The sequence below is a fragment of the Oncorhynchus clarkii genome, chromosome 9 (assembly GCF_045791955.1).
Source record: "Oncorhynchus clarkii lewisi isolate Uvic-CL-2024 chromosome 9, UVic_Ocla_1.0, whole genome shotgun sequence".
Taxonomy (NCBI): domain Eukaryota; kingdom Metazoa; phylum Chordata; class Actinopteri; order Salmoniformes; family Salmonidae; genus Oncorhynchus; species Oncorhynchus clarkii.
Window position 1 is genome coordinate 41,838,829 of NC_092155.1, and position 67,461 is coordinate 41,906,289.

The window sequence follows — 67,461 nt, forward strand, 5'->3', positions numbered from 1 at the left end:
AAGAGAACATCCCTGGTCATCCATACTGATGATCTGGCGGACTCACTAAACACATGCTTCGTTTGTAAATTATGTCTGAGTATTGGAGCATACCTCTGGCTATCCGTACATTTAAAAAGCAAGAAAATTGTGCCGTCTGGTTTGCTTAATATAAGACATTTGACATTATTTATACTTTTACCTGTGATACTTAAGTATATTTTGGCAATAACATTTACTTTTGATACTTAAGTATATTTTGGCAATAACATTTACTTTTGATACTTACCTATATTTAAAACCAAATACTTGTAGACTTGTACTCACAAGGATTTTACTGGGTGACTTTTCAAATGTTCTATTAAGGTATCTTTATATTTACTCAAGTACGACAATTGGGTACTTTTTCCACCACTGACTACATCCCATACTCCCACCTCTGCCTTTACTGACAATAGAATTGCCTCCCCTTCAGTGGCGATTTTAGCATGTAAATCTTGTTTGGGAAAAAAAAATAATAAGTGGGATGCATGCCAGCAAATCCACTACACTACACAACACTAAACAATACATTAATTGCACTATAACGGTGATAAACGGTGCCCACAAACCTACATAAAGCTGTTCCAACAGCGGTCCCAACACCTTACCACTTCTACACCTGGCTATCAGCGGAGCCTTGTCTGGCAGGGAAACAGTTCATTCAGCCTCATTTACTGCCTTTTAAAAAACATAACTGATATGGCTGACTTGCTTAAACAAATATGGTTTCTAATGACAATTGAGATGTACAAACTATGGCATAAGGGGACAACAAGCGGATAAGAGGCAATCCGTAATTTCGATTAAGACATTAATGAGCGAGCTAGGACGGACATAACGTTAGTCAATATAACTATCTGTTTAGCACTTTCGAAATATACAGCGACATAATTCAGAACATGGGCAGTTCTTACAGTGCTCTCCCTGTACACCAAGTCAGAACCGTAAGATAAATAAAGGGGACATATAAGCAGACAATGAAAACTCCTACTGTCACGACTTCCGCCGAAGTCTGTCCCTCTCCTTGTTCCGGCGGCGTTCGGCAGTTGACGTCACCGGTCTTCTAGCCATCGCCTCTCCACCTATCATTTTCCATTTGTTTTGTCCTGGTTCACATTCCCTCATCAGACTAAATGTATATTACCCTCTGTTTCCCCCATGTCTGTGTGTGGAATTGTTCTTTGTGTAGGGTGTTACGCTACAGGCTGACTTGCGCTAGGTTTGTTTCAAACCTAGGTTTGTTTGTTTTGTTTAATCCAGTTCATGTTACTGTGGTTGTGCTTTGTGCTGCCTCGCCTGTGCCTTTGGGCCAGGGTGTATAATAAAGTTCTCCTGTTATCACCCATCTCTGCTCTCCTGCGCCTGACTTCCCAGCAACCAGTCACTCACCCCGTTACACCTACAGTATTCAATGATTACATTTCTCTAAAACAGGTTATAGGCTACAGTAGAACAGTCAGAACAGTAGGCGACATTAAGAGGGGTAAATTATAATAAATGATTAGGGTGAGGCACATGGGCTACTAACATCTTACTACACAACATACACTTAGTATTACTTTCTTTGCTACAGTATACATATCTCCCTGGCATATTACATCATTTATGCAGCAGCATACAATACATTTTTGGACTCACTTTGTTGTGCTGTGCTCACTTAAACAGGAATGTGGCGCGGTCCTTCATGGGCAAATTTTGTCATCAAAGTCTGGCATTCTCTGTATTTATGGTGCTTTCAAAACAACTGGAGGCCAGATGAACAAATCCAAGTTGGATGAACGTTCAAAACGTATTTTCCCAGTCGGAACTTGTTTACTCCTGACTTCCCAGTTGTCTTGAACTCACTGAAGTGAAGTCAAGATCTCGCATTTCCGAGTTAACAGTTGTTTTGAGTGCGACGACACAAATCATGCTTCATTGACAGCACGGCGAATGTTGAATGTTTGTCACTTTAAACATGGAAAAAAGCCCCTTAATCCCAGATTTGGGACCACACTGCCACTGTCACTGATTCCTTCCAAACCACTCATTGAATTTGCGATTTCCTTGTTATGTAATGTTTATATGTCCAATGGCCGATGAGATACGTTTTATCTATAATTTCTCTTCATTATTTCTCTTCATATGACAAAGATTAAAAAGGATTTGCCAGTAGATTGTTAACTTGATTCATGATGATGAGTGCTAGCTAAGATTGTGAAAGTATGATGTTGACATGATCAGTCCAATCAAAGCTACTGTACGTATAACGTGATTTGACGTCATTTTATCTGTGGCCAATGACCTTGAGCCTTCTTGCAAGGGCACTTCTAATGTAACACCCGAAGGGCTAGAATTTTCGATGTCTCCTCTTTTTTTTCACCTTTATTTAACCAGGTAGGCAAGTTGAGAACAAGTTCTCATTTACAATTGCGACCTGGCCAAGATAAAGCAAAGCAGTTCGATACATACAACAACAGAGTTACAAATGGAGTAAAACAAACATACAGTCAATAATACAGTAGAAAAATAAGTCTATATACGATGTGAGCAAATGAGGTGAGATAAGGGAGGTAAAGGCCATGGTGGCGAAGTAAATACAATATAGCAAGTAAAACACTGGAATGGTAGATTTGCAGTGGAAGAATGTGCAAAGTAGAAATAGAAATAATGGGGTGCAAAGGAGCAAAATAAATAAATACCGTAGGGGAAGAGGTAGTTGTTTGGGCTAAATTATAGATGGGCTATGTACAGGTGCAGTAATATGTGAGCTGCTCTGACAGCTGGTGCTTAAAGCTAGTGAGGGAGATAAGTGTTTCCAGTTTCAGAGATTTTTGTAGTTTGTTCCAGTCATTGGCAGCAGAGAACTGGAAGGAGAGGCGGCCAAAGGAAGAATTGGTTTTGGGGGTGACCAGAGAGATATACCTTCTGGAGCGGGTGGGTGCTGCTATGGTGACCAGCGAGCTGAGATAAGGTTGGACTTTACCTAGCAGGGTCTTGTAGATGACCTGGAGCCAGTGGGTTTGGTGACGAGTATGAAGCGAGGGCCAGCCAATAAGAGTGTACAGATCGCAGTGGTGGGTAGTATATGGGGCTTTGGTGACAAAATGGATGGCACTGTGATAGACTGCATCCAATTTATTGAGTAGGGTATTGGAGGCTATTTTGTAAATGACATCGCCGAAGTCGAGGATCGGTAGGATGGTCAGTTTTACGAGGGTATGTTTGGCAGCATGAGTGAAGGATGCTTTGTTGCGAAATAGCAAGCCAATTCTAGATTTAACTTTGGATTGGAGATGTTTGATGTGAGTCTGGAAGGAGAGCTTACAGTCTAACGAGACACCTAGGTATTTGTAAAGTTCCCATGAGTGACAGAACACTGAGCCAATCACAGCGCAACGCTCTGTATTTTCTGCTGGCTTGCCCCACCGCCACAGAAAGCACAGAAAGCAACTCTTGGGCAAATTTAGTGGGAAATCATGGTGGGTATATCTTTTAGGTTCCAGTTGTTGTTGCTAGTCAACTTTCAGTGCACACCCACATGAGTGTTTTTCAGAACCCCTCCTAGAACCCCACCTGTTTCGTTTTGGTTTTGAATGGCTCTTTGTTAGTTCCCCCTTCAGTTTGAGCAACAATTTCTTGTTTCTTGCTGGGGAATGTAACACATGTGACATAAAACTGGGTCATTTCACGAACACCACGACTTACATAGACTACTTATGCCTGTTCATAAATCCTACATGTTATCCATATGGAGCATAACACAGCATTATTGCTTGCGGTAAAATGTTACAGAAAGGGACTCCCATCTGTTCTGCTGACGGACAGTTTCTCTAATTAACCCCAAAGCCCAACAGAGGGAACAGGTCAACAGCACCAATACACCCCAGAGCCCACCTCAATGCCTAGAGGATGGGGGGTACATATAAGATCTCACTAGGGCTTTTAGGGCCTTTCAGTGAATGTCCACTCTGGAGCTTATCATGCACTCACCCCCAGAGAAGTCCATCCACCCATGCTCATGTTAGCATCAATAGGCATGTATTGGCTAACCTTCCTGATAGCCACTATAGCACAGGTGCGGCTGTAAATGTTAATAAACACGTGAAGCACAAACCCCTTTACAAACCTAGATCTTTGGTTGGGTCTTTTACCCATTTATTAGGAGCAAAATACAGCAATTATTCCATGCTAGTTACCGTAGCGCATATCATAGTTCCAAAGGTGTTACATTTTATGTATTTATTATGAAACAAAATGATTGTCACATACATAGGTGCAGTGAAATGTGTCAGCCATAGTATTATGGTGCCCCTGGAGCATATTAGGATGAAGTGCACTGCTCAAGGGCGCATCGACAAATGTTTCACCTTGGTAACCTTTCGCTTACTGGTCCAACACTCTAATCGCCCTAAAAAAAAGGTATATTGTCACATGCTCTTATGTAAGCATTTATAAAGAGTTCAGAACCGGCAGTGGACATGCTAAATGTATTATGCATCTTTACTATCTGGTTAACTGTGTGCCTATTAATGTGTCCAGTGACCCATGACCCAACATAGTGTGCCCTCTAGTGTACAAATTAAGTGGAACATTCAAACCCCCGACAAACTACAGACGCAACAACGAAATAAGTAAGCCCAAATCTCTCCTGCAAGGCATACACTTTTGAGGGATAAAATTAATTTACAAATAATGCAAAATGCGGTGAATTTAATATAAACAAGTGTTCAATATTAAACGATAAACAGTCTTTCTCAACCCAATTCATGATATCTAGTCAAGTCTTCCATACACTCTCTGACAAATGAATTTGCACATTACATCATGAAAAACTGGAGTAAGCATAGAACAGGGTGTGTTTGTGGACTTTTATCATATACTGAAACTGTATTTGTACAATAAAGCGTGTGAAAGCTAGTAAGGATGTGAACGGTAGTACCTTGTTTACAACCAAGTTACTGCTGCCATCTAGTGCTGAGAAGATGTGACAGCAACAGAGGCTAAAGCCATCACAGACCTCAAAGCAACACATTATCACAACGCAAAGTGACCATGGCATAGAAGTCATGAGACGTTGATGAATGTGAACACCAGCACATCAAGAACATACTACTAGAGCATCTCTGATTCAAATAGCTTTCAAACACCACTGGGGATGATGAAACTATTTATACTGAGATTCTGAGTCAATGCGGAGAATAATGGACCGAGAAATATTGGATGACAGTCTATATACAGAGAACTGGCCAAATGGAATTCCAGGAAGACATTGAATAAAGCAATCCAAACAATGACAGTGACACACCCAAGAGACTATTTGTATCTCCTAATACAGCCCAGTAAATTAGTTCATTATAGAAAGCATGAGTCATACTCAGATTTGGAGATCTGACGTGATCAAGTTTTAGAATGTGACCAGGGGGTGTCAGTGAAAGGCTTTGTCATGCGGGTAAGAATGTCACCCATAAATTGGACACATGTTCAATCCCAAATGTAGCCTACGCCATACTCAATCGGAGTATACAGTTGGGATTTGGATAAACCTGGGATTGGAATTCAGAATACTAATTCAATAGTTCCATCCTGAAGTGTCAGAACTCAATCCATCTGGTCAGCCTATCTGTAACCTCTGGGTGTACAGATGAAGACAAGGAAGTCATCAGGTTTCAGGGCATACCATTTCATTTCCAGCCCAGTAATAAAGAATAAATTAGGATTATAATCTGCAATTGAAAAAACACCCTTGTCTACTCAGTGCAAAAAAAATGACAAGGCCTACCAACCTCATATAGTCCTAGGTTTTTAGAAGCATAAACAAACATGCTTTCGTGGTCCCGTTGGAATAATGATTAACAACTGGAAACATGTGTTTTATAATCAATGTGGTAGCCTAATTTAGTGCCAATGCGCGTCCAAACATCCCAAAAATAAAAAGAGAGTGACTCCGGTGGCCCCGTGTTAAGGGTCTTGGGTCGCAATCTGTTCTTTCTTTGAAGAGGGCGCCGTTTTCTCTGCAGAATTTCGCCATGCTGACGTTCTGTGGAGTCATGTGATGAAGCGCTGGTCCTTCCCAGGGTTCACTGAGCGCCGTTTGCCCCACCCCATCTATCTCATATACTGTTCCCGAAGAGAACATTTATACCTTCAATAATTGCTTATACGCGTGTTTAATCATCTTCCACGACCAGTCCAGGAGGGAACTATCTTCATAGTGGAATGTGTTAGTGCAACACGCGTCATATTTATGAATGTATATGCACATGTAAACTCTACCATTCGAGTTCAGAAGGAATATAAAACTGAGACTGACAGCGGGCTATACCTGCAAGGAACGGGACAATTCGAAGGATTTTCGTGTTTTCGTCATGTTTAGAAGAATCAGAACCCATTTAAGAATTTATTGGGGGCTATCTGAGCGCTATTAGGAGCCTTGCTGATGTGAGGAGGGATACAAATTTCGGCAACAAAAGAAAAGACAGCGAAGGGCCTTTGGATTGAGAAAAACCAGCAAGGAACAGCCATCACAGAAACGGGGGAAAATCACGAAAATTGAATTATTTTGGGGATCTAAACTGAACCGGACTCACCGTTTAGATCGAGGATCATATTATGGATATAAAAATGAGTTAAATGAAGACGGAAGCAGGGGAAATATTACACATGTAGTTCGTTAAGTGTAAATATATATATATTTTTCCTCCAGTCTACAGTCTCTGCGCGTAGAAAGGCCGCAGGAAATACGCCTTTTCCCAAAGAGATGTTTATTCTAACCCGTGTCAAAAAAGATCCGGGTCAAATTTTACAGTCGCGTTTTTGTGCTATGCCGATTTTCGGTCTCTGTCACAGGCAACAGTGAGACGTGAGACCCGTGCCGTTCGTGGGCTGAAAATAGGCTTTTTATCCTCTCTTCAATTGAATGTGAGCGAAGCAAAACCCTCAATCAACCTTTAAACCTGTGGATGGTCATCTATATCGGCATATAAAAGCTGTACGTGAAGAAGGAAAAAGCCTAATAGAATTGACCAAACTGAGAGGACGGCCTGGGTATCGTCATCAACAGTCTCCTGCCCTCTTTGACAGTAATATCAGTTGAAAAAGACGCATTATATACACACATACTTACAAACGCAACAGGACAACGTTTTAAACAGACGTTAGTTCGACGTAACATTAAACCACAGCCTGTATACATGTCGTTAATATTCGTCTCAATTCCGTCGGTCAACCGAGAGATCTAGGTTAGTTATTTTTCTTCTTCACCTTCCCCCAGACCCACTTTCTTGCGGGAAGATGGGTTGTTTGGGCAACAGTAAGACTGAAGATCAGCGAAATGAGGAGAAGGTACAAAGAGAAGCCAACAAAAAGATAGAGAAACAGCTTCAGAAGGACAAGCAGCTATATAGAGCAACTCACAGGCTACTACTTTTAGGTAAATGTGAACGGAATCTGATGTGTTGCAGGCAAGGCCTCATTGGCGACATTGTTTCTAATCCTATATTTGATGTGGTATAGGATTTAGTTTTCTCTGTAGGCCTTCCTGCTACACAACATAGTAATTGTACTTTTTCAATGTGACATGGTTGCTGGCATGATGTTTCAAGCTGACACGGTGTATCAAAATATGCAGTTCGACTTGATCCTCTAACGAATAATTGAAGCCTACTCATTGCAACATTTTTAGTTTATTTTCTTCACATTTTGATACATTATGTCGTAGGCCTGTGTGATTGTAACAGCTCCTGCCTAATCTATATGAAACATGGGTGTTGAGCCTCTACATGTGGGTTGTGGGTGTACTCTCAGAACAACTATCTGCTTGTACACTTTCAAATCCGTAGGCCTGTGTATTTCGAGGCGGGCCTATGTGCGGAATAATGCAGCGCACTCTTTGAGCATTTCTACCGCTGACACTTCTCTACTCATGGTACTGTAATGTGAAAACAGTCCAGATGTCCTCTCTAAAGGATATTTGATGAGAAAGTGCCTGAGACCTAGTGTGTTGAACGCTATACCAGTATTTCCGTTGGAGAGGAAGTTGTGGTAACTAAAGTAAGCAGAACAGAACTCTCATTTAACATTGACTTCTACATACTGCTTTATATAGCACTGTGCCCTTTGCACTTTTCTATGATATGACCATTTTTTTTGTTGTACCGTTTTCAGATGTTGGCCTCCATTTGTGAGTTTGACTTTTGTCAGACAGTGGAGATAAGACATCTGACCCTTAACCAATCATGATACAGCTTTTACCATTTGATATCACTGCTATGGGGGGAAAAATATTAGTCATAAATCTATTTGAAATTTAGAGTATAGTTGGCACCTTTTTTTATGCTTGATTCACACTATAGGGTCAAGCCGAGCTGTACTGGACTAGATGGTTATGCATCTACCACTGGGACTGTGCTGGGAAAGGACAGTGTTAAAAGACAATATCAGAGCCAGTACAGCTCAGGTCTGCCCCATAGGCGTTAGAGAGGATCTGTGATAAAGAACTCCCTTAGTTATTCTCACATGGGGAAAGTTCACAAAACTAGACTAGCCAATCTAAAATAATCTGTCAGACTTGATAGAGGTTTTACGCCTTTTACTTTGTGTTAGCGGTACACCCTTGGTTATCAGTGAAGCTGTTAATACTGTTGTATTATTAGATTTCAACAGGTTAATATTTCACACATTTATTGACATTTATACTGTGTGTGTGTGTGGATTCACCAAACATCCCACTAATTTGAAGTTGTTTGCTTCAGACACGGGTGGAATCACGCTCAAAGGTAGAAGTTGACCCGAACCACATCAGTTTATCCAACTTAAATCCCGATCCTTAACCGACTGGAGAATATCTGACCCTAGACCAGAGGTTAAAGGGCAACTTTTTCCAACTCCTGGCCTCTGTTGCTGCTGTGTGAGACCTCAGTCAAGTGGCATAATAACCCGTTTCAATTAGAACTGTTCTGATCATGTTTATTTCACAGATTTAAAATGCTCGACTATTCCTTTTAACATGTCTCTCTTTACAACCATTATGTTTTGATGCATCACATTCCAAATGACCATCCTCGGTTGGCTGTCGGGATCGGGCATTGCGCTGTACTCTCTGAAACGTGTCTAACCACCGCTCTCGTTCTCTCTCTTGTTCGCTCTTTCACTCTATACCTCTACACAGGGGCTGGTGAGTCAGGGAAGAGCACCATAGTGAAGCAGATGCGAATCCTCCATGTGAATGGCTTCAATGCAGAGTAAGTATTGTTTTCTTCTCCAGGCGACGCTCCTCAACTGCGAATAAAGATCCGGGTTTGAGACGGCCAGAGGGATTGGGGGAGAATCACGGAGGAACCCAGAATGAAAACAGACATTCAAAACACCAACTTGACCCTGTGGGCATCTTTCGTGTATTGGTCTTTCAATACCTGAATTGTATAATACACATACTAGATGCACCTGTGCAAGAGCACGTGATGGGAGGGTAGTTGCAGTTCCCTCAGTTTGAAGATTAGTGCTTCAATAGCCACTATTACTTACTGTCTAGGTGTCTCGTCCTTCTGCTATTTTTAAAGTATTGACGGAAATATTAGATTGCGGTTCAAGAATTATCAGTCCGATTGCATGGACTTCCAAAAATGAAAAGCGAATGGAGAGACGAGAAGTCAAACTTCCTTTGGAACAAACTCTGCGGGGTTCAAGCCCTGGTTGGTGACTTGTGCTTTAAGGCCTTAGTGCATTGGTTGGTAGAGGTCTAAGCCCAGGTGAGTAGGTTGGTTGGGGGTTTAGGCCTAAATGTGGAGATGGGGGAGATGCTATGCCTCCTCAGAATCCCATGTAAGTGCCCAATCAGAATATGATGATCGCATTGAAAAGACAATTTCTCCTCAGTCTGGATGCAATCAGGCTACCAAAAGTGCAAACAATGGGCGACATCATCAGCACTCCGCCCACAAGTGTCAAGAACTTGTTTTGGTAGTGAGAGGCACCTAGCGTGTGAGGAATGTGTTTGCTGGCTTCATGAATGCTAGCCAAATAGCTAATATTAGTTACGCTAACCCCTTTGCAATCCCTTGAGCTTTGCTAGCTGTCTTGCTGGTTAGCTAAAGATGTTAGCTACAGTAGTTAACTACTGCCATCAAGTAGTTGTTGTGTTATATTTAGCCTTTTCCACCGATTGCAGAATGGATACTGGTATTTGAAGATAACGCTGGAAAGTTAAATCCTGGCACAATGTGGACACGCTTAAATGTAGGTGAAGACACATGACGTGTTCGGAATTCTATGATCAGAACTCCATGATCAGAATACAAAAACGTCATTAACTGTCAAGTCTAGACACAGCCTCGGTGCGTTGGTGGTTTGGGTTTTAGTCCCCAGTTTGTGGGCTTAGGTTTGATGGTTCAGGCTCTGGTGTGGTGAGTGGCTTTGGTTAAATGAGCAAATCAGCACCTAAGGCACCCAGCATTGTGTGACCCATATCGTGACTCCATAACACTTACAACAGCTGTGTGTGTGCGCTCAGATCATCGCTTGGTCACATCCTAGATCCAGGGTGTCAATCATACGGCCCGGGGTAATTTGACTAAAACATTTGAATAATGATAAAACATAATCAATATACTTTTAAATGACTAAAACCAAATCGAAACTGTGTAGAAATGATAATGGAGAAATGATAATGGACCTACATTATTACCGTTTCTTGACTGTCCAATCACCGACACTAAAGCTAGACAATCAAGGAGTATGGAAAATTCCCAATACAATTCATTTTGACCGCGAGGAAATATAACCGATTTTCAGTGCGGCCCTCTGGACCTCGTTGAAGACTGATAGGTTTGACACCCCTGTCCTAGACATTTCAAACATGAATTGATTAGTTGGATGTGTCTGTGTTAAGTTAGCTGTACGCTATATAACTTTAAACGTATGGATTGTATACCTATGGTATTTGCAATGGATAAAAGGCAGGGCGGTGTGTCTGACCTCTTGAGCAGCGTTTCCTCGTCAGTCCTGGGGGAAAGATGCTCTGCAAGGAATTCCTGGAGGTGTTTGGTGGATTCCTGGATGATGAAGTTTTTTTGCATTCAGTAACTTTCATTGATACGGTTCTAGCCCTAATAGCTTGATGGCTCATCCATTTGTGAAACACTGCACCAAATATATTTATTTTGTTTTGTCTTCTTTGGTACATTTCTTTGACAAAGATGGACACGGATGTATACACTAAACGCATGCTTTCTACTTCAAGTTATTGCCTATTCTCTCTCCACACGCACATATAAGCGAGCACATGCTACTTTGTAATGGCACGTGATTTTGAATGACCATCGTGTTGAAAATGTAAACAAGGCCTTCTCGATCTAACCCTCTTGTTTATTGGGTTAGGGGGATGTCTGTGTGGCTGTGACCTATTCTCTCGACTTTTCCCTCCCTTCTCTCACACCCTTTTCTATCCCTCTCTATCTGTCGGTGTACCTCTTTCACATTCCCTCTTACTCCTTGACTGCTGTTTTGTGTTTTTGATGTAAACTAATTATCAGTGGTAGTGCACAGTCTGTGATGGGTGCTGCTCAGCAAAACGGTTGTTTTACAATTTAGTCGTACATTTGAAGCAGTCTAGTAATGGGCTGTTGCAGCTCGGATACCACTCTTACAATTGGGGTCGTGTTTGACATGGGATCATTTTGTGTTTATCGTAGCAGGTGGAGTATTTTCATTGGAGTGCAAAGTAGACACTGGGAGACTGTGACCTGTTTTTCGGTATATGAGTTTCACATAGCTGAAGACGTGTGTGTGTGTGTGTGTCAGTCATGAATAATGGCAGGTTCAGAAGGGATGATCGTGAGGTGTAGTGCATGTGCCAGATGTTTCTCTATAGACTATTATCCACGTACATTTTAGGATTTGGTTTTGCTGTATCAACAATGTATGACCAATTTATATTGTAATTTACAACATGGAAGATTGAGCTTTGACGTGTTTGTGGGTTTTTTTTCGCAGAGAGAAGAAGCAGAAGATTCACGACATCAAGAATAATATTAAAGAAGCTATTGAGGTAAGTTTTCGGTTGGAAGCCTTCATATCACTGTATTTAGTCTACCTACCCACAATCTAAACAGCTAAGCATGAATCATCAATATTTTATCAATGATTATTGAATATAAGATACCCCAAGACAATCCTGTGTTGTCACCTCGATCTGTATTGATTGTGCGCGCGTGTGTGTGTGTGTGTGTCGCTCTTTAGACCATAGTAGCGGCTATGAGTACACTGACGCCTCCCGTTCAGCTCGCCAGTCCACACAACCAATGCCGGATCGAATATGTCCTCAATTTAGTCAGTCAGAAGGACTATGAATTCACATCTGTGAGTATGACAATGTTTATACCACCCACACACAGAACATTATAGATTGTTATGGTCTTTTCATGAATGTACAGTGTATACACGCCTGTGTGAGTAGGCACATTCTTTTCTTGTGTGTACCGTGCATGTGCACACACGGTACCAGTCAAAAGTTTGGACACGCCTACTCCTTCCAGGGTTTTTCTTTGTTTTTAATATTTTCTACATTGTAGAATAATAGTCAAGGCATCAAAACTATGAAATAACACACATGGAATCATGTAGTAACCCAAAAAAGTGTTAAATATATTTGAGATTCTTCAAAGTAGCCACCCTTTGCCTTGACAGCTTTGCACACTCTTGGCATTCTCTCAACCAGCTTCTCACACCTGGATTATGGAACATTTGCCCGTTTTATTATTTAAAACATTCTTCAAGCTCTGTCAAATTGGTTGTTGATCATTGCTAGACAACCATTTTCAGGTCTTGCCATAGATCTTCAAGTATATTTAAAAACTAACTCGGCCACTCAGGAATGTTCACTGTCTTCTTGGTAAGCAACTCCAGTGTAGATTTGGCATTGTGTTTTAGGTTACTGTCCTGCTGACAGGTAAATTAATCTCCCAGTGTCTGGTGGAAAGCAGACTGAACTAGGTTTTTGCCTGTGCTTGACTCATTCTGTTTCTTTTTTTTATCCTGAAAAAGTCCAGAAGCCTTAATGATTACAAGCATACCCATAACATGATGCGGCCACCACTATGCTTGAAAATTGGGAGAGTGGTACTCGGTAATTAATTGGATTTGCCCCAAACATAACCGTGTTCAGGTCAAAAAGTGAATTGCTTTGCCATATGTTTAGCAGTATTACTTTAGTGCCTTGTTGCAAACTGGATGTATGTTTTGGAATAATTTTTATTCTGTACAGGCTTCCTTCTTTTCACTCTGTCAATTAGGTTAGTATTGTGGAGTAACAATGTTCTTGATCCATCCTCAGTTTTCTCCAAGCACAGCCACTATTGTAACTGTTTTAAAGTCACCATTGGCCTCATGGTGAAATCCCTGAGCAGTTTCCTTCCTCTCCGGCAACATTGTTAGGAAGGACGACTGTATCTTTGTAGTGACTGGGTGTATTGATACACCATCCAAAGTGCAATTAGTGACTTCATGCTTGAAGGGATATACAATGTCTGCTATACAATAGGCGCTTGTCTTTGTGAGGCATTGGAAAACCACCCTGGTCTTTGTGGTTGAATCTGTGTTTGAAATTCACTGCTCGACTGAGATTACCATACAGATAATTAGATTTGTGTAAACATTTCGAAAAGCTTGACTCCACTTTGACATTATGGAATATTGTGTGGAGGCTAGTAAACCATTTTAAAATTCAGGCTGTAACACAACAAAATGGCAGGGGGGGGGGGGTCTAGGGGTGTGAATACATTCTAAAGGCACTGTACATGCTGTTCATGTTCCCTTAGGAAGGCCCATCCAGCAGTCCCTGTTGCAGGTGCCAGCCTCAGGGTACTGGTAGCTCTGTGGGATGTGGTACAGTAGTAATTAGCAGTTAGGGCCTCTATGGGATGCCTGTTAACTAATGGACTGCCCTGAGGGAAGGCCTGGAGGTCTCTGAGTACCACTGCTTGACACTGATTGCTTTTTAACACCCCTAAATATCTCTCTGGGACCCACGTGTCAGAGTCCCACTGGGAACCACACCTGAACAAACCGAGTGCTTTTTGGTAGGACTTCGCCATTGCGCCATTGCACCGTAGACAGTCATTGAAGATTGCTTTGTCTTTCTTCTGGGCCTAACACACCTGCCATAACATCGCTCTCTGGGTGTGAGTTTGGGTGTGTAGGGCCACATGTGAAGGCGATGTGATTGTCTGCTGCCTTGCTCTGTGGTTTTTTGATCTCTGTGATTTAGAGTCCCCTCCATCAGGAGCTAAGGTCAGACAGTGTAACTGTCTCTCCCTCCCTCTCTGGCACCCCCCAGGGCGGAGAGGAAACCGGTTCTTCTGGTCACCTGATCTCAGAGTACACGTAGAAAAAAAGAAAGGATGAGGAAAAGGAGGCGGCCTTTAGATGTGGGTGTTTCTGGGGGTAGAATCGGGGGTAGTTTGTACAGTTATCTACTGTCTGGGCTATTCGCTTCTAGTTAATTTCGTGTTTTAAGATGTCGTCTTTGTTGTGGTATGGGGTTTATTTTCGGACAGCTGATTTCTCGGCTGATGATAATGGAAGTCTTATAGGTTGTCTGAACGCCAATAAAATGTCAGTTTTCTAAAATGCAAAGCTACCAGGCAACTTCCTTTCCCATGTCTCTCGCTACATGAAGATAGTGTAGTAGTGTTAACCATAGAGGTGGAACGCTAGTGAGGAGATTCCCATTCAGCCACATATTGCGCAAGGTTTTTGCGTAGCACGTGCTACGTTTACAGATTGTGGTTTTAGAAACCAGGTAAAAGCAACCAGCCATGGAAACGGAGCCATGGCCTTCTGATAAACCTCAACTTGACAATCGTCCCTTTGCTTCAAAGAAAAAGAGTTAAAGGAAGATCAAGCTCCCTGTGATAGGTTTTGTTGTTACAAAACAACATCTGTGTATTTGAGAAAGGCCATCCCAAAGGATGAAATGGAAATGATTAAAAAAAAAGGAAATATGGGTGAAGTTGGCAAATATTTCCTTTCTTTTTCAGGCATTAGACCTGCCTAATTCTCACTTAAAACATTGTTTTTCTGTGTAATAGGCTAAATCACATCATCTGTTAACATCTGACTTCGGAGTGATATATTCTTGCAATTTGTAGTCTGACATTCCAGATTTAGATATGATAAGTAGTTTGGATGTAGTGGACTACTTTTTCCAAAGTAACTTTAGTTAATGAAACTACTTTTTTTAAAGGGTAGCCTTAGTGTAGCTTCACTTCTTCCAGAGTGAAGTAATTGGCAGCTTGGTAAACTGTATTTTCAGAGTAGCTTCCCGAACACTGCAAAGCCGGTGAGCGGAGGCAAACAATATAGCACTGAGTTGTGGCCCCAAAGGATTCTGGTTTGGCTGCTGTAATGCAATAAGGAGTTAGCAGGGGAGTTATTTTTCTCTGAAGCGCATGACTGATGATAAAGGAGGACTCTGTTACTAAGACACATAATGAGTGCTCTTTTTTTATGGAGTGGATGGAGGGATTTTGGGTAACCCAAGCCAGACAAAAAGTGGGACAAATATGTTGGGCAGCGAAAGCTAAATGTTATGTTTGTGTGTGTGTGTGTGGCCCAATTGTTCCACAATAGTCTAGTTGTCCAGAAGCCTTTATTTTATACAGGACACCGTTTCCTGTTTACCTTCAAGGTCCAAATGGAGGAGGATGAAGGGAGATATGAGACGATCTACCTTTCCATGTGCTTTTTTGGCCCTCTGAATGTTGATAAGCTATGTGGACATTCCCACTTTATGCGAAAGATATCAAACAAGGATGTAACAGATTAGCCATTAGATATGAGTTGACTCCCCTGTTTACACCTGCACCACTTTTGTTTGCCGAGTCAAAGTAATGAAATAGGTTTCATTCAATAATTATATGGGATTTTAACGTGATTATTTAGGGTTAAGTCTGTGATACCTGCCAAAGATGACCCTCCTAAGCCTGTCGACCATACGCAATCTTAATTTGTCCTCGTTGAAGGAAATATTGAAAAACATGCCTTGTTTTTAACTTTAAGGCACAATCTGTAATTTCAACGGCCTGACGATGTCACTTGGTTTTTCCTATATTGAAGCTCCCCTTGGCCGTTACCCTCACTGGCCACAGAACCTGTTCTCCAGTCAATAAATGCCCGATCCCTAATAGGTGTGCTGCCCCATTGGAATGTAATTCTTCCCACCCCTATTTACCTTTTCTACATGTACACACGCTCTAGCCAAGCACAAAGCACACAGCATGTGGTGTCAACAAAAGAGGCCGCACATCGCAGTGCCCTCAAACACCGCATGGATGGACAGTGTCCTCTTTCTCGACCTGCTTTAATTCAATTGATCCCCTCGCTCTCTCTCTCTTCCTCTCACATACTATTTCTCCCTTTATTTCTCTCTTTCAGGAGTTTTATGAGAATGCGAAGACTCTCTGGCAGGACGAGGGCGTGAGGGTGTGTTTTGAGAGATCCAATGAGTACCAGCTGATCGACTGTGCGCAGTAGTAAGTATGCACTGCACCACATGCCGAGAGAGGACCAGCAGTCTTTAGTAGCTCCAGTGCCCTTATACAGGCCTGTGTTGTTGAACATAAACAGTCTAGGCCAAAGATTAGGGGCACGTATAGCACACTACCCAATCTGAAACGTATTCAATTTCATCAAAACTTTATTGTGCAAAGCAATTCCCTTGTGAGACTGTTCTGGTTTTCTGTGACACCTGGCAACATAACGGGTAAAGGATCCTGCCTGAAAAAATGGCCCTTAAAGTTCTTTGTGTTCCTATTGCTGTGGCTGAGGGTCTGTGTAAAAGGACCCAGGAAGTGCTGTGTGATAGCGAGCTCTGTCATGGAAGTTACCCTGCAGCTCCTCATCGCGTCTCAGTGCGCACACACCACAGTATGACATCCCCCGAGCTGTCTGCATCAACAATGCCACCACTCTCTGCCTATGTGTGTCTCTCTGCCGCTCTCCCTAGTACTCTCTCACTCCACGCGCTCCCTCGTACTCGCTTGCGCGCTCTCACAGACGTTCTCTTCTTTCTTTTCCTCTCCTTCATGCTTTCTCTCTCAACTGTTGTGTGGCTCCGTCTCCGCATCTGTGATGTAGGATATTTGCAGCGACAGGGACCAAAAATGGCAGGTTCTGAGTCATAAGAAGGGGTAAGCAGAGATTTCACCAGCGGTTGGATAGGTGGGGTGGGGGGGGGAGTCCACCACTTAACCACAGTGACTGGCGCCTCAGAGTTAAATCTGTTATGGTGGTGTTAGGGATGCACGGCCCGATGTCTAGTTTAACGGCGATGTGCAAAACCGATGTCAAAGCTGACGTGCACACCTATATTACGTCATGACGCCACGACACATACTGCACTACGCGTACAACACAGCATTCCTAACCTAGCCCACAACGTCTGCCGTGTGGATCTATTTTGACGTTTCAAAGGAAGATAACAGAAAGGCCATATGCAACGTTTGTGCCGCTATTATTTCCAGAGGGGAGAAAGTGAAATCTTTCAATACCACAAACCTAATTACTCATTTGAACGTGCATCACCCCCAGACGTTAAGGCGGCTACTTGAAACAAAAACAGGAAAAAAAACGAAGTGCACACTTCCAACAACTAAAGTCGAGCAGTAGTTTTGAACGAGTAAGAACATTTCATCGGGCAACTCAAAGGCGAAATCCATTAACGGCAAAATAATGGTATATATTGCCCTTGACAATCAACTGTTCTCTGTCGTGGATGATGTTGGCTTTTGCTGACTGGTGGAGCACTTCGAGCCCCGGTGCACACTACCAAGTAGGAGCTATTTTTCAGATGTTGCCCTACTGGAGTTACACAGTATTGTTGAAATGCACATCCCTGAGCTACTTGCAATGGGCGTCACTGCTATTAGCTTCACCACTGACATTTGGACCAGCGATGTCAGCCCCATGAGCATGCTGAGTCTGACAGCACAGTGGGTGGACGAGGAAAGCCATATTGCACGCTCAATAATGTGCTGGTTCTCATACCGCGGCTGCCATTTCAATGGCATTTGAGAACATGTTTGAAACATGAACACACTCCTAGCTCCATTCAAACAACTGACTGGAGAAATAAGCTCATCAACTGCGTCTGCAGCAGACGTGATACCCTCTGTCATGGCATTGAAACACCTGCTCAACAAAACTGCCGACAGACCGTGGGGTTAAAACTTGTAAAAGTACTCTACTAGAGGCTGTGAACAAGTGATTTGGTGGCATTCTCTCTGAGTCTCTACTGTGTCACCACCATGCTCGATGCTAGGTACAAGGACCGCTACTTCCATGCTCGATGCTAGGTACAAGGACCGCTACTTCCATGCTCGATGCTAGGTACAAGGACCGCTACTTCCATGCAGACAAGAAACAGAGTTTACGTGAAATGTTATATACAGCTGGACAAGATGGAATCGGGCACAATGACAGTGCGCACTGACGAAGAGGACCCACAACAGAAGAGGCCACAGACAGAGCTGAAACTTCACTGCTTGACATGTACGATGAAATCCTCTTTGGGAATGGAACGACTGAACAAATGAACAACGAAACGGCACAGCAAGTGAAAGAAATAGGTTTTGATTAGGTTTTACTGGTAATGGGGACATGCGTAAATGCACACACACTGACCAAAAATATATTTTTGTTGCGTGTTTCAACTATTTAACTGTACTAGAATGCTTGAAAGGCCTCTCAAATGTTTTATGTCGTTATTGGGTTTTTTTGGCAAGGAAAAGATCGGTATCGGCCAAAAATGTCATCAGTGCATCCCTAGTGGAGTTTGATTTTGAGCTGATTGTATAAAAAAATACGTGCCAATGCTTGAAGAAACAGTGCTGTGTATCTGATTGTGTTACTTAACAGTCTAGGACAACCCTTTCAGGTGGTTCAGATGGTCCAGTCCAGTTTTGGCCCCTCCCTCTCTCCCATTCACTCTCTCACTACCTCACTCTCCTGCTCTCTCTACCTTTCACTCATTCTCTCCTCTCTCTCCTGCTCTTTCTTTCACCCACTCCTGCTTCCTCTCTCCCAGTCCCTCTTTCTCTCACTCGCCCCCCCCCCCCCCCCCCCCCCCCCCCCCTGTTCTCTTCCCTTTTCTTTCTCTCCCTGGCTACTCTAGTCACACAAGATTTTGAGCTGATAGTCTATTTATAGAGCCTGTGGTTCTGTCTCTATGGCAACCGTGCTGGAGGCCAGGGAGCTATTTTAGAATCTGCTCTGTAATGTCACTACTTTCTGTTTGTCTTTTGGGTTCAGGCCGGTGGGCCAGGTCAAGTTTGTGAGTGTGAACCTTTGTGGAAGGAGAGTTTACAGCTTTTACAACATTTATTCTATAATGAGCAGGAAAGGAAAAGAGTTAGCGTTAATCTTCTGGAGTCTGCATAGTTATCTCTGGCCATCTTTGTTGCCATAACAAAGAATGATAAATGTGCACGTACACACACACACACACAATCTCTCTGTGTTTGTCCTAGTTAGAGCTAGGTGATATGGCCTAAAAATCATATCACTTTTTTTAAATTTATTTTTTACATTTATGGGTGATCCACAATACATATCTAGATTTAAAATGTTTTCTCTAAGTAAGCGTTGTTGTACAATTTTAAATGTCAAATACACTGCATTTCAAACAGTCAGCGATAATCTATTGAATTCAGAGTGAAGTTATAAGCCTCCCACAACTACGAGACCCACTAATGTAATTAGTTTATCAAAATAGTTTAACCTGTTTTTTTTTTTTTTTGTGCAATAATCACTGATCTGGCTTTCAAGTCTGTATATGAAAATGCCATTTTTGTTATACATTTAACTAGAACCATGCATAATGCACATTCGCTAGTAATGATTCACTTTTTGTAGCAGGCAGCTGGCTATAGAAAATTAAAACAAGTCTCATCGACAATCTCTCAAGCCCCCGAGCTAGTGATCAGCCAGCTAATCTTTATATTTCAAGTTTAGCCAAATGTGCTAACGAACAGGGTTGAAGGGTTGAAGAGTTGAAGTATGAACACACAATTGTTATGAACGCACTGTCCACTTTGTTCAGATGTTGAAATCAATTGGCCTACCTTATTTCTCAGAAAGAGAACGAGTTGTCAATTCCTTGTATAATTGTGTTTTATGCTTATTGCATATTTATAAAAACAGACTAGACCGCTAGTATACCAGTATTTGGCTAAAATACTTATAGCAGTGCACCAATGCCGCACGCCGACAAACTGCGCATTCATTTTCCAGAATCAATGTTCCTTGATACTCTCGTTTTAGTAGTGTCTGCTCTGTGCGCAGTTTGAGTAGTTGAGACATAAAACGGGTGTAGTTTGAAAAGTTAACTTATCCTCGATCACGGTAAAATAATGTCTCTGTGTGTTTTGGTGTCCATATAACCGATTCTGTTGGACCAAACCTGAAATGCAAAAATAGCCCGTTGAAACCGGAAAACGCTCGTCAGAGAGGAATACGTGATCTCTTAAACTTGAAGGCGTGAGAGGCGAAGGGAGGGAGGGACTTGGTGTGTGTGTGTAAACCATAGAGGAAGAGGCGACGCGAGAGGTTTCACTCTCGCAAAAAGTCTTAAATAAGGCTAACTATTTTCTATGAGCTTATTTTGGCCATAAGTTTGTCGCCTCTGCCTTTCGGACTCCTATTGTTAGGGTGGAGACGTGCATCACGTCATATTAAGATCTCTGGTGTAAATGGGAAGGTGCACAGAGGAGCGAAGGGGACGAGACCAAAAAATATGACATGAGTACAAGCGGACAAGCGTTATTAAACACTAAAAACTAACAAAATCTTGATTCTTGCGATACAGGCATTTGGATTGTCGCGCAAAAACATACATTAAAATTAATTCGATATATCGCCTAGTTCTAGCCCTCTAGGTTCTAGGTCTCTCCCAGTGAGTGTCGACTCATTCCTGCCATGGCTCACCTGTAGTTAGGCCTGCCCCATTCCACCCCACCATGTCACATTCCTGGTTATCCAGAGGCTCGGCATTCCTCTGTGTTAAGTAGGCTTGTGAGACCAGGCCAGCATTTTGTCTGTCACACCCTGTTTGTGACGTTCAGTTGTATTAGCCACTCTAAAGGGACTGTTTAAACCTAAGTGAATTATCAGTTGTTAACGTATGCATCGGAATGGGACATTCGTTTTAAAGTCGGTATGACCACAGGACTGGAACCATTGCCGTTCCTATAATCTGTAAGTGTCTCTACAAATGTATGCTAGTGTTTCTCTCCACCCCCCTGGTTCCTGACCTGGACCAACACTGGTCCCTAGGATGTTAACTGGCTGCTCAGTTAGCTGACACTGATTTAATCAGCTTTCAAGTTAACTAACGGACAACAACATTTCATGTACATGTAGTTAAATAATTCTACATATATTCCTAATTTACTCTTTCTGCAAGTGCTGGATTTTCACCCACAGCGGCGAAATCCACCATTCACTGTGATCCTACCTCCAACACAGATGTCCACAGACTAACCCATCTTTCTCAGTATAGTGCCATTTTGCTATTTCCTTTTACAAATACATCCCTCCATTTTACTGTGATGTCTTACCTCCCTATTTCTAACATTTTATACTGATATTGCCCTAAAATAAATACTTTATCCAAGAGTATAATAATGATATTTCCCATTGACTGGTCATGGTTTTTCAGATCCCCTAACGGTACAGTTTTCAAATCCATCTGAATCCTGATATTATAACATAACAACCATTCCTGAGTCCAAAAGCGAGCCACCGATGAGTAACACCAGAAAATATGCTCTATTGATTCTGTTTCCTCGTGGCACAAGGCTAACTTTTCAATGCCCCATATATTGAGCATTCGTTTTGTAGCAAGTATTTTATGTAATAGCTTAAATTAAAATGAATGGATTCATGGGTGAGTTTTATTTATCAGATAATAAACCAGATGCCAAGGTATTGGGACATCAAAAACCTGTTCCCAAGCGACTTTAATTTTACATACAGCATTGCTGTCTCAACTCTTACTTCGCAAGTCCTAGTTTTTATCTAAAATGGCCTCCAAAGAGGAAGGTGTGATGGCTTACTGCAGGTTAGTCTCTCTTTAGCACAAAGATAGTTGGAGAACCACAGGTCTATATAATGCTATTGAGCTCAGTGGTTTCTACCTGTCCCCACACAGAAAAGCTTCCCGTAAGGCTCACTCACTGCCCCTGCTAACTGTTGATGGGAATTCCGCCATTTTGTCCTGTTCATCCTTCTGAATCTCTGTTTCTTTCTTCTCAGCTTTCTAGACAAGATTGATATTGTGAAGCAGAGTGACTACACTCCAACTGATCAGGTGAGTTTCTGTGGTCTCAATGCCGCCATTACCAGAGACCCTGGGATACATCTCAAATCTAACTTTATTTGTCAAATGTGCCGAATACAATCGGTGTAGACCTTACCGTGAAATGCTTACTTACAAGCCCTTAACCAACAACGCAGTTCAAGAAATAGTTAAGAAAATATTTACTAAATAAACTAAAGTAAAAAATAAAAAAAGTAACACAATAAAAAAAGAATAACGAGGCTATATACACGGTGGGTACCGGTACCGAGTCAATGTGCAGGGGTTTGATCTGGGGACCCATGCCAAATCTTCTCAATCTCCTGAGGGGGAAAAGGTGTTGTCCTGCCCTCCTCATGACTGTCTTGGTGTGTTTGGACCATAATAGTTTGTTGGTGGACACCAAGGAACTTAAAACTCTCAACCCACTCCACTACAGCCCTGTCGATGTTTACGGGGGCCTGTTCGGCCCGCCTTTTCCTGTAGTCAACGAACAGCTCCTTTGTCTTGCTCACATTGAGGGAGAGGTTGTTGTCCTAGCACAACACTGCCAGGTCTCTGACCACCTCCCTATCGAATTTCTCATCGTTGTCATGGTGATCAGGCCTACCACTGTTGTGTCGTCATCAAACTTAAGGATGGTGTTAGTCGTGCTTGGCCACGCAGTCGTGGGTGAACAGGGAGTACAGGAGGGGACAAAAAATGTTTTTAAGTTTTAATTTCTCCTTTATTTAACCAGGTAGGCTAGTTGAGAACAAGTTCTCATTTGCAACTGCGACCTGGCCAAGATAAAGCATAGCAATTCGACACATACAACAACACAGAGTTACACATGGAATAAACAAAACATAGTCAATAATACAGTAGAACAAAAGAAAACAAAAAGTCTATGTACAGTGAGTGCAAATGATGTAAGATACGGGAGTTAAGGCAATAAATAGGCCATGGTGGTGAAGTAATTACAGTATAGCAATTAAACACTGGAATGGTAGATGTGCAGAAGATGAATGTGTAAGTAGAGATACTTGGGTGGAAAGGAGCAAGATAAATAAATACAGTATGGGGATGAGGTAGGTAGATAGATGGGCTGTTTACAGATGGGCTATGTACAGGTGTAGTGATCTGTGAGCTGCTCTGACAGCTGGTGCTTAAAGCTAGTGAGGGAGATATGAGTCTCCAGCTTCAGAGATTTTTGCAGTTCGTTCCAGTCATTGGCAGCAGAGAACTGGAAGGAAAGACAACCAAAGGAGGAATTGGCTTTGGGGGTGACCAGTGAGATATACCTGCTGGAGCGCGTGCTACGAGTGGGTGCTGTTGTGACCAGTGAGCTGAGATAAGGCAGGGCTTTACCTAGCAGAGACTTGTTGATAACCTGTATCAACCTGTGGGTTTGGCAACGAGTATGAAGCGAGGGTCAGCCAATAAGAGTGTACAGGTCGCAGCGGTGGGTAGTGTATGGGACTTTGGTGACAAAACAGATGGCACTGTGATCGACTGCATCCAGTTTGTTGAGTAGAGTGTTGGAGGCTATTTTATAGATGACATCACCGAAGTCGAGGATCGGTAGGATAGTCAGTTTTACGAGGGTATGTTTGGCAGCATGAGTGAAGGATGCTTTGCTGCGATATAGGAAGCCAATTCTAGATTTAATTTGATTGGAGATGCTTAATGTGAGTCTGGAAGGAGAGTTTACAGTCTAACCAGACACCTAGGTATTTGTACTTGTCCACGTATTCTAAGTCGGAGCCGTCCAGAGTAGTGATGCTGGATGGGCGAGCAGGTGCGGGCAGTGATCGGTTGAATAGCATGCATTTAGTTTTACTTGCGTTTTAAGAGCAGTTGGAGGCCACAGAAGGAGAGTTGTATGGCATTGAAGCTCGTCTGGAGGTTAGTTAACAGTGTCCAAAGAGGGACCAGAAGTATACAGAATGGTGTTGTCTGCGTAGAGGTGTACCAGAGTCACCAGCAGCAAGAGCAACATCATTGATGTATACAGAGAAGAGAGTCGGCACGAGGATTGAACCCTGTGGCACCCCCATAGTGACTGCCATAGGTCTGGACAACAGGCCCTCCGATTTGACACACTGAAATCTATCTGAGAAGTAGTTGGTAAACCAGGCAGGGCAATCATTTGAGAAACCAAGGCTGTCGAGTCTGCCGATGAGGATGTGGTGATTGACAGAGTCGAAAGCCTTGGCCAGGTCGATGAATACGGCTGCACAGTAATGTCTCTTATCGATGGCGGTTATGATGTCGTTTAGGACCTTGAGCGTGACTGAGGTGCACCCATGATCAGCTCTGAAACCAGATTGCATAGCGGAGAAGGTACGGTGGGATTCGAAATGGTCGGTTATCTGTTAACTTGGCTTTCGAAGACCTTAGAAAGACATGGTAGGATAGATATAGGTCTGTAGCAGTTTGGGTCTAGAGTGTCACCCCCTTTGAAGAGGGGGATGACCGCGGCAGCTATCCAATCTTTGGGAATCTCAGACGATACGAAAGAGGTTGAACAGGCTAGTAATAGGGGTTGCAACAATTTGGGCAGATTTTAGAAAGAGAGGGTCCAGATTGTCTAGCCTGGCTGATTTGTAGGGGTCCAGATTTTGCAGCTCTTTCAGAACATTAGCTATCTGGATTGGGTGAAGGAGAAATGTTGGGGGCTTTGGCGGGTTGCTGTGTAGGATCCCGGGCAGTTGACCGGGGTAGGGGTAGCCAGGTGGAAAGCATGGCCAGCCATAGAGAGATGCTTATTGAAATTCTCAATTATAGTGGATTTATCAGTGGTGACAGTGTTTCCTAGCCTCAGAGCAGTGAGCAGCTGGGAGGAGATGCTCTTATTCTCCATGGACTTTAGTGTCCCAGAACTTTTTTGAGTTAGTACTACAGGATGCAAATTTCTGTTTGAAGAAGCTAGCCTTAGCTTTTCTAACTTCCCTGAAAAGTTGCGTATCACGGGGGCTATTCGATGCTAATGCAGAACGCCACAGAATGTTTTTTGTGCTGGTCAACGGCAGACAGGTCTGGAGTGAACTAAGGACTATATCTATTCCTAGTTCTACATTTTTTTTGAACGGGGCATGCTTATTTAAGATGGTGTGGAAGGCACTCTTAAAGAATAGCCAGGCATCATCTACTGACGGGATGAGGTCAATGTCATTCCAGGATACCCCGGCCAGGTCAATTAGAAAGGCCTGCTCGCTGAAGTGTTTTAGGGAGCGTTTGTCAGTGATGAGGGGTGGTCATTTGGTCGCAGACCCATTACGGATGCAGGCGATGAGGCAGTGATCGCTGAGATCTTGATTGAAAACAGCAGAGGTGTATTTGGAGGGCGAGTTAGTTAGGATGACATCTATGAGGGTGCCCGTGTTTACGGATTTGGAGTTGTACCTGGTAGGTTCATTGATAATTTGTGTGAGATTGAGGGCATCAAGCTTGGATTGTAGGATGGCCGGGGTGTTAAGCATGTCCCAGTTTAGGTCACCTAGTAGCACAAGCTCAGAAGATGGATGGGGGGCAATCAATTCACATATGGTATCGAGGGCACAGCCTGGGGCAGAGGGAGGTCTATAGCAAGCGGCAACAGTGAGAGACTTGTTTCTGAAAAGGTGAATTTTTAGAAGTAGAAGCTCAAATTGTTTGGGTACAGACTTGGATAGTAATACAGAACTCTATAGGCTATCTTTGCAGTAGATTGCAACACCGCCCCCTTTGGCAGTTCTATCTTGGCGGAAAATGTTAGTTAGCGATGGAGGTTTCAGGGTTTTTGGTGGTTTTCCTAAGCCAGGATTCAGACATGGCTAAGACATCCGGGTTGGCAGAGTGTTCGAAAGCAGTGACTAAAACAAACTTAGGGAGTAGGCTTCTAATGTTAACATGCATAAAACCAAGGCTTTTACGGTTACAGAAGTCAACAAATGTGAGCACCTGGGGAGTGGGAGTGGAGCTAGGCACTGCAGGACCTGGATTAACCTCTACATCACCAGAGGAACAGAGGAGAAGTAGGATAAGGGTACGGCTAAATGCTATACGAACTGGCCATCTAGCACGTTCGGAACAGAGTAAAAGGAGCAGGTTTCTGGGCACGATAGCATAGATTCAAGGCATAGTGTACAGACAAGGTAGGTAGGATGTGAGTACATTGGCGGTAAACCTAGGCATTGAGTAATGATGAGAGAGATATAGTCTCTAGAGACGTTTAAACCAGGTGATGTCATCGCATATGTAGGAGGTGGGACAACATGGTTGGTTAAGGCATATTGAGCAGGGCTAGAGGCTCTACAGTGAAATAAGACAGTAATCACTAACCAGGACAGTAATGGATGAGGCATATTGATATTAGAGAGAGGCATGCGTAGCCAAGGGAACATATGGGTCCAGTGAGTGGTTGGGCTGACTGGGACCACAGCTATTCTGACAGTTAGCGGGGCCTGTTGGAATCCTCGGGCAGATTATGTCGGTATTCCAGTCGTAGAGGATCGGCGGGGTTCATTGTCCCGTACCGGCAGTAGAAGGGGTCCGAATATTGTAGCCCAGGAGTGGGCTTCGGTGGTAGCACAGGAGCCCTGGCCGGGCTAGCTTCAGGCTAACTCAGCATCCACCTCTGAAGGGCCCCAGTGTTGAGGATCAGCAGGGCAGATGTGTTTTTGCCTTCCCTTACCAACTGGGGGTGGCCCGTCAGGAAGTCCAGGATCCAGTTGCAGAGGGAGGTGTTTAGTCCCAGGGTCCTTAGCTTAATGATGAGCTTTGTGGGCACTATGGTGTTAGACGTTGAGCTGTAGTCAATGAACAGCATTCTCATATAGGTCTTCTTTTTGTCCAGGTGGGAAAGAGCAGTGTGGAGTGTGATTTGAGATCTGTTGGGGCGGTATGTGAATTGGCATCTAAGGTTTCCGGGAGGATGGTGTTAATGTGAGCCATGACCAGCCTTTCAAAGCACTCTATGTCTACTGACGTAAGTGCTATGGGGCGGTAGTCATTTAGGCAGGTTACCTTCACTTTCTTGGGCACAGGGACTATGGTAGTCTGCCAGTATTACAGACTCGGTCAGGGAGAGGTTGAAAATGTCAGTGAAGACACTTGCCAATTGGTCCGCGCATGCTTTGAGTACACGTCCTGGTAATCCGTTTGGCCCTTTAGCCTTGTGAATGTTGACCTGTTTAAAGGTCTTGCTCATATCGGCTACAGAGAGTGTGATCACACAGTCGTCCGGAACAGCTGGTGCTCTCATGCATGCTTCAGTGTTGCTTGCCTAGAAGCGAGCAGAAAAGCCATTTGGCTGGTCTGGTAGGCTCGCGTCAGTGGACAGCTCGTGGCTGTGTTTGCAGACCCTGCCACGTCCGACGAGCGTCATAGCCGGTGTAGTAGGATTACATTTTTGTCCTGTATAGACGCTTTGCTGGTTCATCTGAGGCTATAGCGAGATTTCTTATAAGCGTCCGGATTAGTGTCCCGCAGATGTTGCCTGTAATCCATGGCTTCTGGTTGGAATATGTATGTACGGTCACTGTGGGGACTGTGAATATGTATGTCGATGCAATTATTGATGAAGCAAGTGACTCCTCAATGCCATTATAGATGAACCCCGGAACATAGTCCAGTCTGTGCTAGCAAAACAGTCCTGTAGCGTAGCATCCGTGTCATCTGACCACTTCCGTATTGAGCGAGTCACTAAGTACTTCCTCCAGGAATCAGGAGGATAGAATTATGGTCAGATTTGCCAAATGAAGAGGGAGTGAGAGCATTGTATGTGTCTCTGTGTGGAGTAACGGTGGTTTAGAGGGATTTGTTTTACATATTTTTTCTCTCTCTCTCTGGTGTCACATGGTAGAAATTGGTAGAAATTAGGTTAAACGGGTTTAAGTTTGCCTGCATTAAAATCCCCGGCCACTAGGAGTGCCGCTTCTGGATGAGCATTTTCTTGTTAGCTCGTTGAGTGCGGTCTTCGTGCCAGCATCGGTTTGTTGTGGTAAATGGACGGCTATGAGTAATATAGATGAGAACTCTCTTGGTAGATTGTGTGAACAACAGCTTATCATGAGCAATACCTTGAGACTTCTTTGATATTAGACATCGCGCACCGGCAGTTATTGACAAATAGACACACACCCCCGCCCTTCATCTTACCAGACGTAGCTGCTCTGTCCTGCCGATGCACAGAAAACCCTGACACCTCTATATTATCCGTATCATCGTTCCGCCACGACTCAGTGAAACATAAGATATTAGTTTTTAATGTCTCGTTGGTAGGATAGTCTTGATCGTAGATCACCCAGTTTTTTTCCCCCCCAATGATTGCACGTTGGCCAATAGTATGCATGGTAGTGGCAGTTTACCCACTCGCCGACGAATTCTCACAAGTCACCCCGACCCCTGTATCTCCGTCTTTTCTTCATGGGAATGATGGGAATTTTGGCCTGGTATCGGGAAAGGAGTATGTCCTTAAAGTATGACTCATTAAATAACACAATTTCGTCCCGTTTTGAGGTGAGTAATCGCTGTTCTGTCCAGAATCTATTTTCTGTCATAAGAGACGGTAGCAGCAATATTATATACAAAATAAGTTAAAACAATGCGAAAAAAAAAATAGCACAGTTGGTTAGGAGCCTGTAGAAATGACAGCCATCCCCTACGGCACCATTATAAGTACACCCTATTCCCTGTATAGTGCACTACTTTTGGCCAGAGACCTCAATTGGAGAGAGATGCCTACTGTACTCCATCATCAACTTTTCAGAATATTGATATGGATAAATATAAAGCAGATGAATGACTCCAGTCTTTCTTTTGTCATCTCTCAGGACCTACTGAGATGCCGAGTGCTCACCTCTGGGATCTTTGAAACCAGATTTCAGGTGGACAAAGTAAATTTCCAGTGAGTATAACCCAGGGTTATCGTCGCATTCGGTTATTAGTACAATAGTCAAAGAGAAATCTCCAACCCGGCCCTGCAGACGTTTACGAGTCCATACAGTGCAGCGAACATGTGATTCATCACTACGCCACAAGGTGGTAGTGTGTGGCATTTGTCTCACTTTGCCATTTCTTCAACAGCATGTTTGATGTTGGTGGGCAAAGGGATGAACGTCGGAAATGGATCCAGTGCTTTAATGGTAACATTTGTTTTTCCATTTGATCTGGCCAACCCAATAGAGTAACTCACAATTCGGATTTCATTTATAGATCATTTTTAGTCTAGAAGGGTCTTAGTCTGTATTCTCGTTCCTCTAAAGGTTTCCCGTATTTTCCTACCATCGCTTTTCTGCTATGACTGTGTGTTTTGATCTTAGGCTTAAACCTGAAGTGCCTTTTGACTGTGTCATTGATTGCCGTTTACAAAACCAGCTTGCCTGTGCCCTTCCTCCCTCTGTCTTCCCCACTAGATGTAACAGCCATTATTTTCGTGGTGGCCAGTAGCAGCTACAACATGGTGATCCGGGAGGACAATCAGACCAACCGTTTACAGGAGGCTCTCAATCTATTCAAGAACATTTGGAACAACAGGTGACGCACAAATGCATGCACACACCAGTGGCGGTCGGTGCCGTTCGGTAGTGCTTCTTTTTTTTTCTATGAAAGCATATTGGATGACTGTCATTCATATTCCATTCACCCAGCTCAGGTTTAGGCTACTACATGATTTTCCCCTATACCCATCATGAGGTTGCTACAACCTAGCCTACAAAATGAAAGTTTATAGCGTAGGTGCACAGGTTGAGAGAAATATCGGAGTAATCAGGGTGGTCAGACAGTGAGTGACACATTCAGTAACACCTCGCATACCGTTGCCTGCATCTGACTAATTTGGGGGTTAATCATTAGTCCACTTAAACAAGAGCTTCTGTTGGACAAATTCAGGTAGGTCCCTCCTAGGACTGTGCCGGTCATGAGATTTTGAAAGCCGGGTTATTGTCATGCAAAAGAATGCCAGTAATTGACTGTTAGTGAGCGTAAACACGTTTTGGGTTGTGGAAGAGCGAAAAAGTAAAGAACTTGTCTGTTGTTCTCGCATCTACACGCTCTCCTCTCACCTTTACCCTTCGCTTGTGGATGTTTTTCTATTTCAGCTTTACAATCATTTTAATGATCTTCTGATTTCATCTCTTCAGTTTGTATTGGAAAGAGAAGGGTTAGTAGTGAAGTGGAGTAGCAGTCCTAAGGCACTGCATCTCGGTGCAAGAGGCATCACTACAGTCCTTGGTTCAAATCCAGTCTGTATCACATCCGGCTGTGATTGGGAGTCCCATAGGGTGGCGTACAATTGGTCCGGGTTTGGCCGGGGTAGGCCGTCATTGTAAATATCAATTTGTTCTTAACTGACTTGCCTAGTTAAATAAAGGTTACCTTTAAAATAATAAATCAATTAAAAAAGGACATATATAATCAGGATTTTCTTTGGTAGTCTTTAGGTAGAGAAATCTAGCTTGCTCAGCCAGCCATTGGCTAGGACAAAAGGCCTCTGCCATACAACTGTATTAGAGCAGAATTTTGGAGTGACAGTGGAATTAAACAATCATATTTTGACTTGCAATGGGTGGGCCCGTAAAAAGATAGAACAAATAAACAGATATTTCACCGGCATCCGTTTGGCGTTTCCACTCACTACCAAATATGGTGATACTACCAAATATGGTAGTGAGAGGAAGCCCAATGGCTGGCAGTGGGAGAAGATGGAACGAGATGGATTTTGGCCAACATTCTGGATATTGTCATCGATTTTAATTAAAAAAAAATCTCAATACAGTTTTCTGTTCATAACTAGAATCTGTTATGAACAGATTGCAAAAGTAAAAAAAAAGAAAAAAAAGGTGTTTAGGAGTGAAAATGTGAATTGAGTTATTGCACATGTGCACGTCACAGAATAGGCGTTAACGGAAATATGAAAATGCATACTAGAACACGCCAATATGATCTCGCTAGCTCCTGCTTGGCTCGGTTTGCCCACTTTGACTCATTTTGTTCCAATTAGACCACAGCCTGTCGTTCCCATCTTGTTTTAGTTACAACATCTTTGATGTCACTACTAAGAGCACAAGAGAAAGTAATCAGTGGCGCAAGCAGTAGTTTCCCACGCTATAAAAGCCAATTTATGCTTGATCTGAAAATGTGGTCGGAGGCTTCGTATGGAGGGTGTGATGCAATTGCAGAGCCTCCGGAGGCACGTAGAGGCAAAATCAAGCTCCATAACGCATCGCCATCGCTCCACATTGACATGATTGGTTGACGGTAGGTGGGGGCGGTACGTTCTGTATAAATACAAAGCCCTGACGTCTGTGGAGGCTGCATGATCGCAGTAAATGCCACTTCAGATATCGGATTGACCATGCAGAGCCTTTTACACTAGTAACGTTAGCTAGCTTGTGTTGTAGTAGTGAGACGATGTTGTTGCTAATTTGTTAGCATCCTCTTTCAAGATAAACTGAAATAAGTTTGAAAGGTAATGTTATTTTGGAGTTTGATGCAACGTATTGGAAGATTTTTGGTTCCTCTGAAGGCCTAGGTCCTATAGTCACGGTTCTCCACTGTATTAATGTTATAGTCGACAAACTAGAACTAAGGCGTTAGTATACTCAATCCAATCCATGTGTACAATCGCACAGTACAGTGTACAGCAAGCAGTTTAGTAGTCACAACGGTTAGTAAAAAGGTTAGTAAAAACGACAGCTTACCTTGACTTGAAGGAGTTGCAGTGTTGGATAGTCTTAGCCAGCTAGCTAACATAAATACAGTGGGGAGAACAAGTATTTGATACACTGCCGATTTTGCAGGTTTTCCTACTTACAAAGCATGTAGAGGTCTGTCATTTTTATCATAGGTACACTTCAACTGTGAAAGATGGAATCTAAAAAAAAATCCAGAAAATCACATTATGATTTTTAAGTAATTAATTTGCATTTTATTGCATGACATAAGTATTTCATACATCAGAAAAGCAGAACTTAATATTTGGTACAGAAACCTTTGTTTGCAATTACAGAGATCATACGTTTCCTGTAGTTCTTGACCAGGTTTGCACACACTGCAGCAGGGATTTTGGCCCTCTCCTCCATACAGACCTTCTCCAGATCCTTCAGGTTTTTGGGGCTATCGCTGGGCAAAACAGACTTTCAGCTCCCTCCAACGATTTTCTATTTGGTTCAGGTCTGGAGACTGGCTAGGCCACTCCAGGACCTTGAGATGCTTCTTATGGAGCAACTCCTTAGTTGCCCTGGCTGTGTGTTTCGGGTCGTTGTCATGCTGGAAGACCCAGCCACGACCCATCTTCAATGCTCTTACTGAGGGAAGGAGGTTGTTGGCCAAGATCTCGCGATACATGGCCCCATCCATCCTCCCCTCAATACGGTGCAGTCGTCCTGTCCCCTTTGCAGAAAAGCATCCCCAAAGAATGGTGTTTCCACCTCCATGCTTCACGGTTGGGATGGTGTTCTTGGGGTTGTACTCATCCTCCTTCCTCCAAACACGGCGAGTGGAGTTTAGACCAAAAAGCTTCTTTTTTTTTATCTCATCCGACCACATGACCTTCTCCCATTCCTCCTCTGGATCGTCCAGATGGTCATTGGCAAACTTAAGACGGGCCTGGACATGCGCTGGCTTGAGCAGGGGGACCTTGCATTGCGCTGCAGGATGGCGTAGTGTGTTACTAATGGTTTTCTTTGAGACTATGGTCCCAGCTCTCTTCAGGTCATTGACCAGGTCCTGCCGTGTAGTTCTGGGCTGATCCCTCACCTTCCTTATGATCATTGATGCCCCACGAGGTGAGATCTTGCATGGAGCCCCAGACCAAGGGTGATTGACCGTCATCTTGAACTTCTTCCATTTTCTAATAATTGCGCCAACAGTTGTTGTCTTCTCACCAAGCTGCTTGCCTATTGTCCTGTAGCCCATCCCAGCCTTGTGCAGGTCTACAATTTTACCCCTGATGTCCTTACACAGCTCTCTGGTCTTGGCCATTGTGGAGAGGTTGGAGTCTGTTTGTTTGAGTGTGTGGACAGGTGTCTTTTATACAGATAACAAGTTCAAACAGGTGCAGTTAATACAGGTAATGAGTGGAGAACAGGAGGGCTTCTTAAAGAAAAACTAACAGGTCTGTGAGAGCTGGAATTCTTACTGGTTGGTAGGTGATCAAATACTTATGTCATGCAATAAAATGCAAATTAATTACTTAAAAGTCATACAATGTGATTTTCTGGATTTTTGTTTTAGATTCCGTCTCTCACAGTTGAAGTGTACCTATGATAAAAATTACAGACCTCTACATGCTTTGTAAGTAGGAAAACCTGCAAAATTGGCAGTGTATCAAATACTTGTTCTCCCCACTGTAGCATTCCTCTCTGAGTCAGGTTGCTAGGCCAAATTAGATGCATTTTCTAACTAAAAGAAAGGTAAACTAAGAAGAAAAGAACATACAAAGCAATATAGCTAGCTAGCTCTCTCTGCTGCTTCTCCTTAATTTGACAAATGAATTTGTTCAAAACTGTACAATTGTCTGAGTCAACGACTCACCGCACTTTATGCACTGCAGTCTTAGCTAGCTGCAGCTTATGCTTTCAGTAGTAGATTCATTTTCTGATCCTTTGATTGGGTGGACAGCATGTCAGTTCATACTGCAGCTGATAGAGCTCTGATAGGTTGAAGTACGTCCCCCGAAGTTGTCATGATTACTGTTTAAGTCTATGGAAGGGGTGAGAACCATGAACCTCCTAGGTTTTGTATTGAAGTTAATGTACCCAGAGGAGGACAGAAAATAGCTGTCCTCCGGCTACACGATGGTGCTACCCTAGAGGGTGCTGTTGAGGATAATGTAGACATTCATTGCAAAACAGTGTTTTAATCAGTTATTTGGTGATGTGATTATATTTAGTATAGTTTTATCTAAAAATGTTTATATTTTTTACGTTTCCCTTCTTACTTACGAAATTTACTGAGTAGGATGGTCCTCCCCTTCCTCCTCTGAGGAGCCTCCACTGACACACACAGAGATACGTGCACAACGCATGACATCCACGAACATGAAGATTCATTCTATTCCTCTGTTCTATTAAAATGCTCTCATTAATCTAATTTGCTCGCTCTAATGGACCACTGACTGCTTTCTGCCAGTGTATTTACCCAGCATCTCTTGTGTGTTTGTCTCTTTAGGTGGCTGCGGACCATTTCTGTCATCCTATTCCTCAACAAACAGGACCTGCTAGCGGAGAAGGTGTTGGCTGGGAAATCAAAAATCGAAGAGTATTTCCCAGAGTTTGCACGCTACACCACACCGGATGATGGTGAGACACACACCCACACACACAGAGACTGCTTCTGATTTTAGCCACAGTAGGTGGCTCCTGAATGTTCTTTCCTGTGGCTGATAAGTAATCGCCATAGCAAACTGTGGCACTGACAATGTGTGATGGTGTACCAGAATCCAATCATAACACTCATCATTCAGTCTCTCACGCTTCTATAGCAACACCGGAAGCAGGGGAGGATCCGCGTGTCACGAGGGCAAAGTACTTCATACGAGATGAGTTCCTGGTAAGTGCAGACATTCCGATGTCTCCCCTGCTAATGTTACGTGGAATCTTATGGTATTGATTACAAAATAGTATCTAATTGCAACAAAAGATGACAAATGAGATGACTTTCTCTTACTCGTATTGAATAAGTTAGCAGGAAGGCTAACGTGCAATAAGTGTTAGATTTGTTATTGAGTCAAGTGGATGATATCCTGAATGGTGGTAGTGCACATTTGTCTCATTGTGTTTCACTGTGATTTTTTTTTTCTTCTTCAGAGGATCAGCACAGCCAGCGGAGACGGCAGGCACTATTGTTACCCCCATTTTACCTGCGCCGTCGACACGGAAAACATCCGCCGGGTCTTCAACGACTGTCGGGACATCATTCAGCGGATGCACCTTCGGCAGTACGAGCTCTTGTGATGGGAGGGGACTGCAACACAGACTCGGAACCCCGACCTCCAGTCCCTCCCTGACCCCCACTCCCCCTTCCCTGAAACCCACCCCTGTCGCCCTGACTCTGTGTGCTCTTGGGGACTCCTGAAGTCAAACTAGACATGAGAGCTACAGCGCAACATGGAAATTGCTATTGAAATACTGCAAAACACAGAATACATCCAAGCCAGATCAGCTGAACTCCACAGCATTTTAGCACTGTGCTCAAGACTTGAACCCATTTCACCACACACACACGGGCGCGAGTACGCACACTGACATGGCACCGGGCTGTCTTTCTTTCACAACCTCTGTTCATATTTTGACACAGACACAGACACACTCTTAGGCACACTTAATCCCAGTTTACCCATAACTGCTTGCATACAGAAAAATAACCCCACACGCTTTTACTCGACTGCATGGTCACTGGTCCTGAACTGAGCAAGTCCTGAGTCTTAGCTGCTTGCTGGCTGCAGCCACAGATTGACTGGCTCAGTGTTTTCAATGAATCACAGCCAAGATACCTACCAGGAGCAATTTCAATGACGGACAATGAACCAGAGAAGCATCATGGTGAGCGGGGTTTGGGGGAAGGGAATATTTATGTGAATTTGGTGGAGCTTGGACACCATGACACCCACAGGATTGTCACATGACTTTGCCTTGTCGGTACAGCAGCGGAAGGAGAAAGGCCAACGTTCACAGAACTCAACGGAGTGAAAAGCTCATATACAGTACAGTACCATATATGTTAAGAGAAGTCTGATCAGCCCCGTTTCTGTCTCCACGATTTGTTTTGTCTGTGTAGACTGTTGTGCCATTGTGCCCTGTGCGCTCTCTCACACACACTCTCTCTCTCTCTCTCGCCTCTTTCACTCCTCCCTATCCTCTCTTAACTTCACCACATACCATGCACTGTTACTTTACTGGCAATGCTCTTTGTTATGTTTTTAAAGAAAAAATATCCTGAAATTAAAAAAAGAGGAAGATAACGATAAATGGGACACTAATCTTTACTCATATGGTCACCCCCCCCCCCCCCCTTGGTTTCCTCCATTTCCCTTATCCCCACTCTCTCCTACCCTACCCCTCTCTCCTACCCTACCCCTCTCTCCTACCCTACCCTCTCTCCCCCAGCCCTCTCTCCCCCAGCCCTCTCTCCCCCAGCCCTCTCTCCCCCAGCCCTCTCTCCCCCAGCCCTCTCTCCCCCAGCCCTCTCTCCCCCAGCCCTCTCTCCCCCAGCCCTCTCTCCCCCAGCCCTCTCTCCCCCAGCCCTCTCTCCCCCAGCCCTCTCTCCTAACCTACCCCTCTCTCCTAACCTACCCCTCTCTCCTAACCTACCCCTCTCTCCTACCCTACCCCTCTCTCCTACCCTACCCCTCTCTCCTACCCTACCCCTCCCTCCTCCTTCCCAGGCTCTTTGTATCTCTTTAATTTACTGCTGAACTATTATTCTTGTACAGACTGTAAAATGTATTATTTTGTACAACTTTATTGAAAAATGACTAAGAAGATCCCTGTGCCTTGATCACGACTGTACGTGTATAACGAGCTAAAGTGGGTGTTATACTGCGCTGTATGGATTGGCCAGTTGCCCCCCCCCCCCCCCCCCCTCTCCAGGGGAGGGGAACAACCATTCGTAGCTTTGGATTTTTAATTTCCCTCCCCTATCTCCCCTTTATGATTTAAATGTCTATTTTTGGATCCATATACCAAAAAATATATAAATATATGAAATGTCTATGGATTTAAAAAAGTATTTTATTAGTATCAAAGAACCTTGACACATTTTGTAGTGTGCCTATTGCTGTAACTTAAGTTCTTTTCGTTTAGGTTTTGTTCAGGTTTTGTTTCATTAGCGAACAACATGAAGGGTGAGTTTATTTACCTTTTTTTTATAGCTTAAAGGTAAAAGGTAATGACAAATATCCAAATGCAAAACATTGCTTGTTTCTACATTAATTTTTTTTCTTTTGCTAAAGATAACAAACAATTGTATTGTTTTGGGGTCCTTCCTAGTGTTGCACAACAGACGGACTGTACAGTATTACACTTTCACTTCAGTGCCCTAGTTTTCATTTACTGTGTACATCAAAAATGGGTCTCTACTTTCAGAAGAGGAGCTCTGCGAAATAAAGGTTTTTGGTGCAGACAGCCACAGGCCCGTCCCTTACACACAACCACAAGGACAAACCTACACCAGATACACCCGTGACATTTCATTCATCCATCGTTAGCCATGTCTCGTTATGTCCACTGTATTTACTTAGACAGCTCTTTTAACTCCTCGCTGTTACTTCACTGCTTTTCAAAGAGAACATTATACTGCATCTATCACATGCATCACGACTCTCATTCAATTCTGTCTTTGTTTCCCATCCAAGGCGATAGAACGGTCCTTCCCAGTTTAACCCAGACACTGGCATTCCCCACAAAGCTTCTTTGCACAGTTAGTTTATGAAAAATATTAACATAGGTCTTTGGGTATTTGCCTAAACATTGTGATGTTGACCTACACCATGACAATGGTTGATGAATGTATTTCTCGTCAGGAGTGTAGCTTAGGGAATTACAAGATAATTAACTGCAGTAATTTTATTTAGGTGAGGGGACGTAATGTGTTTCAATTGCATCTATTGACGAGTTAGTCATTAGTTCAAGGTCAAAGAAAGTGTAGAGGAAAGAGGCAGGAGTGCTGCTGGTTAGAGTTTCAGCCCAACATGAATGTCCCTTTTATTTAACTAGGCAAGTCTGTTAAGAACAAATTCTTATTTTCAATGATGGCCTAGGAACAGTGGGGTAACTGCCTGTTCAGGGGCAAAATGACAGTTGTACCTTGGGGATTTGAACTTGCAACCTTTCAGTTGCCACGCGCGCTAACCACTAGGCTAACCTCCCACGCGCTAACCACTAGGCTAACCTGCCGCCCCATATGACCACCGTTCAGTGCCATGCTCCTAAACGTGAGAACACTGCCATTGACACAACTGTGTGCAGAAGGTGTCCTATGTAGCATGATGGACAAGTCTTCTCAATGATATTGAGCGAGATTTACAGGGTGGTTGGCCTATGAACTACACTGAGTATACCAACCAGTATGAACACCTTCCTAATATTGAGTGGATTAAACAAGTGACCTCAATAAGGGATCATAGCTTTCACCTGTCATGGAAAAAGGCAATGTTTTGTATACTCGGTGTATACTTTGTTTTTATCTATGTCCTGAATGGTTGACATAGCTTTCTATTCCTGGTGACTGAGTGAAGGCTGGGTTCATGGTCAGTGATGCTCTGTGACAACCATATCAGAATAGCTTATCCTGTCTCGTAGTGTGGGTATTGAACAGAGACCTCCATACTTTGTTTGATATATGATATACTATGTATTCAGACAACTTCACTATTTCCACATGTTACGTTACAGCCTTATTCTAAAATTGATGAGGAAAACATCTACACACAATACCCCATAATGGCAAAGCGAAAACAGGTTTTTAGACATTTTTGCTAAATTATAAAAAATAAACATATACCTTATTTACATAAGTATTCAGACCCTTTGCTATGATACTCGAAATTGAGCTCAGGTGCATCCCGTTTCCATTGACCATCCTTGATGTTTCTATAACTTGGAGTCCACCTGTGGAAAATGCAATTTATTGGACAATTTGGAAAGGCACACTATCTATATAAGGTCCCACAGTTGACTGTGCATGTCAAAGCAAAAAAAACAAGCCATGAGGTCGACAGGATTGTGTCAAGGCACAGATCTGGGGAAGGGTACCAAAAAAATGTCTCCAGCATTGACGATCCAAGAACACAGTGGCCTCCATCATTCTTAATTGGAAGAAGTTTGGAACCAACAAGACTCTTCCTAGAGCTGGCCGCCCAGCCAAACTGAGCAATTGGGGGAGAAGGGCCTTGGTCAGGGAGGTGGCCAAGATCCCGATGGTCACTCTGACAGAGATCCCGAGTTCCTCTGTGGAGATGGTTGTCCTTCTGGAAGGTTCTCCCATCTCTGCAGCACTCCACCAATCAGGCCTTTATGGCAGAGTGACCAGACGGAAGCAACACCTCAGTAAAAGGCACATGACAGCCTGCTTGGAGTTTGCCAAAAGTCACCTAAAGGATTCTGACCATGAGAAACAAGATTTTGGCCTGAATGCTAAGCGTCATGTCTGGAGGAAACCTGGCACCATCCCTACGGTGAAGCATGGTGGTGGCAGCATCATGCTGTGGGGATGTTTTTCAGAGGCAGGGACTGGGAGACTAGTCAGGATCGAAGGAAAGATGAACGGAGCAAAGTACAGAGAGATCCTTGATGAAAACCTGATTCAGAGCGCTCAGGACCTCAGACTGGGGTGAAGGTTCACCTTCCAACAGGACAATGACCCTAAGCACACAGCTAAGACAACGCAGGAGTGGCTTTGGACAAGTCTCTGAATGTCCTTGAGTGTTCCAGCCAGAGCCTGGACTTGAACCCGACCAAACATCTCTGGAGAGACCTGAAAATAGCTGTGCAGAGTGGCTCCCCATCCAACCTGACAGAGCTTGAGAGTAATTGCAGAGAATAATGGGAGAAACTCCCCAAATACAGGTGTGCCAAGCTTGTAGCATCATACCCAAGAAGACTCAAGGCTTTAATTGCTGCTGAAGGTGCTTCAACAAAGTACTGAGTAAAGGGTCTGAATACTTATGTAAAAGGTGATATTTCAGTTGGTGGTACAGTGACTGAAAGTTTGGGAACCACTGCTCTAGTCTGCCACTTTCCACCACTAGATGGTGACAAATCCATGCATGTCAGAATCTTACAGCCCCATCTCCGTAAGAATAATAATTTAGTTGTTCAAGCAAGCATTTATAGTTGAACGAGATAATCTGTCTGAAGGTGGAAGGATTATCAACAAGTTATAGAGGGAGGGTCCAACTTTCAGTAATGCAGGGGCTTTGTGAAACCTTGGTCCTGTAAAATACAGCTGTGTTAGCAAGTGAATAAGGTATTACTAAAGGATTACATACAATCTTTATAAACCTATAAATCTTTAGATCAACTAAATAGGGCATGCATTAAAGACTGTGTGGACACAGGCATGCCACACACTCGAACACAAAATCTGTCCCAACAATAATGCAAAATACTGACTGGGGCCATTCCAAACTCCCAAAGGCTGCACTTTACACCTCTGCTTGGTTGTCCTTGCACCATGGATAAGACTGAAGCAAATCAACTTTCCACCAAAAAACAAGTTTTGGGTTTATGCATTTAATTCATTATTATGATGCTACACAATCCATTATATTTTGTTTATTTAATGTACATACAAAACTGTATCCAATTATTGTGGTTACATGTGATGGTCTGAAGCGCCAAAGCAGTTTTTAATATAGTGTTCACAGCTCAAATCTCCATCCAGCCGTCCACAATCCAAGCCCCCCAAGCTAAAAAAAAAAAAGTGATTTTAAATACAAACAGGACGGTTGATTCTTTAGACAGCTAAGACAGTAGAAACCAAGCCAAGAGAGAAAACACCCCAACCGATAGCTAGTTCCGAGATGGTCCCTTTTGAGAAGACAGTCATATTTGCTGCTGTGTTTAAGACACAGGAAGAAAAAACTATTGAGGTCATTTCCATGCTATTTGTAGACACTATATGAGAACTTGATTTGAATACGGTGCATACAAATATAATTACAAAACAATTATGCCTTACATGATACTCAAAAAAGAAAACTGAAGCAAAGCACAAGAACATAAAGTACTATCAAACTATATACTATATACAGAGTCCAAACCCATCGTTATATTTTAGTGTACTGTATGTCAAAAATGGATGTTGCATATTTCTCTTACTCAGCTGCAATCAGATACAGGACTTGGATCACTTCCAGGCTTCACCTAAGGTAAAGCCATTTGCCATCATCTGGAAAAGCTGCATCACTGTTGTTCTCTCTGAAGATGACAGCCATTTCATACTGACCCTGAGGATATCACTCACATCCCAGGCCTTCGACCAAAAGGACAAGTCGGTCATTCTGTACTTTCACCTCAGTCACTAAACAAGTGTGCATAGAACTAATTCACTGCAGCACGGTGAGACAGTACATCTTCTGTGATATATTGAAAGCCAATTACAAGTTTTACTGTTGGAAATAAAAAGCAACCTACTGTATTGGAAAGGGGTCTCTTTGGGACAAAACGATGGTTAACATTTCATTTTCAGTTACCTCCTAAATCCATTTTCTGTTTTATAAAAGGAATAATTTTGGATGACTGAATTTACATAATTACCCATTCTTGCTAAAACTCACAGGGAGCCTCTCGACTCACAAGACAGTGTCCTTCCCTTAAAAAAAGCAATGAGTAAAACATTCACACAACATCAGAACTGTCACGTTAATCCTGCAGTAGGAAAAGCCTTGGCCTTACCGGAACACATTGCTACTTATAGATCACAACGCTGCCACTTCCCCCACACAATAATTTGTACTGTATCTGTGCGAGTAGGAGTGGAAGGACGGAGAATAGAGTGATTTTAAAAAGGCAAGACGACTCTTGATTACCTTCGCTTTATGTTAAAAAATGTCACTACTCAAATAAACTTGTGATGTTGCATTACGCAACAACAACAAAAAGTATACATCCCGTTGTTGTTTTGTTCGGTCCTCCGAGCACGCTGCCACTGGCTGTCTACAGGACCAATTTCCCGATGATGACTCCGATGACGAAGAACAGCACGCAGAGCGCCAGAACACGGGTACTTAGGCCCTCCTCCTTCGTCATGGCCTGGGAGGAAGAGGAGTGGGTGGAGGACACCATGGAGGTGACTTTCCTCTTCCGCAGACCATCGTCCTCCTTGGTAAAGGGGGAGGAGTCACAGGGCAAATGCCAGTCAAACCATGTTGAATATAAAACAGCTGTTTTTTTGTGGCAATAACAGTGAAACAGCCGTTACTGATCTCAAATCAGTCAATTACCCATCTCAAATAAGAAACGAAAGGTGAGGCCTGTTAAGTAAGTCTGCATTGTTACAGATGGTGCAGATAAATGTATTGTGTGGAACAGATCTGACTGTTGTGGGTCCTAGAGCCATTAGAGACTCACCCTGATCTGTTTGTTCTCTTCCCGTAGCCTCTGGACCTCCATCTGCAGCCTCTTGCACTCCTCCGTGATCTTCTTCACCTCCCCGTCATCCAGGGAGGAGCTGGCCGACTTAGGGAGTGAGGAGAGCTCTGGCTTTACGGGGGCGGAGGACACATTTGTGTTGCTTTCACTGGCATGCTGTGGGGAGGAGTGGAGGAGACAGAACTATGCAGATGAATAACAGAATGGGGATGAGAAAGACAACATACAAAAAAAAAAAGGGCAATGGCTGCTTCAGAGATGCAATGGAGATGACAATCATTCAGGAACTGTTTGTGAATGGAATGAAGGTGCTCTGAACGCATCTTACACTAAAATGAAATATATGAGGGAAGGAATATTAAGAAAAATACATGCAGTTGGATGTAGTGATATGACAAGATATAGTGACAGAGTACTTACAATTTTGTCATTCTCTAGCGGCAGCTCAAATGCACATCTCAACTTGGAGTCCATCAGCTCCTCTGGCTTTGCCTCTTTCCACTGTCGGTGGGAAGGATAGAATGAGAGAAAGAATGAGAGAGAGAAAAAGAAGAAGAGGGGAGGGCTGACGGAAAACTGAATCACAAGGCAACACCAAGATGACCACACCCAGCTTGGGACTCTTATGACACTCATAAGACAAGCATATCTTGACAGCACATTTGTCCCACTTGCAACACCTAAAGAAGTAGAGGATTGAGACAGTAAGTACCAGTCCCTCTGAACTAGAACTGCAGCTTGAATGGACTTACTGTGATCATCAGATCATAATTAGTGACATTCAGATTAATCACATTCCATTTGGACACTTACCACCCCTTCCATGTCAGTCATGTCATACGGAGCAAGCATGGACTGCACCATGAATTTGTGTTTGCTCTTTTCATTGGGATCATAGTCGAAAGGCTGCAGCATAACTATGAAACAAAGCAGACAGATACATGCCACTGAGCAACCTCTTAGCAACAGCACAACGTGTTACCTTACTTTGACCAGCTCAACATACTTTTAGTTCCTCTATTTGAGATTTGTCAGTTACAATAAATGTGCAATCAACCCAAAAAGACACCAACCAGACACATTGATTGAGGTGCCTGCGTCGATGATGCCACTGTTTGGACGGACACAGTATCGACGGGGCGCGGTCGTCTTGACTTTGAAACAGACATTTCTATCCGTTGGGTTGCCTAGCTTCAGGGTGGCCGTGACAACATCTGTAAATGGACCTTGAAAAGACGGAGAGAGAACAGACAATAGATATCAATGCTAGCTAGCTGACTCATCTTATTATAGCGATCTTATTTTTTTCCCCAAAAAAAGTTGGGGAGGACCATTTTATTGAGATGACCCAACATATTTTTTGTTATCTTTAGACTTGTATCTTTAGTTAATCTATTTTGTTATGACTATTGATATAATTCTCAAAACCAATCATCAATGATTGTCCCTGTTCAATAATTCCATTAGAAGAGGTTAAACGGTCCACCTCCGGATCTTACCATTCTGCTTGGACTCACTGATCCGTGCCTAACAATTGTCAACAGTCACCTTTTTCTACAGCAGTATTTCTCAATCAATTCCTGGGGCTCCCCCTAAGGGGTGCACATTTGTGTTTCAGCCCATCCATAACATACCTGATTCAACTCGAGATTCCTCAAAAAACACGCCGCTTTGAAAGAGCCTTAGACTGGAAGTGACTTTTTCGTAACCGGTTAGGGGAATGTACGCAGCAGGTTAGGCTAATTAACGGAACAAGTTAGGATTACTAAGGTTAGGAAAAGGGTTAGTCTCAGCGAAAATGCGCTCAAACCTGCTACGAAGAGTCACTTCCGGTCCTAGCTGTATCGAAGTGACGTGTTCTTAGGGAATCCCGATTCAATTTATCGAGGCCGAGGGATTGTTGTTGTGTGCTGGGCTGAAACAAAAATGTCCACGTTTAGGGTTAGCCCCAGGAATGGATTGAAAAACACTATTCTCTGTATCCATTCGGGTAGTTTTTTTTATTTTCATGGAAATTTCCCTAGTGTAGTCCTGACTGTATAGAAAGTATCTAGTTTGCTACCAACGTTAGACATTTTTTCATTAGTAGCTATTGAAATAAGTATTTATTTATGCTGGCAACAGCCGACTCACAAACCAGGGAGATCGTGATTATGATAGTAACTAAATAGCATGCAACTAATATTGATTGAGGAAATGATCCGGGCCTGCTTTCTCGTTACAGGCTAAACTAGAAAATGACAGCTAGGCGTTAGCCTGTTAGCATCGGTAGGTAGAAGACGTCGGTATGCAAATAGGAAATATGATACACCGTGTGCAGACCCATCTTTTCACAATGAAGTTAACACTATTGTTAATACATTATCTAGGAACGACGGTCAAATATTTGCAGACCAAACTATCAGGCCCTGCCCTAGTCTTACCTCTAAATTTCAGTTCGTGTGGTGGCTCAAGCTGGAGGACTTGTTCTTGTCTGGCCATGTCACAGACGTTCGTAAGCCTTTCTGACATAAATTACCTGGACTATGTGTCGCAGCTGTTTCTATTATGGCTATTGTAAATGTTCCTGAATACGACCTGACTTCGGTAAGGGATAGCTGAGGATAAAAATAAGAAAACTTGGACTGCCAACAACAGCTGAAGCTAAGCTAGCAAGCAGAGAGCAGGAAGGAAGGGCTCCATGTGACGTCATGGGATAGGGCAGGTCTGTGGAATGTCAGCGAAGATCTTTTCTGTGAGTTGTTACATTTTTGCAGGGTTATTTTTAAATGTCCTGGACAAATGAAAGAGCAAACCGAACAGCCTCTGCTCTGATATGGCAACTTTTTTTTTTGAGAATGTAAAGTCAATTTAATTTAGAACAGGGGTGTCAAACTGATTTTGCCCCAAGGGGCAATAGGAGGGTGCTTCACTTCTGGTAGTGAACGATCCAGCCTACCTACAAAGGAGGAGCTGTGAACGTCTCGTACGACGAGGTGCCCGATGAAGAGCTCAAACACAGGAGGTTGGTGGCACCTTAATTGGGGAGGACATTCTCATGGTAATAGCTGGGAGAGGAGTGATGTCATTCCATTCACTCCGTTCCGGCCATTATTATGAGCCGTCCTCCCCTCAGCAGCCTCCTGTGACTGCTCCAGGGCCCATCTATCAGATACACCATCAGTGCTCAATACACTACTTTTCCGAACTGCCTATCAGAACAACACAAGCGACTTGGAGAGAATCTACTTGTAATGAAAAGCCAGTGGTGGGGAAAAGTACACAATTTTCATACTTGAGTAAAAGAAAAGATTCATTTAAAAAAAAGTAACCCAGTAAAATACTACTTGAGTAAAAGTTTTAAAGTATTTGGTTTTAAATGTGCTTAAGTATCAAAAGTAAAAGTATACATAATTTAAAATGTCTTATATTAAGCATAAAATGGGGCACAGTTCAACACTCAGACATACTTTACAAATGATGCATTTTTGTTTAGTCAGTCCACCAGATCAGAGGCAGTAGGGATGACCAGGGATGTTCTCTTGATAAGTGCGTGAATTACACACATTTCCCGTCCTGCTAATCATTCAAAATGTAACGAGTCATTTTGGCTGTCATGGAAAATGAGTAATTAGTACATTATTTTCTTTAGGAATACAGTGGAGTAAACGTTGTCACAAATATAATTAGTAAAGTACAGAGACCCACAAAAAACTACGTAATTAAAAATACGTTTAAGTTCTACTTAACTACTTTATACAACTGTAAAAAGCCCAATATAAAATGTATATATTATTATTATTATTATAAGGGCGGCAGGTAGCCTAGAGGTTAAGAGCGTGGGGCCAGTAACCAAGTGGTTGCAGGTTTGAATCCTTGAGCCGACTAGGTGAAAAATCTTGATCAGGGCACTGAAAGTAACTCTACTTACTCCTGTAAATTGCTCTGGATAGGAGCGTCTGTTAATTGACAAAAAAATATTATTACATTTCTTATCCAGCAGGTGGAGCCCCATGGAATACCACCCACTAGGGAATAATATTACGTCATACAGCCTTAACCAGGAAGTAGGAAAAACAATCGGCGAGAAGAGTGACACCATAGACTGTAGTTAGTCTGAAACGTTTTAAAAGGACATTATTTCCATATAGTTTAGATCCCAGAATGTCCGTGTTTGGGAAGCTGTTCGGCGGTGGGGGGAAAGGAGGGAAAGGGCCGAGTCCACAAGATGCGATTCAGAAACTCCGAGACACAGAGCAGATGTTAGCGAAGAAACAGGACTTTCTAGAGAAAAAGATTGACCAGGAACTAATAACTGCAAAGAAAAACGGCACAAAAAACAAACGAGGTGAGTCGTCAACTAACATAACATATACATATTCACGATGGTTGTCTAACTTGGCTAGCTAATGAAGCTAGCTACTTAAAGTTCGCCTGTATGTTAACGTTAGCAACTAGCTGGCTAACTAGTCAAAGCAGCTAACTTTCCGAGCTGCCACGGCTGTCACTGAATGTCAGGTTGCCAGGCTCGCCCTATCTCGTTGCCACAACTGTGTTAGAACAGCTAAATTACATTATCCCCGTGTATAGGTGCGTTCTGTGTTAGTGACTGCTATCAAAACTCTGGCTACACCATCAACAAGTCAGGGGATTTTGTGTGAGTCATGAATTTGCCTGTTTGTCAAGAGAAGGGAAGGGGCCACCCTTCCATTGACACAGTATCTACTTAAAAATGTATTACATTTGTAAAGCGCTTTTCATTATGCAGAATAATCTCAAAGTGCATACAATTTCAATACAAACAAAAATACAAAAAATACAAACGTTGCAGTTAAAATTGAGACACTAGACTCGTAGGGACAAAGTTACTGCTTATTCATTTTTTCACCTTTTATTTTATGACTAAACAAAGTTACACGGCCTGTAGTGATTTTTATTTCACCTTTATTTAACCAGATAGGCCAGGTGAGAACAAGTTCTCATTTACAACTGCGACCTGGCCAAGATAACGCAAAGCAGTGCGACACAAACGACAACACAGAGTTACACATGGAATAAACAAGCGTACAGTCAATAACACTATAGAAAAATCTATATACAGTGTGTGCAAATGGAGTAAGGAGGTAAGGCAATAAATAGGCCATAGTAGCGAGGTAATTACAATTTAGCAAATTAACACTGGAGTGATAGATATGCAAGTAGAAATACTTGTGTGCAAAAGAGCAAAAAAAGTAAATTAAAAACAATATGGGGATGAGGTAGGTAGTTGGGTGGGCTATTTACAGATGGGCTGTGTACAGCGATCGGTAAGCTGCTCAGACTGCTGATGCTTAAAGTTAGTGAGGGAGATATGTCTCCAACTTCAGCAATTTTTGTAATTCGTTCCAGTCATTGGCAGCAGAGAACTGTAAGGAAAGGTGGCCAAATGAGGTGTTGGCTTTGGGGATGACGAGTGAGATATACCTGCTGGAGCGCGTGCTACGGGTGGGTGTTGCTATGGTGACCAGTGAACTGAGATAAGACGGTGCTTTACCTAGCAAAGACTTATAGATGACCTGGAGCCAGTGGGTTTGGTGACGAATATGTAGCGAGGGCCAGCCGACGAGAGCATACAGGTCGCAGTGGTGGGTGGTATATGGGGCTTTGGTGACAAAACGGATGGCACTGTGATAGACTGCATCCAGTTTGCTGAGTAGAGTGTTGGAGGCTATTTTGTAAATGACATCGCTGAAGTCGAGGATTGGTAGGATAGTCAGTTTTACGAGGGTATGTTTGGCAGCGTGAGTGAAGGAGGCTTTGTTGCGAAATAGGAAGCCGATTCTATATTTAAGTTGCTTAATGAGTTGCTTAATATGAGTCTGGAAGGAGAGTTTACAGTCTAGCCAGAGACCTAGGTATTTGTAGTTGTCCACATATTCTGTCAGAACTGCCTAGAGTAGTGATGCTAGTCGGGCGGGCGGGTGCGGGCAGCGATCGGTTGAAGAGCATGCATTTAGTTTTACTAGCGTTTAAGAGCAGTTGGAGGCCACGGAAGGAGTGTTGTATGGCATTGAAGCTCGTTTGGAGGTTTGTTAACACAGTGTGCAAAGAAGGGCCAGATGTATACAGAATGATGTCGTCTGCGTAGAGGTGGATCAAGGAATCACCCGCAGCAAGAGCAACGTGTGTGTGTATATATATATCTGGCAGTCTCTATGGGGGGGTACCACAGGGTTCAATTCTCGGGCCGACTTTTCTCTGTGTGTGAGTAATATTTATTTAATGTAATTTATATATACATATATATATATATATATATATATATATATATAAATTACATTAAATAAATATTACTCACACACAGAGAAAAGTCGGCCCGAGAATTGAACCCTGTGGTACCCCCCCATAGAGACTGCCAGAGGTCCGGACAACAGGCCCTCTGATTTGACACACTGAACTCTAACTGAGAAGTAGTTGATGAACCAGGCGAGGCAGTCATTTGAGAAACCAAGGCTGTTGACTCTGCCAATAAGAAAATGGTGATTGACAGAGTCGAAAGCCTTGGCCAGGTTGATGAAGACTGCTGCACAGTACTGTATTTTATCGATGGCGGTTATATCGTTTAGTACCTTGAGCGTGGCTGAGGTGCACCCGTGACCAGCTCGGAAACCGGATTGCACAGCGGAGAAGGTACGGTGGGATTCTAAATGGTCAGTGATCTGTTTGTTAACTTGGCTAACTTTAGAAAGGCAGGGCAGGATGGATATAGGTCTGTAACAGTTTGGGTGTAGTGTCACCCCCTTTGAAGAGGGGGATGACCGTGGCAGCTTTCCAATCTTTAGAAATCTCGGACGATACGAAAGAGGTTGAACAGGCTAGTAATAGGGGTTGCAACAATGGCGGGGGATAATTTTAGAAAGAGGGTCCAGATTGTCTAGCCCAGCTGATTTGTACAGGTCCAGGTTTTGCAGTTCTTTCAGAACATTAGCTATTTGGGTGAAGGAGAAGCTGGGGCGGCTTGGTCAAGTAGCTGCGGGGGGCGCGGAGCTGTTGGCCGGGGTTGCGGTAGCCAGGAGTAGAGCATGGCCAGCTGTAGAGAAATGCTTCTTGAAATTCTCGTTTGTCGTGGATTTATCGGTTAGTGTTTCCTAACCTCTGCAGTGGGCAGCTGGGAGGAGGTGCTTTTATTCTCCATGGATTTTAGTGTCCCAAAACTTTTGAGTTAGAGCTACAGGATGCACATTTCTGTTTGAAAAAGCTAGCCTTTGCTTTCCTAACTGACTGTGTATTGGTTCCTGACTTCACTGAAAAGTTGCATATCGCGGGGACTATTCGATGCTAGTTTAGTACGCCACAGGATGTTTTTGTGCTGTTCAAGGGCAGTCAGCTCTGGAGTGAACCAAGGGCTGTATCTGTTCTTAGTTCTACATTTTTTGAAAGGGGCATGGTTATTTAAGATGGTGAGGAAATTACTTTTAAAGAACAACCAGGCATCCCCTACTGATGGGATGACCTCAATATCCTTCCAGGATAGTAACCTAATACTGAGTGCCAACAGAGAGGCTCCAAGTGACTCCTGTCATTGGTTGCGTTCCCCTGTTCAGACGTTGCATGCCTTAACCAGTGGTTGCGTGTGACGTCATTGAGTGTGTTATCGACTGGCAGAGTGCCCTAATATTGGATGGGGTTAGCTGATACATAAAATACCTATCCAGGTGTTGTAACATCTGGCAGGCGTCAGCAACGCCTGAGCAGAGGAATACGCCCAAGTATTGAGTAGTGTTCATGACAGGCTAGCGTAGCCCAATAACGGACTAAAGGAGCCTGATGTTAGTCCTTATAGTCCAAGGACGACCTTACATGTTCTGTTTAGAGGCTGAACTTACAGGTTAACACCGTTGCGATTTACAGTATTTTTTTCAATTGTTTCCAAAACCGTACCGCAAGCGATGCGTTTTAACGTTCTCCCGGCCAGAATATACTATCTTTATTAGGCGCTAAATGCAGTTAGCGTCTATGAATGACTTAAACATAGATATGACATAATATAATGGTCAAATATATAAACGCAACATATAGCAATTTCAAAGATTTTAACTGTGTTACAGTTCATAAGGAAATCAGTCAGAATAAATAAGAGGCACTAATCTATGGATTTCACGTGACTATGCAGCTGTTGGTCACATACCATAAAAAGGATCAGAAAACCAGTCAGTATCTGGTGTGTGACCACCATTTGCCTCATGTAGCGAGACACATCTCCTTTGCATAGAGTTGATCAGGCTGTTGATTGTTGAATGTTGTTCCACTCGTTTTCAAAGGCTGTGCGAAGTTGCTGGATACTGGTGGGAACTTAAATACGCTGTCATACACATCGACCCAGAGCATCCCAAACGTGCTCAATGGGTGACATGTCTGCTGAGTATGCAGGCCATGGAAAAACTGGGACATTTTCAACTTCCAGGAATTTTGTATAGATCCTTGTGACATGGGGGCATGCATTATCATGCTGGAACATGAGGAGATGGCGGTGGATGAAAGGCGCAACAGTGGGCCTCAGGATCTTGTCACAGTATCTATGTGCATTAAATTGCCATTGTATTTGTTGTACGTAGCTTAAGCCTGCCCATACCATAACCCCACCGCCACCATGGGGCACTCTGTTCACAACATTGACATCATCAAACCGCTTGCCGACACACCATACACGTGGTCTGCGGTTGTGAGGCCGGTTGAATGTGGTCTGCGGTTGTGAGGCCGGTTGAATGTAGAAGATGGTAGAGAAATTAACATTTAAATTCTCTGGCAACCGCTCTGGTGGACATTCCTGCGGTCAGTATGCCAATTGCACACTCCCTCAACTTGAGACATCTGTGTCATTGTTGTGACAAAACTGCACATTTTATTGGCTTTTTTTCCCCAACACAAGGTGCACCTGTGTGAGGACCATGCGGTTTAATCCGCTTCTTTATACAGTGCCTTGCGAAAGTATTCGGCCCCCTTGAACTTTGCGACCTTTTGCCACATTTCAGGCTTCAAACAAAGATATAAAACTGTATTTTTTTGTGAAGAATCAACAACAAGTGGGACACAATCATGAAGTGGAACAACATTTATTGGATATTTCAAACTTTTTTAACAAATCAAAAAATGAAAAATTGGGCGTGCAAAATTATTCAGCCCCTTTACTTTCAGTGCAGCAAACTCTCCAGAAATTCAGTGAGGATCTCTGAATGATCCAATGTTGACCTAAATGACTAATGATGATAAATACAATCCACCTGTGTGTAATCAAGTCTCCGTATAAATGCACCTGCACTGTGATAGTCTCAGAGGTCCGTTAAAAGCGCAGAGAGCATCATGAAGAACAAGGAACACACCAGGCAGGTCCGAGATACTGTTGTGAAGAAGTTTAAAGCCGGATTTGGATACAAAAAGATTTCCCAAGCTTTAAACATCCCAAGGAGCACTGTGCAAGCGATATTATTGAAATGGAAAGAGTATCAGACCACTGCAAATCTACCAAGACCTGTCCGCCCCTCTAAACTTTCAGCTCATACAAGGAGAAGACTGATCAGAGATGCAGCCAAGAGGCCCATGATCACTCTGGATGAACTGCAGAGATCTACAGCTGAGGTGGGAGACTCTGTCCATAGGACAACAATCAGTCGTATATTGCACAAATCTGGCCTTTATGGAAGAGTGGCAAGAAGAAAGCCATTTCTTAAAGATATCCATAAAAAGTGTTTAAAGTTTGCCACAAGCCACCTGGGAGACACACCAAACATGTGGAAGAAGGTGCTCGCTCTGGTCAGATGAAACCAAAATTGAACTTTTTGGCAACAATGCAAAACGTTATGTTTGGTGTAAAAGCAACACAGCTGAACACACCATCCCCACTGTCAAACATGGTGGTGGCAGCATCATGGTTTGGGCCTGCTTTTCTTCAGCAGGGACAGGGAAGATGGTTAAAATTGATGGGAAGATGGATGGAGCCAAATACAGGACCATTCTGGAAAAAAACCTGATGGAGTCTGCAAAAGACCTGAGACTGGGACGGAGATTTGTCTTCCAACAAGACAATGATCCAAAACATAAAGCAAAATCTACAATGGAATGGTTCAAAAATAAACATATCCAGGTGTTAGAATGGCCAAGTCAAAGTCCAGACCCGAATCCAATCGAGAATCTGTGGAAAGAACTGAAAACTGCTGTTCACAAATGCTCTCCATCCAACCTCACTGAGCTCGAGCTGTTTTGCAAGGAGGAATGGGAAAAAATTTCAGTCTCTCGATGTGCAAAACTGATAGACATACCCCAAGCGACTTACAGCTGTAATCGCAGCAAAAGGTGGCGCTACAAAGTATTAACTTAAGGGGGCTGAATCATTTTACACGCCCAATTTTTCAGTTTTTGATTTGTTAAAAAAGTTTGAAATATCCAATAAATGTTGTTCCACTTCATGATTGTGTCCCACTTGTTGTTGATTCTTCACAAAAAAATACAGTTTTATATCTTTGTTTGAAGCCTGAAATGTGGCAAAAGGTCGCAAAGTTCAAGGGGGCCGAATACTTTCGCAAGGCACTGTATGCCATACCGGTCAGGTGGATGGATTATCTTTTCAAATTAGATATGCTCACTAAGAGGGATGTAAACAAATTTGTGCACCACATTTGAGAGAAAGCTGTTTTTGCATTTTGAACATTTCTGGGGATCTTTTATTTCAGCTCATAGAACATGGGACCAACACTTTACATGTTGCGTTTTATATTTTTGTTCAGTGTAGTTAGAGGTTATGTATTTACTCACATGATAGTCCTGGGGATTCAGAAACGCTGTCCATGGTTCCGGGAATCGAACCCACTAATCACTTCAATTCCCCTTTCACTGCGCACAGCGGCCCTGCAGGCCTTGAAAAGGAAGAAGCGGTACGAGAACCAGCTTACCCAGATCGATGGCACATTGTCCACCATCGAGTTCCAGAGGGAGGCGCTGGAAAATGCCAATACCAACACTGAAGTGCTCAAAAACATGGGCTTTGCCGCCAAGGCAATGAAGGCTGCCCATGAAAACATGTAAGCAAGGGCACACTACTTGTTTATTAGCTTTGGTCAGGTGCAGTCATACAGCTCTTGTATTTATTCAAATCTCTCTGTTCCCCTGTCCGGTTGTGTTAGGGACATAGACAAAGTAGATGACTTGATGCAAGACATCACTGAGCAGCAGGAGCTGGCGCAAGAAATCTCAGATGCCATCTCAAAACCTGTAGGCTTTGGAGAGGAGTTTGATGAGGTAGGTGACAATGTTCGTTGCACATTGTTCTTTGTTTGTCTTATCAGTGCTGTTAGTTCAATAGTTGACCAGATATCACAGAGACTGGGATGTTCTTATTGTCTTGCACCATAGGATGAACTCCTGGCAGAGTTGGATGAGCTGGAACAAGAGGAATTGGACAAAAACTTGCTGGAGATCGGCGGGACAGAAGATGCCCATCTACCCAATGTGCCTTCTACTTCATTACCCTCCAGACCAGGTGAGTCTTTTGGAATATACAATAATATGCAATAAAACAAGCAAATCCTCCATGGGAACATTGTATGCCACGGTTACTATCCCAATAGAACATGAAATAACTAATTGATCTATTGTAATTTACCACTTTATTGCTATCAAACATTTATTTACCACATTTACTCAAGTAATTCACTATCTGCATGTTTTTTTGTTTTTTTTTACTTTAGCCAAGGAGGATGAAGACGAGGATGAAATGGATGACTTACAGCGCTGGGCGATGGAGGCCATATAGTTGCATTACTGACACCACCAGCTGTAGAGGGAAAGAAAGGACTTATTGAAATTGGTTGTTTTGTGTCCGAGGAGAACCAACCACCTAAAACTATCACTACAAAGGCCAATGCTGTAGGTTCTGTTTCCCGCCCAAAACTAGAGAAAGGGTACCATGGCCTTGCATGAAAAGATGAAGTAAAAAAACCTGTATAAAAGCTATAAACAGGATGTTTGAATCAAAATTCTCAAAATAAGTTTAGCATAATCAACACCCGCTCTTGCATTTGGGCAGTTATTGTAATATCACTTAACTGTTCTGTTGCCTTTGTCTGTGGGATGTTATGAACATCACTGACAAATTTACATTTTAATACATGGGAGTTGCAATGTCTATTTTTCTGACTTAAACATATTTATCGTGTGGCGTAGTGGGTGTGGTCTAGATGTTTTTATTAGTACTTACTGTTTGTTTAATTTCTACCAAAATAGGAAGAAATATGAGCATGCGCTCATGGTAACGTTTAGAATGGTCTATTTTCAGGATTGTTATTCTGAAACTTTTGTTTTACAACATTTTGACTATTCCAACTCCAAAGCATCCTCACCATGTGACACTTGTGATTTGAAGGAAATATCTAAATCGTTTATATTGTTGCAGGCACAGGTTTTCTTCATGTGCTAAGCATGCAATGAGGCAAATCTTAATACACCGCACAGCTTTAGAGAAAGAAACTCCACCCTGTTCTGTTGTCTCTTTTCTGAAAAAGTTTATTTTATGTTGAAAAAGTCTACATATTAACTGCAGCAAAAAAATAAGATAATGCTTTGTAATGAATAGATTAGAAGGTAGATATAGTATCAACATTTTGGATTTGAGGATTAGTTAATTTTTGAAGCAATGTATTAAAACAAAAATACATAGGAAAAAGACAACAAGGATAAGCATGTTTGCATTCCTATGGTTTTATTTATCCAGATGAGAACATTATTTGGAAAATCATTAAAGTTTTGGATTATTTTATTGTGGGTGAGGTTTTTCTTGCTTAGGGATCAGTGAATTCAGCATTTTTTTTATTACTTTGAAATCATTAAGGTGTTTTAGTTTAATGTTTTGCAATGTGTCTGATGTTGCTGTAATTTCAGGTAGGGAATTCTTGAGTCCAATCATATTTGATTTGTCACATGCTTTGCAAACAACAGGTGTAGTCTGAAATGCTTATGGGCCCTTCACAACAATGCAGATTTTTAACATAGAAAAATAATAGAAAGGAATAAATACACAATGAGTAACGACATCTTGGCTATATACACAGTGAACCAGTACCGAGTCGACATGCAGGGGTACGAGGTTATTGTGGTAGAAATGTACAGTGCATTCGGAAAGTATTCAGACCCCTTGACTTTTTCCACATTTTATGTTACAGCTTTAGAATTTATGAAACAAATCTCCGTCTACACACAATACCCCATAATGAAATAGTGAAAGCAGGTATCTAGAATTGTTTTCCAAAAGTATTTTAAAAAACAATACCTTACTTACATAAGAATTTATGAGACTCGAAATTGAGCTCCGGTGCATCCTGTTTCCATTGATCATCCTTGAGATGTTTCTACATCTTGATTAGAGTCCTCCTGTAGTAAATTCAATTGATTGTACATGAAATGCACACACCTCTATATAAAAAGGTCCCACAGTTGACAGTGCATGTCAGAGCAAAAACTAAGCCATGAGGTGAACTCCTTAGCCTGAATGCCAAGAGTCACGTCTAGAGGGAACCTGGAACCATCCCTACGGTGAAGCGCGGTGGTGGCAGCATCATGCTGTGGAGATGTTTTTCAGCGACAGGGACTGGGAGACTAGTCAGGATCGAGGGAAATATGAATGGAGCAAAGTACAGAGAGATCCTTGATGAAAACCTGCTCCAGAGCGCTCAGGACCTCAGACTGGGACAAAGGTTCACCTTCCAACAGGACAATGCAGGAGTGGCTTCGGGACAAGTCTCTGAATGTCCTTGAGTGGCCCAGCCAGAGCCCGGACTTGAACCCGATCAAACATCTCTGGAGAGACCTGAAAATAGCTGTGCAGTGATGCTCCCCATCCAACCTGACAGAGGATCTGCAGAAAAGAATGGGAGAAACTCCCCAAATACAGGTGTGCCAAGCTTGTAACGTCATACCCAAGAAGACTTCAACAAAGTACGGAATACTTACAGTACCAGTCAAAAGTTTGGACGCCTACGTTTAAGGGTTTTTATTTTTACTATTTTCTACATTGTAGAATAATAGAAGACCAACTATAAAATAACACCATATGGAATCATGTAGTAACCAAGTGTTAAACAAATCAAAATACATTTTATATTTGAGATTCTTCAAAGTAGCCACCCTTTGCCTTGATGACAGCTTTGCAAACTCTTGGCATTCTCTCAAGCAGGTTCATGAGGTTCCAGGTGTGCCTTGTTAAAGGTTAATTTGTGGAATTTACTTCTTAATGCGTTTGAGACAAATATGTTATGTTGTGACAAGGTAGGGATGGTGTACAGAAGATAACCCTATTTGAAAAATCCTGGAAAAAGTAGGTACTTTTGGCTGGTACTGTTTGTAAATATGATTTGTTTTTTGTTTTGTGCTAAAATGTCTAAACCTGTTATTGCTTTGTCATTATGGGGTGTTGTGTGTAGATTGAGGAACAAAACTTTTTAATAAATTTTTGAATAAAGATATTACGTAACAAACTGTGGAAAAAGTGAAGGACTTTACCCCATACCTACAAAGCATTCGGAAAGTGACTATAGACAGTATAGATAATGAGCAGTAGCAGCCTCTTGATAGTGGATACCACTGACACATGTACACATAAGGGATGAGTTTACACAGGCAGCCCTATTAAGATATTTTCTTGACAATTATTTGCATATCTGATACTTATCGGATCTTTTCCCTAATGTGTGAACAACAACAAAAACACAATCTGATCTCTTGGCTTCTGAGTTACACCACCTCCATATGTGGATCTGAATCCTGATCATAGAGAATGATAGAGGACTCTAGTGCCCGAAAGCCTGTTTTAGCACGGTCATCGCCATTGACTTTCTCCATTTTGAAGTAGTCAACTGGGTGGGATTTCCTTTCGGTTAAGGAAGGATCACATAATTCCATCCAGGTCATCAGGATGGACCAGCCAATGAATTATACTTGTGAGCAAACATCCCAGTACTACAGGTGTCAGTACATTACCAACCATGGCTTTATACCTGTTCAAACAACACACTCCTGGTGGCAGTATGCACATTTTCAGTTTGTTTACCAACTCATAGGAATAGACAAAGAAAACGGAGATGGCCTCAATGGTGGTGCCCATGCGCTCCCAAACACCATGTGTGTCCAATAGGCTAAGTTTCCCCTAAAGTAAATTGAAATAAATTTGCCAAAATGTATATAATTATTTTTGTCTATACAAAAATAAAGAAAATCATTCTAAATTCTTCACCAGAGAGCATGAGAGCCACAGAGGAATCGAGGAAATTAGCTTAAAGTATGCATTAAGGTGTCTGTAATATACTAAATGTAGACAATAATAAATGCATAGCTATAGCTTCCTAAAAATTAATTAAAGTGGGAGTGCCAAGATGGAGGCACGGTGGCTTCAACACAACTAAATCTAGTGTTAATATAAACCATTGATGCAGACCCGCAAGCCACTGCAGCCCATGATGAGTTCTGATTTTTTGTGACGCCCACTCCCATCAAAGTTGCCCATCATTGCCTTATATGAACATGTATTTCTAGATGAAACTGATTAAGTTTGGTGAAAAACTGACTTCATGATAGTGTGTGTTGTACTTGAAACAACTGCCTTTGTAAAGATCTGTTTTGAATGTTGTAAGTATTTTGGAAATATACCACATACTTGTGAAAATTGCACAAAAGTATTTGAAAAAAAACTGTAATATCGACAGAGTTGTCTTGTCTGTGATTTTCCTGATTAATTTGTCTACTTTGAAAAAGATGTCGCTGGTAAAAATGTATAGGTCGCAGGTCGCTTGTTTTTGGGGGACTTCAAAGTTGCACAGCGGCCAACATGGCATTTCTCTTAAAAATATATATACAGTATTTAGCTGTGACCTTCTGCTGACGATCAGGCAGTGTGAGGCAGGCTGTGTGAGTGAGTGGTGTGTATGGGGAGTGATTCAGGCCAGAATTCAGCCTAGTGAAGCTACTGAAACCTCTCACCAAGTCACCTAACTTATTCCTAGCGCCATAAGATACCGCAATGAATTAACATGGACTGTCAATGGAGACAAGTTTTCTTCTAACGTGTTCACATCACGTTCATATCACGTACACGTGACACTGACACATCACGTGTCAGTTTGCATGTAAGTCTATTATGAAATATCTCACCTTGAACGCCTTAAAAACATCTACGTGTACATCATGCGTTCACGTCATGTACACGCCACACTTACGCATCATGTGTTTGTTTGATTGTCAATTTAGTTTATTATTAAATATCTTACCATGAACACCTTACAAACGTCTACAAGTTCATTATTTTGTATATATATTTTTCATTGCCAGAGTAATCTAATCAATTGAATATGTCGATTTAGCTAGAATATGCATATCACCTTTTAAAAAAGATATGGCTAGGTCTCTACTGTCGAGTTCAAAACAACTCTGAACTCGGCAAACAAGACAACTGGGAACTCAGAATTTTTTTTGACCTATAGGCTTATGAAAACATTCACTTTTAAATGTAAAGCAAGTGTCATTATCCCACGTAAGATAAGGTTGTTTTAAATGCTCCGCAATGTAGAATATTAGTGGCTATGCCTATAGCAACAAGACAGAAGCGGTATGGGTCTATTCATAGACCAAACATCTTAACAGATAAACACATTAGCTGTGTTCGAATACCCATACTAACATACTAAATTCATACTATTAGTTAAGTTTAGTATACTGTAAACCATTGGTATCATTTCAGTTGAGCGTACTAGCGCTTCGCCTGTCACCGGAAGTCGATGCTGTTGCTAAGCAACCTCTTGCTAGGTTGTTTGCGTAACAAATGACTAGCTAGACATTTCACGATTTCGGGTGTGTTCGTAAATTCAATCTAGAGTGCCAGAGTGAGCTCTGGGCGTTCATAAATCCAAAACGTTGTCAGATAGTCCATTTAGTAAATTCTGAGCGTAAGCTCTCGGATCGCACACTGGACGCTCTGACCGAGTAGATTTTGATCTCAGCGTTCTGACCTCACAAAGGCAGTCAAGCACCCCCAGCTAACTGGCTAACATTGGCTAGCTACTTCCAGACACAAATGAGAGAACACTCTGACCATTTTACTCACCCTGGCAGAGCTGGTTAGGCTGCTTTCATGTTATTCAGAGCTTTGGTGACTGTAACTGTGCTGCTGGCAACAATTTAATTACGCTTTTTTTGCTGACGTTTACTGACACCCGCCATATTCAACGGGTGTGGAGCATACGCAAATCCATCAGTTATTCTGCACTCTGGCACACTCAGACGAGTGCTCTGAAATCAGAGTTGATAGCCAGAATGAACTATGTCCATTGAAAACGCACAACGACTATACCACTTAGCTAAGAATTACGTGAATAATCAAGTCAATAAACGTTGGGTAACGTTAATTAGTTAGATAGCACACAGTTAACACTGCCTGGCAAGTTCGATATATTAATAGGTAACTAGCTAATATACAGGCGGTACATACTGCTGTAATGCTATGCGGTTCGTAAAGATAGCGTAGCTAACCCATTTTCAGCCAACATTACTTAATTACATTGCTCAACATTTTCTTAACATTTGTCATAATTAGTTAAAGCAATGAATGTTTATCTGCCCTCGTCGAACTTCGGCTGCATATTTTGTTCCAATCTGAAAACGTTGTGAAACCACGTTCATTTTCTGAAGAATTGCATTAAGGGCCATAAAAGCACGGAAATAGTGTCCACTGCGTGTTTTCTTCTTACCTTGGAGAATTTAGTATGATTTCCGGGAACTTTTGGCATACTAAATATAGCCATACTATGACCAATAAATACACTACATACTCAATTTACGTTACAAATAGTAGGTATGAGTATTCGAGCACATTCTTTTTTAGGATAATCGCATTGAATCAGGCTATTCATTTGAGTACAGTTGCGTTCTTACGCATAACCTTAGCTTAAACGGAACCAAAAACATCCCAGACTACTTTGATCACAGATCACGATAAAGCCTGAATATTTCAGCTATATTTTTGTCATTTTAGCCCACAGATTTGATACACACGAGGGCCTTTATTTAATCCGGATTTGACTAACGATAGCCTGACTAGGATCCTTTGACTTCTCCCCTCAGCCCTGTGTTCCCAATTAGGCTAAATGTAGTCCTATTAATAAGGTTAGAATGTTTTCCGATTAGTGTGCATAGGCTAACCATTATGATTAATGATATATACTATCTTCTGCTTTTTATAATAAAACAGGCATCTGTAAAAAAATAAAAAATAGATGCTCCTGCATGGGCCATTTGATGTTTCATTTGTTTTCCACAAACGACTATTGCTTTATACCTCACAACGTTAAGGTTACCCCTATGCCTATTCCTTGTAAATATTAGGCTATGTATTGAGTGTAATAAAAAAATGGGAGGGAATGGGTGTGTGGTGAAGACGCACCAAAGGCATGTTTCTGTCTCCCGACAAATGTGCGTATTTATTGTGTCATCGTGTGAATTATTTAGGCTACCCTTTGTTTGTTCATGTCTATCAATTCCCCGTTATCTATATCACCAGCAGTAAAGGTTCAAAGTTAACTCCAGTCTTTTATAATCTACAATGTTGATTTACGGTCATTTCTGTTCATGCAATTCAAGCTGCTACACTTGATCAACAAGTTTTGTTTTATCTCATAACATTTACGAATGTTGTCAATCTTCAATGTTTTGTCAATTTCTTTATCGCCTTTTGTTTGCATGTGAGCATGTATTTTTTTTTTTTTGGTGGTCCTGTCAACGTTGAGTGATCTCTCATGCCTCAGCACGCATAGGAGTAGTCTACTTTGCCTGCTTGCAAATGTGTGCTAAAAGTGGGGATGTTTCATAGTATTTCTGATTATCTTAACTCAGCACCCCAATTAACCATTTTATTATTTTATTTTTTACAGAAAACAACTGAAGCACCACCATATAGGCCTACACTCATAGAAAAAAAGTGGTATCTAGAATCTAAAATGATTATTCTGCTGTCCCCATATGAGAACACTTTAAAGAACCCTTTTTTGTTTTCAGGTAGAACGCCTTCAGTGCCAAGGTTCCATTCCACAGAGGGTTCTATGTGGAACCCAAAGAGGTTCTCCTTTGGTGACAGCCAAAGAACCCTGTTAGAACCCATTTTTTGAAGTGTGCTCAACAAGTTCAACCTGTTCAGTTTACCCCATTTCATTCTGTACCCCAACACCTGTCTGGTATTCAAGATATCACCCAACATAGCACCAATCCCTTGAACGTTTTTGTCAACCTCTGCTGACTTAAATAGCCATGTTCCAAGATCCTCCACCAGGGGTGACTGTAGCATCCTCAAACGGACAAAAAGGAGACACAAGAGGGCACTCCACCCTCATTTTAGATCCCAAGGGGTCATTATTTTCATACACATTTATGGCATTTCAACATTGACACAGGGGCACATCACACACTTATTTTCTTGGAACTCCACACACACACACACTACATTTCTCACAATTTAGGCATTCAGCTGAGGCCTTGGGTGGATCATGTTGCACTGAGATGAGCACAGACACAGACAGGGTACAGACACAGTACAGTCCTTTTCAGTGTGGAGGCAAATTAGTTGAACAGGAGAAGAGGATGTGGTTGCTTGTGGAGGGAGAGCAGTGGGGGTGGTAGGTTGAACAGCTGCAGTGAAGCTGATTAGTTGCTCTGGTTCATCACATCTTGACTAAAATAAAGATAGATTTATCAATTAGTTCGACATTGCCATAGTTCAACAGCTGAAAAGCCAAAGACATTCAGTATTCACTAAATTAAGTAACCTACCCATCCCCATTTACAATTGAATTCATCAATGAAATAAATAATACTGTAGCACATTCAATGGCGTTATTTTAAATGTATTTTTTACCCCCTTTTTCTCCCCAATTTCGTGGTATCCAATTGTTAGTAATTACTGTCTTGTCTCATCGCTACAACTCCCGTACGGGCTCGGGAGAGACGAAGGTCGAGAGCCATGCGTCCGCCGAAACACAACCCAACCAAGCCACACTGCTTCTTAACACAGCGCGCATCCAACCCGGAAGCCAGCCGCACCAATATGTTGGAGAAAACACCGTACACCTAGCAACCTGGTCAGCGTGCACTGCGCCCCGGCCCGCCACAGGAGTCGCTAGTGTGCGATGAGACAAGGATATCCCTATCGGCCTAACCCGGACGACACTAGGCCAATTGTGCGTCGCCACATGGACCTCCCGGTCGCGGCCGGCTACAGGCTCATTCAATGGCGTTATTATTGTAGACTATAGGCTACTCCTGTATCAACACTATATTAGGATACCGTTATGATTACATTGGTCTTGTCAGCCATGATTTTCTTCAATGAAGTATGTTGTACCTCGTTTCCCACCTTCAGGGAAAAGTAGTTAATCATCCCCCATTCAATTCAGTTTGGGTGTGAATGTGTAGGCCTACTGACAGTGTATTACAATGTAAAATATGTATATATCCTATAGCACCACGTGTGTATGTTTTCATTTAGAATTCACCCACATCAAATTACGTTATTATTGTACACTAGCCTACTACCCTATCGCCACAGTAAATATTATTGCCTATGTGCCATCAACAATACGTTATCAACTCCTCAAAAAGTTATTATTTTCAAATAAACCAAAATTTCCTTATCAACACAGTAGGCCTAAATATTTCCTAACGATAACACAATTTAAATATACTTAATCCTCAATCAGATTAAGGACATCTTGGTCATTCTAGAAAATCGCTTCTAACGCTTGTAAAAAAATAAAAATAAATCATGTCTGTGTCGCCGCCAAGCTTTCAAATACCATGACCCTCTCGCACTCTTATGAATGGTCGCTCATATCTAGATTCCTTTGGAATCTACCCTAAACCCTAAACCATAACCTAACACTAAACTTAACCCTTTTACATTTTTACTTGATTGAGGTAGAGACATCCCAAGGATTCTGAATAACATGGACCCTCTGGGAAATGCTATGAACTTGTCTATTCCACTGAAAGTCACAGAAACAACTACTATTAGTTGCTTGAAGTAGGCTACTAGGAACTGGTAACAACACAGTCTGTGATTGGCTAACAATGTTTAGATCTGTATGCAGCGAGATAAGATACCATCCCATGAGGTGTTGAGGGAAAGCCAGATTGCCTATAGATTAGACATCATCTTTTTTTTCTTGAACCTTTATTGAACTAGGCAAGTCAGTTAAGAACAAATTATTATTTACAATGACGCCAACACCGGCCAAACCCGGATGACGCTGGGCCAATTGTGCGCCGCCCTATGGGACTCCCAATCACAGCCGGTTGTGATACAGCCTGGATTCAAACCAGGGTGTCTGTAGTGACGCCTCTAGCACTGAGATGCAGTGCTTTAGACCGCTGCGCCACTCAGGAGCCTTTTTGAGATTGTGCTTGTGATAACAGGAAATACGCATAGCTCAATGTGGCTACATCAGAACGTTGGCTTTCAAGGGAAACACTGTATGTTTCTAACATTTATGGTTGAGATTCAATTCATATAAATATAAAGTATGCACCTTATGACCTGTCAGACATGTTAGTTTCACGTTCAATGGTAGGAGACAGCATCATTTTATTAACACGCAGGCGTCCCTCAGACGTTAGTAAGGCATTGGTATCACGTCATGTCAGTCAGCCTGGGCTGAATTCTGGCCTGGATCACTCCCCATAGGTCTGTGTGTTGAGATAACACTGCAGCAGGTGGCATAAGTCCACTATTGGCTGAGTCATTTGAGTGAAAGGAGCAGTGGCGACGTGTCATTCAGCTCTGCCCCACCTGTTTTGAGCCCCACATTTTTAGCTAAAGCGTTTGGCATGTTATTTTGGCATTAATATGTGTCACATATTAGTTTGCAAAACAATGTAAAAATAAATCATTTATTTAATTAGGCCACATACAAACATGGTCTATTTTTTGCTTTCTTGAGTAAGGCTGCTCCAAAATGCAAGGGTTTCAGCCTAGCTCAGTGCTTTCTGTGATGGTGAGGGAGCCAGCGGAAAATACAGAGTGTAGGGGTTGGTAATGTTCTCTAGTTGCGCCGTGATTGGCTCAGTGTTCTGTCACTCATGGGGACACTACGTCACCACCAAATCTAATGGTAGAGCAAAAAAATTCAAGCCCCTTGTTTGCTGCCATATAGTTACATTAGAAATTCCCATCCAAGAAGGCTCAAGGTCACTAGCCACAGATACAATTATGTCAAATCACTTGATATGTACAGTAGCTTTGATTGGACTGATCATGTCAACATCATACTTTCAAAATGTTAGCTAGAAGTCATCATCATGAATCAAATCGACAATCTATTGGCAAATCCATTTTAATCCTTGTCAAATTAAGAAAAATAATGAAGAGAAATTATAGATAAAACGTATGGACATAAACATTACAAAACAAGTTGGAAATCGCAAATTCAACAATGAGTGGTTTGGAAGGAATCAGTGGCTAACTGCAAGCATTGCAAAACAATCACTAGCCTGCTATTCAGTGGAGGGCTGTGTGGTCACAAGTCTATGTTTAAGGGTCTCTTTTCCAAGCTTAAAATGATAAACATTCAACATTAGCCATGCTGTCAATCCAGCATGAGTTCTGCCACGCTCAAAACAACTGTTAATTAGGATCTGGGAAATCTGACTTCAGTTAGTTTAATTAAGACAACTGTGAAGTTCAGGAAAAAACGAGCTCCGACTGGGAAAATACATTTTGAACGGTCATCGGAATTGTAAGCTGGGAACTCGGGCCTCTTCCTAGAGCTACGAAATAAAGATCACTGACATCATCATGATTCGGCCTTGTTTTTTTTAGAGTTCTCAGTTGTCTTGAAATCACCTTAAATCCAGAGAATGCCAGACTTTGATAACAAAGTTTGATGAAATCTTCCTGTTCAAGTGAGTACAACACAACAAGGTGAGTCCAAAAATGTATTGTATGCTGCTGCATAAATTATGTAATATGCCAGGGAGATATGTATACTGTAGCTAAGAAAGTAATACTCTGTGTATGTTATGTAGTAAGCCTTTAGTAGCCCATGTGCCTCAGCCAAAAATGGAGTATATTTTCCCCTCTTAATTTCACTTACTGTTCTGACTTGCTGGTGCACATGTAGCCTATAACCTGTTTTAGAGAAATGTAATCATTGAATATTGTAAGAGCTTTCGTTGTCTGCTTATACAGTATGCCCCCTTTATTTATCCCACAGTTCTGACTTGGTGTACAGGGATAATACTGTAAGAACAGCACATGTTCTTAATTCTGTTGCTGTATATTTCAAAAGTGCTGAACAAATAGCTATATTGACTATGGCCGTCCTAGCTCGCTCATTAATGTCTTAATCGAAATTACGGATGGCCTCTTATCTGCTTGTCGTCCCCTTATGCCATAGTTTGTATATCTCAATTGTCAGTAGAAACCACATTTGTTTAGGCCAGTCAGCCATGTCAGCTATGTTTTTTTAAAGGCAGTAAATTAAGCTGAACTAACTGTTTCGCTGTCAGACAAGGCTCCGCTGATAGCCAGGTGTAGCAGTGGTAAGGTGTTGGGACTGCTGTTAGGTCTTAACAGTTTGTGGGAACCGTTTGTCACTGTTATAGGGAAATTAATGTATTGTTTAGTGTTGTGTTGTGTAGTGGCTTTGCTGGCATGCATCCCAAAATTTTGGGGGGGTTTGCCCCACCAAGATTTACATGCTAACATCGCCACTGGAGAGGAGACAGAGTAGCAAGTGCACATGTTGTGATAACTTTTTGTCAGTTGTAGGTAGGCTATTTGTCATTATAGAGACAACTATTTTATTTTCCAAGCCTTTTTCCATAAAGCATATTAGCATGCTAGAAGTAGCCTATTAATTTCTATGCCATTTTAGATTACTATAGTCATTGCAAATCAATTTGTGCCACTTGTGTAGCCTACCTGGAGCTGGCAAACTGATTTAATAAATTGTGTATAATTTCAGTTTATTGTTGTTTTGTCTTATTAATGGCCATTGTTTAGTTCATTAAATTGGAAGTTAACAAAGCTCTATCGCAATTGCCGATAATATGTTAGAACATATTAGATTGATGGTAACAATCAGTCAGATTAGGCTACAGGTTAAAAAAATTACACTGGCTGTTGTTGACAAGAATATTAAGTTCATATAGCCAACACATTATTAATATTTAAATCAGTGATGGAAATTACGACCCCCATCCTCAGTAGCCTATTTCAACAGGCTATTGGAAACACAAGCACTTCTTGAAATCTCCTTGCTATTCATGTTGAATAAATAAGTCTGTCAATTTGAACTAATCAAGCTGCTATATCATTCAGTTTAAATCTTGCCTAGGCTACAGTAAGCTATCTGAAATTAGATGTAGGCCTATCAGGGGCTATAGGCTACCTCCATCTAGCTAAGCAAACCATAGCAAAGTCTAATTACAATCATAAACCCAGATTTTAGTCTGTAGCCTATGCCTATTGAAATGACAAGTCAATCTCTCGCAAATGTGCCATTATAACTGTTTGTAGGCTTAACATCTGGCACATAAAGTCACAATTGCCAGAAAATGGCCCAACATTTTTTTTTTAAAGTTCATCCAAGTGTTTCTTGCTCAGAGATTTCGAAATCCTCTGTCCAACTTTTATCACTCAAACTCTCCTGTCGGATGTATCTATCAAAATGGATTTCTTTACAATTATAAACTAGGTTGTTCAAGTCCTGAATGTTGATTGGCTGAAAGCTGTGGTATATCAGAGTTTGTGGTATATCAGACTGCATACCATGGGTATGACAAAACATGTATTGTTACTGTTCTAATTATGTTGGTAACCAGTTTATAATAGCAATAAGGTACCCCAAGGGTTTTTGGTATTTGCCACAATACCACGGCTAATGGCTGTATCCCTTTGCCCTCAACCTTAAGAACAGCCATTAGCTGTAGTATATTGGCTATATACCATACCCCCTTGTGCCATATTGCTTAATCATAGCAGTCACACGGGTTAAATCAATTGATGGAAAATGA

General features: G+C 42.3%; 3 protein-coding genes across 4 annotated transcripts; 2 read left to right on the forward strand and 1 right to left on the reverse strand.

Moving 5' to 3' along the window:
• Window positions 1–6,079: 6,079 nt before the first annotated feature.
• On the forward strand, window positions 6,080–37,440 carry LOC139416321 (guanine nucleotide-binding protein G(s) subunit alpha-like). 2 transcript variants are annotated; one of them, XM_071164826.1, is made up of 12 exons: window positions 6,080–7,432; window positions 9,170–9,242; window positions 11,992–12,046; window positions 12,238–12,357; window positions 16,432–16,529; window positions 22,309–22,363; window positions 29,149–29,222; window positions 29,402–29,460; window positions 29,731–29,851; window positions 34,487–34,617; window positions 34,800–34,867; window positions 35,125–37,440. In XM_071164826.1, exons 1-12 carry the CDS (start codon window positions 7,294–7,296, stop codon window positions 35,269–35,271), a joined length of 1,140 nt encoding a protein of 379 aa, XP_071020927.1. In that variant the 5' UTR covers window positions 6,080–7,293; the 3' UTR covers window positions 35,272–37,440. The 2 variants fall into 2 exon arrangements, with proteins under 2 accessions (XP_071020927.1, XP_071020928.1); XM_071164827.1 differs by having other exon boundaries at window positions 7,212–7,344.
• Window positions 37,441–40,511: 3,071 nt separating this feature from the next.
• On the reverse strand, window positions 40,512–45,075 carry LOC139416323 (vesicle-associated membrane protein-associated protein B/C-like). Its single transcript, XM_071164828.1, has 6 exons — window positions 44,832–45,075; window positions 43,482–43,634; window positions 43,222–43,325; window positions 42,829–42,909; window positions 42,388–42,564; window positions 40,512–42,138 (listed from the first exon to the last, which is right to left on the reverse strand). The coding sequence occupies exons 1-6, from the start codon at window positions 44,917–44,919 to the stop codon at window positions 41,974–41,976; spliced, it is 768 nt and encodes a 255-aa protein (XP_071020929.1). The 5' UTR covers window positions 44,920–45,075; the 3' UTR covers window positions 40,512–41,973.
• A 7-nt stretch (window positions 45,076–45,082) lies between these two features.
• On the forward strand, window positions 45,083–55,174 carry LOC139416324 (charged multivesicular body protein 4c-like). Its single transcript, XM_071164829.1, has 5 exons — window positions 45,083–46,735; window positions 53,264–53,441; window positions 53,544–53,658; window positions 53,773–53,899; window positions 54,108–55,174. Exons 1-5 carry the CDS (start codon window positions 46,552–46,554, stop codon window positions 54,170–54,172), a joined length of 669 nt encoding a protein of 222 aa, XP_071020930.1. The 5' UTR covers window positions 45,083–46,551; the 3' UTR covers window positions 54,173–55,174.
• Window positions 55,175–67,461: the final 12,287 nt, after the last annotated feature.

What these genes read in the sequence shown, in the direction of transcription:
- LOC139416321 (XM_071164826.1), top strand. Translation starts at nt 7,294, where the DNA reads ATGGGTTGTTTGGGCAACAGTAAGACTGAAGATCAGCGAAATGAGGAG. An exon ending in GTGAATGGCTTCAATGCAGA is followed by an intron (nt 9,243 to 11,991) that starts GTAAGTATTGTT and finishes TTTTTTTCGCAG; the next exon opens with AGAGAAGAAGCAGAAGATTC. An exon ending in TCATACGAGATGAGTTCCTG is followed by an intron (nt 34,868 to 35,124) that starts GTAAGTGCAGAC and finishes TTTCTTCTTCAG; the next exon opens with AGGATCAGCACAGCCAGCGG.
- LOC139416324 (XM_071164829.1), top strand. Translation starts at nt 46,552, where the DNA reads ATGTCCGTGTTTGGGAAGCTGTTCGGCGGTGGGGGGAAAGGAGGGAAA. An exon ending in CGGCACAAAAAACAAACGAG is followed by an intron (nt 46,736 to 53,263) that starts GTGAGTCGTCAA and finishes CACTGCGCACAG; the next exon opens with CGGCCCTGCAGGCCTTGAAA. An exon ending in TTGGAGAGGAGTTTGATGAG is followed by an intron (nt 53,659 to 53,772) that starts GTAGGTGACAAT and finishes CTTGCACCATAG; the next exon opens with GATGAACTCCTGGCAGAGTT.
- LOC139416323 (XM_071164828.1), bottom strand. Translation starts at nt 44,919, where the DNA reads ATGTCAGAAAGGCTTACGAACGTCTGTGACATGGCCAGACAAGAACAA. An exon ending in ACACGAACTGAAATTTAGAG is followed by an intron (nt 43,635 to 44,831) that starts GTAAGACTAGGG and finishes CGTCTTTTCAAG; the next exon opens with GTCCATTTACAGATGTTGTC. An exon ending in AAGAGAACAAACAGATCAGG is followed by an intron (nt 42,139 to 42,387) that starts GTGAGTCTCTAA and finishes CCCTTTACCAAG; the next exon opens with GAGGACGATGGTCTGCGGAA.